The following is a 72,089-nucleotide window of genomic DNA, read 5'->3' on the forward strand; positions in this document are numbered from 1 at the left end:
GGGTGAAAATGGGCGTGGCCTGTATCAGGAGATTCAGCACAATTAACTGAACACGTGGATATAAGGTTTTTGAATGTGCAACAAAGTATGTGGGAGTTATTAGCCAAAACGCACTTTCCTTGATTATAGCGCCACCTAGTGGTGAAAATTCACAATGACAACAGATTATAAAATTTTTCGCCAGGTCTGATCTATATTCCAAGTTTGGTGAGTTTTGGGGTATGTTCAGACAGTGAAAAATGCGATCATTTGGGACAAAGAAAAATAATAATCACTACAAAAACAATAGGGACCTCGCAGGTTTCCTACTCGGGCCCTAACAAGATCTCACTCTGACATATGCTACCCTTGTAAATTTTGCTTGTGCCCCCTGAAGGGTCCTCACTACCGTGTGTGGCAGGCCTGTTTCTGGGAGGTGTGTCCTTTCAGGGCCCAAGCCCAAAGCTGAAAGCCCTGAGGAAAACGGTGAAACAGAGCCCCTTGAGCCTGTGAAAGTAGATCCTTCCGGACCGAGAGCTCCCATGGCATCCCACATATCAATGGTGGGAGGCAGCAGAACCAGACCATGTGAGGCCAGTTCAGGGCTACCAGGACTAACTGCACTATCTCAATCTGAATCCTGTGCAAGAGTGGAAGAAGGAGACTGAAAGGGGGAAACACATACAGAAGGCCTTGGGGCCAACGATGGGCCAAGGCGTCTGTTCTGAGGGGCAGGTGATCTCACCCCCGGGAGAAGGACAGGGAGCAATGCTTTTTTTTAAGGTTGACTCCCTAGTGGTAAAAAGATCTGAGCCACTGTCCCAAAGCTCAAAAGATCTCTGCCACCACATCGGGTGGATCCATTCTCTTGGGCTCTGCCCCCTGTGGATGCTGCCTGACTCTCCAGTCTAGGCACCTGTACTGCTTTGAGGAACAGAAGGCGTGGAGATACCCCAGCCCCCAGCCTGTGTACCAGTCTGCAGAGGGGAGGGGGGCCAAGGCCTCCCAGGCTGTTGATATAAAATGCTGCAAAAGCACTGTCTGTCCCTAGCAACTCATGGTGACCTTGCACATGCAGCAAGAAACTTCTGCAGGGTGAGATTGGCTGCCCTCAAATCCAGCCTGTTGATATGCTGGGAAGCCCATCTGTTGCTCCAGTGGGCTATGCCAATTCGTTTGCCCTCGTGCACTGCACCCATGCTTACCAGGGACACATTGGACGTCAGAAGTTAGCGATGGGTCACCGGACGCAGCCTGCTCCTCCTGGCAAGATTGCTTGGGCGTCTCCACCAGTGGTACACCACATGTTACCAATGGCTCTGGCCTTCAACCACTTCTGTGGTCAATGCTGCTATAGCCTGATCCACCAGGGGTAACTGACCACAGCAAATGCTCTCCCAGTGTCTAGTGGCAGCCCTTTCTAGCAACCTGCCCTTACAGGAGAGATGGATGACCTGGGAGGGATTCTCAAGGTGTCTATGAACTTGCCTCTCAAAGTGAGGGAAGAAGGAACAGAAAATGGGGCTGTCATAGCCTCCCCAATCTAATCAAAGATGGAGGGGGCAAAATGAGTCTTTGTTGGGGGGTGGATGCCAAGGGTCTTAGAAGCCCTTTCTACCAGAAACCTAGTGAGGTGGCCCAGTTGTTTGGTGTGGTCACCTATTTCCTCCTCTGGATCTGCCTGTGGCTGACCAGAGGGGAGGCCTTCCTCCACTGTCTCTGGGAACAATGATTCAACATCTACTTCTTCCTCCTCCTCCTCTCCTATGTCTGTGGGCAGGAGGCACGCAAGATGGACCGAGGGTGGGGCCTGACCAACATTGCTAGCTCAGCTCCTTTAGCTCCAAACTCTTGGGGCTCTTTGTTGAGGTACTGGAATGGAAACAACAGGAGTTGTTCCTTTAAAGAGGCACTTTGTCTTCCTGGTATGACTTAGCTGGCATGATAAAGCAATTTATACAGGTGGCAGGGTCCTCACGGACTATTATGGCATGACCGTGGCTTTCCTCTTTTTCCCCCCAAGACACACATTTATCATGCCATTTCCATCTTCATTTTTTCCGATTTTGGGAGAGAGTGACTGGGGAAGACATGCAGCAAAGAGCCACCACATGGTTTTTCATCTTGGGCCAATGGCAAGGACATAGTCCCTGCCTGAACAACACAGGCACAGACATGCAATACATCCATGCTGCACTCCTATTCTTGAAAAGGTGAGGAGACGGCGTTACCCAAAGACACGAAAGTGGGCACAGCCTTGCAGTGTGTCCATATGGTGCACTCCTATCACCCCTGGCAAACTCAGCATGCTCTGCTGCTTCACATCAACGACATCGGATTCCACAAGAGCTACACCAGGCGCATCAGTGGGCCCACCATGCAACAGCCACCAGCGTGCTTGAACTGCCAGAAAACCCTTGAAAAACCTACAACCTCTAATCACAACTGTCCTTCAGGTTGTGACTAAAGTTTGTGATTCCCTTATTTTTAGGGAATTTATTGTTTTTCTTCATTGCATGTAATTTTAGTCTCCAAGGCACTCCAATCTGGCCAAATGTGATCAATTTACATGCATGTAAAAACTGTTCATAAAACTAATCATAGTAAAATAACTTACTAACTAAAACAAATCATTGTGTGAGATAAATGGAATGCCAGATTCTGATTTAATCTTATAATTGGTCCTGTTGCTTTTTCTTTTTATCAGCTGACTTGCTCAAAATTGAAATAAGTCTATGTGGTAAACATGAAGGCTCTAGAAATTCTTTCACAAGCATTCCAAGCTGGTGTTTGACAGTTTTCTTGTGTTTAAGTGGATGGTTGAGTGTCATGTTTCTGTTGCGATGATTGATAGGAGATAACGCATCCACTCACATTTGCTTCAAAAATATTCCATAGCAAAATTGGTGAAACATCATTTTTTATCATCTAAAAATAAAACATTTTCATCTGAGTCAACAAAAATGTTTTCTTGTGAGCAATTAGGATCAAGCCTCCAGTTTTCTTTCTTTCCTCAAGCAGCGTCAGTGAAACAATGACAATGGGCAATGGTTAGAGAGCATAACGTTGTGTTTTTTTGGAATTATGCACTCAAGACACAAGTTTTCCATCCAGTGTATATATTGTCAACTTTAGAATGAAATGAGTACTTTCTCCCTGAATTTGAAATTCTCCACACATCAAATAATTTTGTATTGTTGATATGTGATTTCAGGAAATTGGAAGCATTAGATGCTGCCACTTTTTTAGTAAATGATCTAAATAAGTAACCAGGACTACAATTCAATCAATTTATTACATTTATAGTAGTAAAATGGAGGATTGCGGTAAAGATTTTCCTAAATAAATTGTGATTCATCCCAGTTTGGCCCATAAATGTCCAGTAATGTAATTGGTGTGGGTTGTATATCACCTGTAACCAAAAATATATCTCCCCTATATCCCCATACATCTGCAAGCCTAGTTTTTGTTTCACACTTTAGAATGGTGCATCTGACTTATGCATCTGGCTGTAATTTTACCATGTTTAAAATTTTTCAAATGCATCTCTTGTAAGGAAATCGCATCAGCCTGAAGCTTTCTTAGATGATACAATGCTTTACCTTATTTTACTGGCTCCTTAATTCTATTCACATTCCATGTGCAAAAAGTAGAATTTCCTCGTTCCTATTCAAAGTTCAAAGTCAAAGTCGACTTTATTGTCAAAACTGCAATATGTACAAGACATACAGAGAATTGAAATTGTGTTTCCCTCTGTCCAGACAATATAAGTGAATATGTACAGAAAAAGCAGAAAATAGAAATATAAGAATATAAAATAAAATAGAAATATAGATCTAAAAATAAAAATAAAAATAAAATATGTACAGCTAAGAGACATTCGGGAATATAAAGTCCGGAGATATAAATAGTGTGGAATAGATATGTCAGTATTGGGGTTGGATATAAATATAGATATAAATATGGCAGTTTGATATAAATATGACAGTATAAAATGGTCTAAACTGGACTATGACAATGAAGTTGTAAACATTCTTACACAGTGCAAGTAGATTTTAAAGTGTTTTTTGAGTTGTAAAAGTGGCTGGTGCCATTTGGGGGGGGGGGGGGTCAACAATGTCCAGAGTTAGTGGGGGCAGCGGGCGGAGAAGGAAGGGGGGGCAGCGCTGGGAGGGAGTTCAGCATCCTGATGGCCTGGTGATCCTGATGTCTCATACTACTGTATCTCATCAGTTGCTGCAGCCTACACAGTCTGTATTTGAATGCTTCATTTTTTGTTTTGTTTTGATGATGACATTTCGTCAGCTGCATCGACAAAAGAGGCTAAAGGCTGAAATGTTAACAAATTGGCTATGTCGTTTGATTAGTCTCAAAACCCACGTAAAAACCAGGTGTGTGCACATCATACCAGTGCTCCGAACAAATACGGTGCTGCAATCATAGCTGGGATGAAAGCAGGTAGGAGAAACAGTGGCTGATGTCTTCCCTCCTGTCCTTAGCTATATCTCAATTCAGGGGCTGCATCCTTTCAAGGCTGCATTTGAAGACCGAATGCGTCACAGCAGCAATGTGCCATTTCAAAGGCTCTTTAAAATCTGGCTTTTTTTTCTTTCTCTTTTCTTTCCAAAAAGAGAATTATGCCCAATTATGTTGAGCCAATTTATAATTCATAATACTTACACAAAGGGAACAAGATGAACATTTTTAGACCGGTTTAACCCTGTTTTATTTATTTATTTATTTTTCAGATAGCTGAATATCACTTTAAAAAGTCTACTACAAATGTTCACAATGGTTACACAGCTAACCTGAATCTAATGTGGGCAGTCTTTCCGGTTCTCCCTTTATGTCCAACAAGCCCCAAAGTTCATGTCTACGAGGTCCTTGAAAAGTCTCCAGCTTGTGTAAATTGTCATACTGTAAGTTTTCATACTTTCTATTTGAATGTCCACATCTGATTGTTATTCAAGGTCAGGGGTCTGCCTATAACAAAGAAGCTAACACTGAATCAAAGAATTAATGTCACATTTCTCAAAATTTCATGTCTTTTGATATTTATAGAATCTAAAAAAATTCTGCAAGAAAAAAAACTTGAAAATTTAAAAAAAAGAAAATCATTGAATTATGGTTTAGTTTGCTGATTTTTTTCAATAGATTTTTTTTTAATTTGCCTGTGTAAAATTGAATGGGATATAGCTATAAGGAAAAAAATTTTAAACTTTCCAATCACTCTTCGTGGCTATTTGAGTAGAGATTTCTGAGTTCATGAGGTGCACTTGAATGCACAATGACGTCCCTGATGGTATGCAGAGGCCACACCTTTCCACAGCCTTTTTTTCTGTGGGTGATACTGTAGAGGAGGGTGGACTGAAAATGAAACGATAGCTGTAGTTGAGGGAAAAAAGGGGGTGAGGGGGAGAAGAGATAAATCAGTTGTTTGACAGAACATACAGCCAGAGGTCAGCAGCCTCTCCTCTCATCCTTTTTCTTCAATGATGGAAACACTGGAAGAAACTGAACTCTGCTTTCCACAACTCCTCAACACATCCTGTAGGAGGGCAAAGCGCCCACACACTGAGGCTGTGCTGATTTACATTCTGCTGTCCTTCATCTCTCTGCTGACTGCAACTCTCAACCTGCTGGTCATCATCTCTATCTCCCACTTCAAGTAGCAAATTATTTAATCAATTCATGAAAGTGACAGACATATATAAATTAAAGGTTCACAGAAAGAGAATATAAAGTGTCAGATCTGGCTATGTGTTGATTCATGATTATAAACTCTGCTTTTACATTTTACTCATGGATTATGTCTGATAATATTATAATGGAATAAAAATTGATACTACAAAAAATAATACATATGATTCCCCTCTTTCAATACAGGCAGCTCCACACCCCAACCAACCTCCTCCTCCTCTCTCTGGCTGTCGCAGATTGCTCAATGGGTCTCCTCATGTCTTTCCAGATCCTTCTCACAGACGGCTGCTGGTTTCTTGGTGACCTCATGTGTGCTTTGTTCGGTGTTTTAGACTTCATTATTACCTCTGCTTCAGTAGGAACCATGGTGCTCATATCAGCTGACCGCTATGTGGCTATTTGTGACCCTCTGCATTACTCCACTAAAATCCCTGTGAGAGTAGTGACACTCTGTACTTGCCTTTGTTGGGTCTGCTCTGTTCTATACAACAGCCTAATAATGATGGATAACTTAAAAAAACAAGGCAGGTATAATTCCTGTGCTGGAGAGTGTGTGATTGTCATTCACTACATTGCAGGAGTTGTTGACCTTATTTTGACCTTTATTGGTCCTGTCACTGTCATTGTAGTTCTGTATATGAGAGTTTTTGTGGTGGCTGTGTCTCAGGCTCGTGCCATGCGGTCCTACATTACAGCTGTCACACTTCAGAGCTCAGAGACTGTTTCTGCCAAGAAATCAGAGTTGAAAGCAGCCAGGACTCTTGGTGTTGTTGTAGTTGTGTTTCTGTCATGCCATTGTCCATATTACTGTTCCTCTCTCGTAGGTCAGAACACCTTGTTTAGTGTTACATCTGTGCCCTTAGAGACGTGGCTCTTCTATTTCAACTCTTGCCTAAACCCGGTGATCTATGCTTTTTGCTATCCGTGGTTTCGAAAATCCATTAAGCTTATTGTAACATTAAAGATACTTCAGCCTGACTCCTGTGAAGCCAACTTACTGTAGAGACTGTGTAAGCAGTGAGATGTATAAATGTCTACCACTTCTATTGTATGTATATGTATTTAATGAAGAACATGTCACATAAATCTACTGAAAGTGTGATTATGTCATCTTATTTCTCTTAATTTGTTTTTATATACAGTAACCTCAATATCATGTACTACCTTTGACTGGTCCCCGTGTTAATGGAGCCTGTGTAATATGCAAAAATACAGTTTATTGTTGGAGAGTCAGAGTGTTCAGTTTTAACTGAAGAAAAAGCCTTCACATTTACACTGAAGAAAGGATAATTGCAACAATTATTGTGCTCAATGTGACTCTCTCTCAATGTGAGTCATGTGACTCTGATGGAGACACATCACATTGAATCACACTGAATAAACCTATATTTTCTTAATCCATGTGCTCCAGTATACTTTGGACTCGTTCCTGCCCTCTTACATTCCAGACTATATATCTATTGATTTATACTTTGCTGATGTTTTTCCTGATTTGAATACCCTTCTCTGAGAGTACCAGACACGCATTCAGCTTCATGTGCAGTGGCTGGAGTGCATTTTTAAAAAAATAGTTTGTGAATATATATAGTTTTGAATTGATCAGCATTTGTTCAAAACACATTATTTACAATGTCCTAGCCATTCTTCTTAGGTACAACCAAACAACAAACAATGATTAGGATTCTATGTACTGGGTAGGAGGAGCTTGGGTGGGAGAAATACTTTCTCCAATGTTTTTTCCCACATTGAATTTTAAAATCATAGTTGCTGATATAATCAAAAATGTCTATATAAAGTTGACTCTAACTATCTAGTTCAACCAAAGATAGTCTGGCTAAAAGAGCCAATGGAATCTGAAGCTGTATGGTTGGCTCTTTTATGGTGCAATACAGAGCTGAAGCCTTCCAGTTTCCCTCATCGGACCATATTTCATAAAAAAATATTTATGGTGGTGAATGGAGTCAGACAAATAATTGTATAATCCCGCCTGAATTGTGCCATGAATTACACGTATGATATTTGTCAACTTAAAAGATATTTTTTTCAACTTGAGGAAGTGTATCAAAAAGTCATAAAACTAATGAAATTTAAGAATGTGAAAATACATAAATTTAAAGACTTCATATCCAACAATCATGTTAGTCACATTGTCTTGTTTAAAGGTCACATTGATAACGTTTTTGTGTAGACGAATAATTTTTTCATAATAACACATCTACAGAGATTGTGGAAAGGTGCAGAATAGAAGTATCCCTTTCCTTAAAAACATTATTATGACTGTGAATTAATAATTTTGTGTTGTTGGGTCCAAAATGATTGTTTTGTCTATCTCTGTGTAAGAATTCTGACAGTTGGTTCAACCCTCTAACAAGGTTTATCAGCAAATAGTATAATGCCGTTGGAATCACATGGTATCTGTGTTTTATCAGTTTGTGGAGGAAAACAAGTTAAAAATGGCTGATTTCTACAAGATGCACTCAGCATACTTTACTTCCACGTTAGCTAGCTAGCGTTAGCGACATTAACGTTTGATAGGGTTAACGTGCACGATGTAAGTGTTTGCAACCAGTGACGTCAGCTAGCTAGCATTAGCAATTTTAGCTACAACAAACTGGCAACTACTTAAGGGGGCAGATGAGTCGAACAATAGCGGTGTTGTGACATGAATGGAAGTGTCTTTTTGCTGTCTGTCTGTGGTCAGCGTGATGCTGTCACAACTGTGCAAGATGCAATCAGGAAACTTTACAGTTGTGTATTTGACATAAAAATGAAGGCTGGGTAACACTTTACAATAAGGTACAAAAAATGTGAGTAGTTGGGAATGACCTGAGTTAATGAACCATTAATGAGTAATTCTGAAATAACTGCGATTTCAGGAGTATATAGCAGATAATGATGAGTTACTGGAGCACAGACTGGGAGATAATACATTAATGAATCATTAGGTAATGATTAGTTCATAAATATCTGTAACTCTTGATTCACTTTCAACCAGCCACTGAGTGAAATGAACTAGTGACGACTCATCATTCCTAATTACTGAATCATGACTTACTCTTTTTGTGTACCCTAAAGTAAAGTAAACCATCATACTGAGTTATAAACCAATAAAGACTCATTAGTTATTAATTACTTAATTCATATATGCCTTTACCCACTTAGTCATTATAATTATATTTTTTAAATCCTACTGTCTCTGGTCTGTTATTAAAGAACTAAATGAGAACTCCCAGGAAATACTCAGTACCTAATCATTAAGTAATGAGAGACAAGTCAGTAACTTCTCGGTATTACTCATCATTTTAAATGAAGGTACACAAAAAGAAAAGAAACGTGATGATATGTGATCAGGAATTAGTAAGTAACTCAGCCATTAACTCATCATTATCTACTTTATAGTCCTGAAATAACAGTTATTGAGGAATTACTCATTAACTATCAAGTCATTCCTGATTCATTCTTTACTCGCTCCACTGTAACTTACTGTAAAGTGTTACCGAGTGTAAACATGTTGACAGCCTACTGGTGTGATTGCATTATGGTCTCTGGTTTAAGATATCATCATTTTAAAACTTATTAAAGTAATTATATTAGTAGTCAACATTACTGGTCCTCGTTTTTTTCCCCCACATGCTGTCCCATGTCAACATGTGTTTTCATGTCTGGCAAGAGTTAGCTGGCTCAATGACTGCTGGTAGATTTCAGCAGGGACTTTCCCAACGACCTGACTGTACAATAAGTATCACGATGTCTCCTTGGTTCGCTTGGCTAGCAAAACCATAAAAGGCACACCAGAGATCACAACTGTCCTGCTATTTATAGTACATGTTGAAAAGAACCCTTCCCAGTACCTGCAGGCCATTATAGAGATAACTCCAAAAACAGCCCAAACTCATTTGGGGCATGCAGAGTCCCCTTACACCATGATGCCCTCAATACCAACCCAAAACAACAAGTATCCCAATCTTAACTCAATCTACTGTCAAAGTTTGGGTCAAATGTTTTTCTTCCTGCACTCTGAAACATTAAAAATCCAGGCACTGACCAGTCCTTCCTGACACATGTGTGAAGCTCAATTACAAAGGATTGTGGAAAACAAGGACTGTTCATCCTACTGAGTAAAAATTAGCTTAAAGCACCCATGAAAATAGTGTGTCTTTTCTGAATCTGACTGGAATTCGGACTTCATGTGTATTTGCATGTGCTGCAAGGGAGCTTGTGCGTGACACGATGTGATGTAACTCTCTAAAGCTCTTTTTTTGTGCTTAGTTTGTGACTGGTTTGCCACACCTGGGCTTTTCATGTGTCAGAGATCTTCCCTGGAGGTAAAAGTCATCAGTGACACTTTGAATAGAACTGTCAAACTCTTTCCAGCCCTCCTACATTCCAGACGACGTCTCTTGATTTGAAGTAAACATTTGAGGTTAAAGATTTTTTCTTTTGTGTTGTGCAATTTGATTGACACACCACATGTCCAACCAGTTATCAAACACTCACACGAAATGTGTTTTTAAAAAGTAAATATAGACACAACACAGACTCTCTATTCAGAACCAAACAAATGATGACTCATTTGACCTTAAACCCAAACAGTATCTATAAATACTAATTTATTTGTTGGCAGATCTTTACAATGATGCCATGCCAGCACTGTATTATCTATGCTGTATTATACATTATATGTTTTAAGACTTACATTAAATATTAGGCACTTTAAGCTCAATTTCTTCATGACGAGTTACATAAACAAGTTTAGTTTAGATTCTCACACATGCTAAATAAATAAGCTTAATAAGTTTTGCTCTTTCGAAATGTATTGTATCTCATAATGGCAGTAATTAGGCACCTGACATTGTCAAGTTGTACTCACATCCTGCACCGCCATCTGTCACTTAATTACAGAGTATTTGTTAACTGGAATGTCCCCTGACAGAAGCTACTTTGGGATGACAAAAGGCCAAAAGAATCCGTGAGAATTTCTTCGTTCTGCTGGGGAGTAAACAAGATTGAGGACATGTATAAAGAGAGAGTCGTGGGACAAGGACACAGAGAGACTAGGTGGACAAATCAGTGATAGTGCAGACGCATCCAGTGAAACTTCTCCTCAAACACAGAGCTGCTTGGCATCCCTGGTCTCCAACAGTTCTTCTAGAGGGTAAGAAAAACTGGAAATTTTCGGCTCACCTTTTGTCTCTACATTTTTAATTTATTCACAGTAAATTCTGAAAAAAAAAAACTGAATGATAAAAATAAGTAAACAAAAAAAACAAAAGCAAATACAGATACTGGAAAATATAACTGCGTGTTTGTTTTGTTTTTTTGCAACACTGCCGGTAAAATTTGCAGAATGCAATTCCTTGAGAAAAAGTGAATATTACATTTGTATACAGATGTGTAGGAGAGACAGAAATTATTTGTTATAATTCAAATACAAAACAAATTGTGGCATATTGTGCCACATTTTAGTTGAGTGACCTTCATCGAATGACATGACTTTTGAATGAATTCACCAGAGTTGAGTGTACATGAGCTGATTTATCATGTTGTGACATATACTGTATTCTGAAATGAACAACGTTTAGGCATCTGAGGGGAACATCGGCACCTTTGAACTGCTTTCACATTTCTTAAATAATTAATGATGAAGGAAAGGCTCATTAAATGTCAACATATGCTCAGTGTTGGTTTGGAAAATTATAGGCAACAGCCTGTATATTTCTTCAAAAACCTATAGCTACATCTTTTTTGGATAAAGGAGTGTTGGTGATCAATTGGAGAGTCTCACAGCCTGGGGAATGAAGCTGCTCTGTAGTCTGGTGGTATGACAGCAGAGACTTCTGTATCTTTTTCCAGATGGCAGCAGGGTGAACAGACTGTGGCTGGGGTGGGTGATATCATTGATGCTCTGTAGATGGTACTGTTATGTCCGTTTAGGACAAATCAATTTGTGTTCATTTGGTAACGCCTTGCTGCATGTTTAGGATGCAGCTGTTTTTGTCTGAATTTGTTAGTTTTGTTTTGATCAAAAGTAAAGAGAGTTGCATGCATAAACCTCTCGTCCAGCGTCTTTTTTATACACAACAGGTACCAGTGATGTTCTGGGTGGTTTTAATCAGCCGCTGTAGAGCCTTCCTGTCCTGGGCTGTGATGAACCATGCCAGTTTGTGATGTTTCCAGTCAGGATGCTTTCTTTTGCTCGTCTCTAAAAGTTGACCAGAATCTGGTTCGAGCCTTTTTTGTGCTTTTTTAACCAGGGTGGTGATGTGTGATGATCACATGGATGGAGGTATGACACGTAAAGGGAGAGACAGACAGGAGGAATAACCCAAAACAGGACAGATGTGGACATTGTGACAATTTAGCTTTCACCTACAGTGAAATATTTATCTAAGCATTAAAGTTGCAGCAGAGTTGAGGCGGGTACATGGGTCATTGATAACCATTAAGCATCTGTGTGACTGCACGTATTTATTCACAATGGAAATCTATACATTTTAATATTCAGGTATAAATATTAATTAAATTAATATACATTTTAAACTCTTGTTTTAAAAAATGAATACATTGGCTATGTAACCTTGATGTATCCATCCATTCTTTCTCTAAACAACTTTCAAAATGCATGTATTTATTATTTTGGGGAGGAAAGGGAAATAAAAGGAAGAAACATTCAAATTCAAATATTGCCATTACATTTTACAAGAGAATATTTAAGCAATTCACTGTATTTACAAAGTTAATTTTCAGGTTGGAAAATTGTTACTACTCCAACTGTGTTTCAGGTCCCTGTCAGCGGACTGCCAACATGTTCTACTGTGTACTTTACCTGGCTGCACTTATCTTGGTGTCAGGTAAGATGGCCTCACAACTCAAACACAGCCACACTGACTTTATTGACACTGCATCAGGTAACCACTATGGGCTCCAGGTAGTCACTGTCCCCTGTCAAGAAATTGTCGGGCAGATATTGGAAAATTCAACGTTTTTTTTTTGTCTTTGGAGGGAGCCTGGATAGCTGTTTCCCCTGTTTCCAGTCTTTATGTGAAGCTAAATTAAGATAAGCTAAGCAACTGCTGACTCTAGCCATATATTTAGTCTGCTATATTTTTCCTCATCTAACTCACAATAAAGTGCATTTGCCTATATGTGAAACATTAGACTTTGTCACAATGTAGTGAAGCTACGTTTTTTCAATTAGAGAATGACTTACCTTGAAGTACCTTTCCTGTTTTCAAATTATAGGGTCTTTAATGCATATAACTAAAAATAAACCTAGACACAATGTTATTGACATAATTGTTAGTTATTGATTTATTGCTGTTGGACCACAAATGTTACACAGAGCATGTGTCTTCATAACTTTAGGTACTGCTGCAACAAACCAGACGTTTACCAGTTCTGGGGAGATGAACATCACCTCGTGCCCCATCACCTATTACGGACAGAAGTATGACAAAATTTATGTGAGTAATATAAGCCCTCATGATATAGTCATGTCTTTCTACCTACTGTCATGATTGTCCTTTGTTTCCACCTTCAGTGAAGACGTTCAGATGTCTGCAGGATAATAAACATCAGGACCAGAAGAAGAAGGACTGAATGATATTAAAATATTAATATACACTTTTCAGTAACAATGACTTACATAATAAATACCTTAGACACATTTCAACTGTGTGAAGTTTCAGGCACAGAATGAACTTGTGTGGTTCAGGAATGATAAATAAGCAAAGTTCATGTGATTAAAAAAATGAATTGCAACTCAAATTTAAGTAACACCTTTATTAACATGTTCTCAAGTTAGATTTAAAGTTTAGAGGAAAAAAATTCTCAGATATGTAAGTGTATTTGATCCGTCTACCTATTTTTTTGTTTCACTGAGTCAGGAGTCACAAAATGTGACCAAGATGTGTCTCTTTGAGTCTGCAGGTAATTTGCACATGCATGGGGTAAAATCAAGCGAGAGCAGGTGACAAATGTCATGACATTGAATGGCAGTGATGGAATGTAACTAAGTACAATTACTTAGTACTGTACTTAAGTACAATTTGAGATACTTACTTACTTGAGTATTTCCGTTATTTGCTACTTCTTACTTCCATTCCATTTATTTGTTAACTTTAGTCATGAGTTACTTTGTAGATTGTATGCTACACCAAAGTAGTGCAGTTTTAAATTAATTTATTCAGATATTCAGACAAAAAAAACACAGATCCCGATAATAAGAGAAAGCTAAATATCAAATAATCAGTCAATCTGTAGTATGCAGTGTATACATACATGTAAAATTTACTTTTACTCATATTTTTGGTAAATTCATTGCCAGAAAATTACTTCTGATACTTAAGTACATTCAATATCAGATATTTATAGACTTTGACTCAAGTACTATTCACTCATAACATTTTAACATGATAGCTTTACTTACTTTAAGTATGACTTTTGAGTACTTCTTAAAACACTGCCTAACAACATGCACGTACTCATGCCATAATATAGCCTCCAAAAAAGACAGTCATGTTACACAATTTAAAATATGATGTAACATACATACAAGTATGTATACAAACTTGTCACATGTGACAAGCAGTGACACAGAAGTGGTTTAGAAAAGACAAAAAAATGTTTTGAAATGACTATTGAAATTAAAGTAACATTAAAATAATGATTTCAAGTGACAACTTCAGACTGGATGGATTAATTAATCAATTCATTATTTAATGTAATAAACCTTTTTAAGTTTAAACTTTTCTGGTTACATTAATATATTTATTGGTTTGTTCTCTCTGTGATATTTGAACAGGTGGCCTTCAATGCTAACAGATTTGCAGTTTGCTTCAATGGCTTATACAAACCTGGAATCAAAAATGACTGTATTGTGATGTCTGGTGGAACAGCTGACAGAGGCGACCTGGCAGTACTGGCAAGAGAAATACCTACTGGATCTGGAGTTCATAAACTACTGCCAAACCTCAAGAACGCTGGGAAATGTGTCAACATAATACCTTTAAAAGACAGTCAACAGTCTGAAGTAAGGGTTTTTTAATTACTGTTTTGTTGGTGTCAGATTTTTGTTTTATTTCTTTAATGAAGTGATTGTTTAAATAAGAAGGGGTATTTCAAATCATTGCCTTTTCTAAGTTAATCGTTTCTTAGTAGTCTCTGAGTCTCATCTTTTTTTTGTTTCCAGATTGAACAAGTTGAACTTGGCAATTTTGGGACACAAGCAATTCTGGCAATCAAGACATATTCTTCATATACAAATGTTGATGTTGTAAGTATTGATAACAAAAAAACAAAACAAAACATATGATGAGAATAAAGCTGATTTGATATGAACCTTTTTTTTCTGAAAGTGTGATGTGGGTTGGTGGGGAGTGAGGCTGATCAGAAGGACAAATCTCATCAACAGTAGTGGTCCGTATTTTCTCACAGGAAAATGGCTTGCATACTGACAAAAGAGTAGAAAAACATCTTCAGATTCAAAATTATTCTTAGATTTCATGTACAAAGGTGATATAATGTAAAAAAAAATTAAAAAAAGACATAAGACATAAATACAGTTAGATGACAAACAACAATGGCATCTAAAGAGCCTTCTGTACTATTTTGTCAGTGTATGGGCATTTTTCTTAGAGATGGGGCTGTTGACTTTGGTTGCATAGACCTGATACAATTTCTTGAAAAGCCTGGATTGAAGGGCAAGTAATCTTTTTCCATTGTTGGACCAGTATTTATTAGATATTTGCCTTCAGGCAGTCAGTGTAAATATAAATATTTACCAATGATATATAGTTAAAACAAAAGTTTTAGCTTTAGCTCAGTTGAGTCTTGTTATGTTTGTCCTTTTATTGGCCTATGAAATAATTAGTCTTTGTTATGGTCTTTGACACTGACTATTTTTGGCACTTTCTAGGTGGCAGATTCACAAGTAAATGGCCTTACAGTGTCTAAACAGAAATTCCAAACGGCTCAAACCAATAAGGGTGTCATCACAGACGTGAGTGGATGCAGACTCTCAGGTGAGTAAATCTAGTGTTTTCTAGAAGCTAACTTTAAACCTCAAAAGCTGATATTTAATTGGCTTACTATATGAACTACCTACATAAACTTTTCCAACCTCATAGGTGTTGTTTATAAGACAAATACGACAGTAAGGGACCCAAAAATCTGCTCTACTGTTACCTGCGATGTGAGCGGAGTGGCTACTGCTGTCAGCGATTGTGGTCCCATGGAGCACTGCCAGGGGAATGGGAGGTAAATATTTGAAATACTAATCCAAAGGAAACATGACCAAATAAATACAATTTTCAGCTAAATTATAGTACTTTTAACAACTATGATGGTGGGTGGCACAGTTATTTTTTTGTTTTAAAGTGAAACCCAATAAGTTTAACACCTCACTAATTCCTACATATGAATCTTTTGAGTCTTTGATATACACTGATGGTGTTATTTCCTGTTTGTGTCTGTCTCTCCCCGCCTCCTTCAGTTGCATATTGAACACCATGTGCACCGTGACAGGGTCCACTGTAATTGACTTCATTGGCAGAGTCCACTCTGTCCCAGACAGGTGCGGGTACACTCTGATGAGGCCCTTGTCAATTCCAGGCTTCCAAGTGCTGGGGGTTTTCCAGGAAAGACGCCGTAAAGATGTTAGCTTTTTGGACCGCTTGATACTGCAGCTGGACAGTGCAGGTGTTCAGATTTCTCTGGAACAAGGCGGCAGAGTTCAGGTATGTTACCTACTGCCACAATAGCTCTTGTAATGTGTTGGTGGGTCATGTAATTCCCACGTGTTTTCTATCTCATCATGGTTGCATTGCCAGTATAAATCTCGGTAATGTACGTTTCTGCAAACCACCATGTTCAAACATTACATTTCTTTATGTTGCAACTTCACATTTATTAGGTTAAAATTTTAATTTTATGTTGTGACAATGCAGTGCTTATGGTCTTGGTTAGGATTAGGAAAAAGATCATGTTTTGGCTTAAAATACCTAGTTTTCTTACTATAGCACAACTGGAGCTCCAGTGGTTTCACACTTATCAATGGTGAAATGCAGTCTCAAACAGCAGTCACTGGCTTGGCAGGCTTCTAGCCTGTAAGCTCAGATACTGTACATAGAAGGTGAACTTATATGACAAATTTAGTAAAAATGTCAATATGGTACATAAGGCATCTTACAAACCTGCGTATCCATGGTTTGCAAAACGTTAACTGCCAACATTTTATTATGCCAATTGGGCTTGCCTCTAGGCTACACTTGTTGTGGTCCTGCCTACCATTACATATTACCAAAAACAGAGGGGGTAATTCAGAGACATGTTTGAGGTAATAGCCTGGTTAAAATTTGACACAGCACACATATGTGTGGAGCGTGTACAGAAATAAACATAGAACTGCATGAACACACAACCACACTATAGTAATGGCCTGTAATGCAGGCTGTATACAGCAATCCCTTACTTTCAGCAATACAACATAATACAGGCTCAGACCCACAGTACATATTCAAATACTACTGGGTGCAGTTACTAAATGTAAAATTTGTTTTGGCTGGACACACTGGATGCCTGTGTACTGTGTGGCGGCTGCGTTACTGAGCTGCTGCTGCTGCTCACTTGCGTGTTTGTGTTCACATAGGCAGCTGCTGCTGCAGCTCCTGCCTGCCCTATCTGTTTACATGGAGTTTGTCTTTGATAATTATCAACAAATATGATGACATGATTTTCTTCTACCCCGCTGAAAGAGTGAGAAAGCCGGAGGGGGAACAAGAGGGAGCGAGGGAGAGGAAGTGAAAGTGAAAGAAAGAGTACACAGGAAAGAAACTGCCCCTCACATGTTGTGTGTTTTGTCTTCATGTCTGTGACATATTCTTTATATACAGACTTTAAAACTGTATAGATCAAGCCTCTTAAAACTTCCCGTTCCTCCGTGACGCGGCCCTAATCAGCCCGTGATGGGTCCGTGCTCGGACCTGGAAGAGTCCGTGACTGGAATGAGATTTCCCATGATGACGTAGTGAACACAGGGCCAAATAGTAATGCCCCTAAGCACCATGTGTGGAAACCAGTTGCTATGGTTTATCTATCCACCAGGAGGAGCAGTGATGATGGAAGCTAAAGCATTACTATTACTACTACTACAATATTATTGGGAAATATGAGAGCAAACATTTTTTTTGCCAGAGTGAAAATGTTATTTTTGAAAGATTAAACGCAAACAAGCTGAATATTTCATTAGGTAAAAACATGTTGTGGATTTGAAAAATATTACATGGATCTTTTTCCATATATTTTGTCTTTTCAAGTGCTCTGAAATTACTCTAACTGTTCGGAATACACAAGTCAGGAGCAATCCTATGCAAAACAAAACAAAGACAAAAACATTTGCTCATTTTTTCCATATTTCTGTAAATGTGCAGCTCAGCAAGACAGCTGCTATGCGGTACACAGGCATCCAGTGTGTCCAGCCTGTAAGCTAGAGTTTAAGAATTAAGTCAGTACCTAGAACTGTCTAATATGTGACTACTTTTTTAGAGAGAAAAGACAAATCATGCTATGGCAAGAAACAAAAGACACTACAAATGCACATGAACTGTGCACATTTATTTCCAACAATTCATTTCCAAATGTCTCCCACACCCTATGACATTATCTAGTAGTTATAAAATCTGTATGGTACCACATAAGGACTTACAAACATAAAAAGTAAAGTAGTGTATTTCTTATGTTCAACCACTCTGACATGCATTTGTTGATATTTGCCTCCACTTAGAACAGTGTCATTGTGTATTTGTAATGTTTGAGAAAGTGTGTCCTCTGTCACTTTGCTCCTTTGCTGTGATGAAGCTCAATGACAGAGAGCTGACGCTCAACACCACAGCTCAGGTGGTCCACGATGTGGAGCTCTATAGGGACCAGACGGGATTGACTGCAAAGATATCAGCATCCAACCACACACTGTCTGTCCACTTTGATGGCAACACTGCACAAATCCACATGAGAGGTACACACAAATTAAAGCCTAAATGTGATCAATAAGCTGTGATAAAATTGTTGATCCCCTTCCCGACATATATTACTCCACATATTTAATAGAGTAATGCCAGTTGGAATGGCAGCTTTCTCCGTTGCAGATAAGGCAGAGAGGACATCAAAGGGCCTGAACACCTACACAGGTGTTTTCAGTTATTCTGGCTGAATAGGCCTCAGCTCATGTTTAAAGTGAGCAGAGCTATGCTGGGGACTGGTGTGGTGTCAAATTACGCCAGCCTTAACAGCTAGAACAACCTTAACAAGAGTATTAGAGAGATGTCTGTCAAGCACATTCTTTACATGCACGCACAGTCAACACAAATATTTCACCACAAAAAATCCCAATCATGGATGTTCATGTTTCAACTAATAACAAAACCCAAAAACAAATCACCTGTAAATTTTACTCGATTGTAGGGTATTATTTGGCGATACCACCAGATCTGGCCTTGATCTGATACAATTAACAATCAACATAACAAGCACACCCCTGTCAATTTAGCTGAGATGGAGCAGGTTAACAGTTTTAGGGTTCCTTGGAATTATCATCACTCAGAACCTTTCTTGGTCATCGCACATCACAACCCTGGTTGAAAAAGCACAGAAAAGTCCCTACTTCCTAAGGAAACTTAGGAAGCCTAAATTCTGGAGCAAGATTCTGATAAACATTTATAGAGGAGCAATAGAAAGCATCACAAACTGACATGGTTCATCATGGCCCAGGACAGGAAGGCTCTACAGCGGGTGATTAAAACCACCCAGAACATCACTGGTACCATCTTCAGAGCATCAATGACATCAGTGAAGTGAGATGTCTGCACAGAGCCCACAGATACTAAAACACAACACCCACCCCAGCCACAGTCTATTCAGCCTGCTGCCATCTGACAAAAGGTACAGAAGTATCTGCTGCCACACCACCAGACTACTCAGCAGCTTCATTCCCCAGGATGTGAAAGTCCTCAATTCATCATCAACACTCCTTTTTCTAAAATAGATTTTAAATCCTTGTGTTTTAAAAAACATTGCCATTAAATTTACCTTGTACCTTTTAACCTTGTATAATAAAAAAAAAAACTCTCCAAGGGGAATGAAAAAATCTAGCTCGAGTGCAATTTCCAGTGCATTCCATTTAAAAGGGCAAGATGGCCAGAATTTTAGTTTAAAACATTTAAAAATGAGTGTGACGAAACAAAAGTGTTGTTGTTATGTCAAAGATTTCTATGTACTGTGTTGCAGAGATGTCAACTGATTTCCACCATGTTTCATAATACCACTTTGTACCTCAAGAGGCGATAGTTTGGTAGTATAGTCCCCCATAGTTTCAGTAGGGAGATGTAAAAATACAGAGTTTTGCTACTTAGTCTAACAAGTTAATGAAATAAACTCACAAAATTTCAAGAACAAAAATATTTTACTTATTTTCATTACAAAACAGAAAAATGCAACCATACGCCTCTTTTACAGAACTAAGATGAGCATAAATGCCTTCATTCAAACTCAACATAGATGAAATAAACCTTACAAAACAGTCTTGGTTTGTCTTCTCACAACCACCTCTGGTTTGGGCCAAGTAAATCCTCAATTCACAGCGTAAAATGTGAAAATCTTTCTGCTCTACGTACCGTCTACACTCTGCTGATGTCCATCGCTAACTTCTCTGCTGCTTCGTGCCTTTTCTGTCCCCACCTGCCATGTCTTCTCATCCCTTGAGTCATAGTCCTGGTCACCCTAACCCTAACCAAGTCTGCTAAAAGGGCCACTTAGTTCCACAGCTTACTGAGAGGCTAGTCACCAAAGATAGCTACAGCAAAGAGTATAGTGAGCAGCAATTAGCAGTTATGCTGCCACCTATAGTTTTGGAGCCATCTTCAAATTTTGGACATCACAAATAACACCTTTGAAGAGATAATACCTGAAATTAGTTCTGCCAAGATTTATGCTTACATATGGAATATCTAAAGTTAACTAGTTATTGGATAGAGTACTGTGGCAAACCTACCTTGACAGGTTTATAGCTCTACTGTTAAAGCTTTATCTCACGATCATGATAATATTGCAAGATGACTATTTCTTCTTTCCTCTCTTTCATTGTGGTACAGAGAGCAATTATGTGTCATTACACATAGTGCACCGATGATCAGGGTTTAGCTGTTGAAGTAATTATGAGTCAGTGTGGCAAAATACATCATCAAGTGCAGACATTAAAGCTGACTTTAAGTTTTATTATAAAGCATTATGGTTCAAAAACGACAGACTCAAATTTTTGAGTAAAATATTGAATATGACTGAAGACGTGCCTGGGTTGGAGTGGAGTGTGGACATCTAACATTGTATCATCTGCATAGAACTTAAGTCTGGAGTACGGATGAGGAAGAAATATATTTATATACAATATGAACAGTGATTGACCCAGAACAACACTGTAACCGATTATATTATTATTAAAGCGAGCCATGGGTCATGATTTAGGAAGTAAATGTATGATTAAAGGGCTCCTTTTGAGTACATTGTTATTACCCCTAAATCAATTGCCAAACATTAACATTAAACATTTTTTTACTATTTTCTGTTTCTTATTTAACACATGCATGTTTAAAATACAAAAACATTTTTTAATAGTAAATGTATGCATTGATTTCTCTTAACTAAGGAGGTGATCAAACTTGAGAGAGAGTCTTTAAAATTTGTGAATACCAGCTGTCCTTCAGTGTGCTCTTGTGCATGTCCACTTTAAAGGTTAATTGATCTGTCAAACGCTCTTTCCTAAAACTGACCAGGACCAAGAGGAGCACTGGTACATGGTTTATGTGGCAATTCTAGCAGGTCCGTTAGTGAGGAGAAGATCTCTAAACACTCTGCCACTGGGTAAGACCTCAAATACCACCAACACTTATTGGCGACCACTGCTGTTTTTTTGATTAAATGGTTTTGGAACATGCGCGCAACAGTCTCTATCCTGTGGTTTTAGCATTATGTTGTTGGCCAGTCTTTGATCTTTTGCTGTTTGTTGCCCGATAGCTGTGGGATACAGTACAATGATGCTGCTGACAGTAGAATCAACTGCAACGCCACAACTGAATGGTAAACAGGCAACATTAACCTTCATGCGGTGGTCACTTACACCAGTGATCGACCCCTAAACCCTCATTATCCTGTTTATTCTCGTAGACTTTTGTCTTACTGTCCTTAATGGTTGACCCCTCTTGTCACATTTTCACTTGAACAGGTGTAATATCCTGAGGCAGACTCCCTTCACTGCTTGCAACAAGCACATCAACCCAGGGCCCTTTGTTACTGCCTGCACACACACTTTGTGCAAATACCCTGCAGTGGATGCTCTCAAGTGCCAGTTCCTGGAGGCCTATGCTAGGGTCTGTAGCCACCTTGGCAATGTCACAGTGGAGAGCTGGAGGTCAAAGAACAGATGCTGTAAGGCTGCCTTCAGCATCTTTGGTCATGTTTTGATATTACCTGATAGGTCTGAAATGAACTCCTAAATTTTGTTGAATAATAACACAGCTGTGTTTTAGGACAACAAAGTCTTCTCATCTATCTGTAGATATTTAACAGTGCAAAAAAATTCACACCTACATTTATTTTTAAATGTTATTTATGACGCACTTAGATACATATTTATTTATTGAGTCATGTATTGATTGTAGGCAGTTTAGAGGTGTAGCAGCATCAAGATGATCAAATGATTGTTAAGTATTTGATTGGCACCTGAAATTCATTGTAAATGCACTCATTCACAGACTGCCCAGTTTATCATAATTGAACTGGAGGATAACCCTAACCCTTCTAATCAGCCACTTGTATTAATGCATTTTAAAATGGTCTCTATTTCTTCATATATCTGTGTGTGCTTGTGTGTTTGCAGCCAAGGTCCCTCAGGCTTACTGTCAGAACAGGTTCTGCAGTGCACACGAGTTCTGTGGCGAGAAGAGAAATGGTGGGGAACCCCGCTGCCACTGTCGGGCCATTTTTGCCTCTAAGTACAGATCAACAAGCACTTTTGGTGAGTCAGCTATGACAGAAGTCACTACTGCTTGAAACTGCTATTTCATTAGAGGCTGGAAGAAGCTCTTTCAGATTTATGGTATAACAGTGGAGTATCCATAGAACTTATGTGGAGGATTAGGCCATGATATTGGGCCAGTACTTCCATTTATTATTAAAAGTAGCATTTGGTCACTTCTGTCTTCATCGATTACGATTACAGCTTTATATGTATATAATCTAGCCTTAATTTTACAGACTAGTTGGCATACAAGTATTTATTTGACTTGCATGTTAAATTAATTGGTCCAAATGTAGAGGTTTGGCAAAGAGATAAAAAATAAAGATACACAAAACTCTCAAAAAGTCCTTTAGGAAAAACATAAGAATATGATATTATGTGTGCATATTCCTTATCTGTGAAGCTAAATGAATATAATGTTTTATTATGGGTGTTCAGGTGAACCAACGGTTTGCAGTCAGAAGTCTGCTTCGGTAAATCTGGCTAATTGTCTCTTAGAGGACAAAGGCATCGACTACTCTGTCTTACACCTAAATGACCCGGCCTGTAAAGGAGAAATGGACAGCCTAACCCACATGGTGACATTTAATTCCAACAGCCACAATTGTGGTGCAGTGCTCATGGTGGGTACCCTCTTTTATTGAGCTGAATTAATAAACTGTTAATGTGCACCTCAATGTTCAGTTACAATGACTGTGTCCATTCAGGCAAACGAAAGCAAAATAATCTACAAGAACACCATCATGACACGGAACAGCTCCCTGTTTGGCCTAATCAACCGTCACGACTCTGTGCATATTGACTTCTCCTGTTATTACAGTCAGCCTGATATCAAGAGCTTGGCCATCAAACTTAAAGACAGGTGTGTGGCTGGTGCACAGTACTGTATGTAGTTCCTGTATAGTCACCTTTTTGTTAGCAAGAGACTTGTTTTTTTAAGTGTAGACTGAAGCCTTGTATATTTAGGAGGTGTGTGAGTGGAAGCCAACTGATAAATGTCTTTGCTCTCCAGCTCTGTGAACCGGCAAATTACTTCTGGAGAATGGAATTACAATCTGACCATGAAGCTTTACACCGACTTTGACCGTAAGGTAGCTATCCAGTCAAGCACTGAAATTAATCTGGACCAGAAAATCTGGGTGGAGCTGAAGACAGGTGGGTTGGATGACACAATAGTCCGTGTGGTGACTGACTCCTGCTGGGCAACCAATCAGCCTTCACCAAGTGGAAGCCTGAGATATGACCTCATCATCAAGGGGTGAGTTATACACTGATGCTCATGGTGATTAAAGCATTATTTTATGTTGCTGGCCAGTCCCTGTCATGTCTGCTTTGCTGTTTTTGAGCAGCTGCCCTAACCCTGCTGACGAGACGGTGAAGGTGGAGGGAAATGGGCTGGGAACGTCCAACTACTTTTCTTTCAACATGTTCCAGTTTTCTGGCACGACTGGTGATGTCTACTTGCACTGCAGATTAGTGCTGTGTGTCAGGCAGGGTGACACCTGTGCACCGGTATGCCTACTTCCTGAATATATTCACATAAATGCAAAAATAAAAATGGTAAATGATCAAATTTAAAAAATGTAGGCAAGACATTTTTTATTTAACATCGGTCGGTTTGTGTCATTGTTTGGCCTCAATAACCTGTGCTGACCCAAACCTAAAACTGAATCTCTGTTTTCTACTGGTATCTTAGAGGTGCAGCCAGGCTAAGAGAAGGCGCAGATCTGCCATGTCAAAATATGAGGATGAAAACCCTGCCTTCATCACCATGGCCTGGACTTATTAGGTAAGTGCAACGCTCCTGCTTATTAATGGCATCAGTGCAGAATTGCAGATTATTGATGTCCTGTGAAAACCTTGTATTTTCAAATTTGTTTCCCATGAGCTAAAAAAACAGTCCTGTTTTTAGCTTTGTGACAAGCATTTTTCAGATATTCCAATAGATTTTTAAGTACTCCATACCACGATGTGTGGTCAGGAGTAAATAAAATCTGAATTGGAAACCCATAGCAAAGATGTATATGTGGTTGACCTCTTAAATTGACTATAAACCAGCAAGCTGAGTTCTATGTACCTCACATCCTACACTGCCCACATTCAACATAGGTAGCCAATGGTCATTTGACTGCATTCAGCTGTGTGTGACCATGCCCTGGTGCCATCCTGGAAAATTTTCTCGAGGTGTTTCAGATAAACTCAGATGAGAAGTCGATTGAGAAGACAACTCCATCATCCAGATCCAGATTCAGTGGCCTTTAAAGGGTCTCAGGACATTACAAATTCAAACAAAACATAAGAGGGGAAAACATCTTTATCTATGATGTTGTGGAGTTTATGAGATTTATAGAAAATCACCAAACTCTGCAATTTTTCTGACTAGTGCAGTTGGGAAAGCCCAGGGACTTCTGCTCTCCCTTATAATACCTCTTTTTGGCATTTATGGCAACAAGCTGTGAATCTCCTTTTAAAAGGTAGAGGACACAAGCCTTTACCTCTCCATACAGGAGCTGCATTAGCTTTTGGAATCCTGTGCTATCCCATAACTGTGCCCATAGCATAGTTCTCTCTATGGCTGAAAATGAAGATCACATTTATTTGAAGGTAAAACTACGATTCCTGCAAACTCCCAACTGCTTTGCTCAGTTCCAAAATATCTGGAACTGCTTCCAGTGGATGTCCCTACCCTAACCTGCTCTTTCCCTTTGTCATATATCCGATTTCCCATTTAGTTTTTCCTGTCATGACAATTCAACATTGTCATTCGTTAGTTTGCTGTAGAGATTTACATGTGGAAAACCTCCATAATCTAAGACAAATCATTCCCAGTTTGAGTCAAATTGTTGGGGGACCTCCAATGCAAAATGCTTAGAGCATCAAAATGCTAAAGCCACCCTACTCAACAGAAGCATGATTACTCTGTCAGCCTCAGTGGCATGCACAGACTTTTTGAAGGGTGGGGGCGAAAAGAAACAAAAGGGCACATACAGCGCGTTCTCTTCAGGTTCTCTCGGGGTTTATTTCTACATAACAACCTCCGAACTATACATTATCCCACTTATTACACGGCTTACGAGTGAAATAAATAATAAATAATCACCCACAATGATTCAGCAGCGACAAGGATTGGTTGGTAAAGTTTTCACTTTCACTTTCACTTTCAAGGCCGGCCTGAGAGAGGAGCTGGACAGCGGTGCTTTTTATGCTGTGGTTGGTGTAACGCGTTGAAAGTCCAGCTGTCTTGCTTATGTTGCTATATGTTGCCAGGGCGGATCAGAGCGCCGTCCCTAGCAACGGTCTGTTATACTTGACGACGGTCATTATACAGAAATAACGGACCGTAGAACGCAGCGATGAACCAATCAGAGAGCAGCATTCAATAGAGCCGTGTAATAAACATGGATTAACAACTAACCATTACTTGGATTTGTTTATCTTAGGTTTCTATGGAGATTTGGACTACCAACAAGCTCAAGACCCAAACTGATTCCTGTTTTGGCTTTGTCCTGATGAAGATGTGGGATCAGTTATCATTGTTGTGAATCTCTGCCAGCATATATAATTGTAACAATGGGACACACACAGATCCTTCCCTTGCCTTAAATTTGGTCTTGTTTTGGGTCTCTGTGGTTGTTTCCCCCAGGGATGGTGAACATAATTTCTGGAGTATTGGAAAGGTACTGATTTGATTAAGTGTATCACACAGGCAAATTCATTAACTGTCAGAGAGCCAGACAGAAAGCACCAGCCAAAACCTGATAGGTGAACACATAAACATGAATACTGTAAGATACCTGTTGTACTGTATGTTTCAGTGGAATGTGGGTCTTTCTTTGTGATTTAAAGATTAATTACAAAACATACATGCAAAGGTGATTGAATAAGGTTCTGTAACGATTCTTATCAATGAAAGGAAGAATGACAGTCCCAACATGCTCCTAGTTTTGTTGAAAATGACGGCTTTTTCAGGGCTTTTCTGCTTTTTGCAAGTATTCTTTGGTATAAGTTTGGAGAGGCTAACAAGGTTATGCAAACAATGTATGCATGTTTTGACAATAAAATTGGTATGTTCCAGTCTGTGGCCACAAAAAAATGCAGTCAAGCTGTACTCTTTATCCACCTTTATTATGATGGTGTATAATCAATAAAAAGCATAAATGTATGTATAGGAGCATTACCTGAGTGTGCAGTTATTGACAATAATAACTCAATCACAGGCCCAATTGTTCCTGCTGCATCCTTACAGTTATTTCTGCTCGATTTAAGATTAACAATGTCACCTTTCACTATTATCACAACTAATATATCACCAAACCTACATAATGCTCAGATGGGAGGAAAAGCAAAAATGTGTGCAAACTAAGTTTCGAGTTTGTATTTTGTGGCACATGGTTTTTGCCAGAATACACACTGAAGAAGGTCGTCCTGCCCGAAACTTCCGTGTGGCAACAATAAACAGTTTGATGGGAGTGCTGTCCTTTATTTTCATTTTATTTTGTGGCACAACAATCTGCCAATCTGATGTTTTTGTTCAAAATAGTAAATACCTGGAGCTGTGCTTAAAGTGCTTGAAAACACTTTTGTACATTCCATTCTCCAGTTTAAAAGTCTGCCAACTCCTCTCCAGTTAGTTAGTATGGGACAGTGGCTTAAAAGGACACCCCCTACATATTTGTTTATTCATTTTGATATATACTGTTTGTTAATTGTTTAATTTGTTTATGTTTTATTTACAACTAATTATTGTGGCTCAAAGGAAAAGATATAGGCATTGTCATTACGAAGTCTCACCACAAGAGGGTTGTGGTTTATGGTCACTCCCAGTCGGCGCAAGTCATTACATGCATTGTGTTGTTCCAATGAAGCTAAGAGAGGAGCGCATGATTTACAATGCTGCTATATGTCTATGTTTGCAGGTAAGCAAGCCACAAAAACTCACATCTGTAACTATGAATTAGTGTCTCTTAGGGTCAGAATATAAGGAAAGTTGGCCATTTACTCCTTTTTTGTTGTGTTAAAGCTATAGTCTGTAACTTTTTTTGGTTATATTTGCTCTAATTGTCATTATGATCTGACAGTATAATATGATACAGGTCAGCTGTGTAAAAATCCACTGTCTGTGGGCCCACCCAGTGGCTCTAATTTGAATTGCAAGAATCTACCGCTCCCGGCTGAATACAACCAATCAGAGCCAAGGAGAGTATGAGCCAGGTGTCAATCACTCTCGTGCATACGCTGCTGGCAGCCCCCATCCCTCGCGCAGCGTGTACTCGGCAGTGACCCTTCCCTGCGCAGGCGCAGTGCCTGCTCTTACCTGGTCTGATACTGCACGCAGCAATGGCGGAGAGGGAGCTGCAGGATTTTCAGAGACTGAAGAGCGACGCAGAGTGTTTCAGTCTGTTTTAACCACAAGGCTATGGTGGCGGCGGTTACAGTAAAACTCACAATAGCACACATCACTGATGTTGCAGTCAAGCTATGTAGCTTGTTGCTAAATCTAACTTGTTAGCTTGTATGCTAACTCAGGTGTTTAGCTTTGTCTGTATGGCTACTGGTTAGCAAAAGTGTCTTTCAAGTGCCCGGCAGTTATAACGTTAGTTTGTGTTCAGTACGCTCTGAAGTGGTTGAATTAGTTTAGAGAAATAACGTTACTCATGCTCCAGAAAGACAGCATGGTGATGATGATTACCTGAATGATTACCTGGTAACTCTGTCTACCGCGATGTGAGGAATAGTGTTTGTTGCTCTGGATATCTACAGTGACTCACCTGAGGCACTCATCACTGTAATTTAACTGCATTGATCAGGAATAGAACAATCAGCTCATGCACAGCAGGCTCCTCTGTGGGGAGGGGCTTTGAAGGCAGGGCTGCAGCGCAGCAGAGAGGAAGAAGGAGGGACCTGGGAGCTGTATCATTCAAATATTCTGGCTAAGTCCACTCTTTTCTCAAAACTCCAGACTGCAGCTTTAATGTTTAGTCATAGTTGTTAGTTATATCGTGCTGGCAGCTAAGCTGACCGCTAACATGCTGAGAGGACCCCGCAGTAGTACGTGTGTTGTTTTGTTTGTTTGTACTATAAACCTCTACACAATGTAGCCAATACGCAGGAGCCACAATACTTTAATTTTCATATAATTTTATTGTGCCACAGTTTTGTGTTGGTGTATTTAAGAGTGTGTCTTGATGTAAGTTTGAGTAAGTTAGCAAGTCAATACATCCATTATGTTGTTCCAATGAAGCTAAGAGAGGATGTGGAGAGGAGGTGGTTCTTCAAGTGTGCTACATTAGAACTGAGGAAGCCTCTTGGATGAGAGGTGAAACGTCTTCAAGAAACTGAAACAAGTCCAGCTGCCTATGATACAGCACTTAGATTTACCATGACCTGGATGACCGAGAACCTTCACCAACCTGCCTCAGGATATTCCCTCCAGCTCTAAAAGTCCGGAAAGTAGTGACACTCCCAGTCTATCTGCTGTGCATCCTCTCTCCTGGGCGTCCATGGTGAGAAAGGGGAGAAGGGTTTCTCTTCCTCTGTTCTCACCAGACAGGGATGACGACCCTGTCTCGATCTCAAACTTCTTTGCTCCACTTGAGGAACTAACTGAGCTAGCTGTTCAATGTTCACCAGCTGCACCCAAGCAGCCTGCCCCAGTCTGCTCCAATATGACAAGAAAGTGTCGAATTTCCCCCATGCCCCCGGTATACCATGGAAAACATCGCCAACAACCTTCCCCACCTGCTGTATCCAACTCTGGGGGCACTCTTCTTAGCCCGCAGACTCAACTGCTCAACAGAGCACTGGACATTACTGTGGCTAGTGGTGATGTCAGCTCCAGTGGTGCTGTCCCTCCGTCTTTACACCCAGGTGAAACTTTTTCAGTCAATTCTGCTGTCCCGGGTGCTGCCCTTACTAACGTGGCTAATAAAAGTGTAGGGACAGGCAGCCTGAAATTCTGATCATTGGTGATTGCATTGTCAGATCTGTTGAGCTCCCAGGCACTATCACATACTGTCTTCCTGGTAGTAAAGTTGGAGACATAATTGAACTGTCACCTGTGCTCACAGACCTTCATCCATCAGCTCACACTCGTATTATTCACGTGGGTATCAATGACGTCATTGACAAACAACTAATCAAACTGCACAATCAACTAGAGTCTCTGTCAATCACAATTCAAAGCCTGGGCAGAACCTGAATCTTTTCTGGCCCCATTCCCTCTGTTTCTAAAAGCCCTGAACATTTCAGCTGTCTTTTTAGTCTACATGAATCAGAATCAGAATCAGAATCAGAATCAGAATCAGCTTTATTGGCCAAGTATGTGAAACACAAACAAGGAATTTGACTTGGTTTTTCTTCGCACACAATGTACATAGACATAGACATGAACATAAACAAACATAACAACATTCAACTAGAAGGAACAAGAACAACAAAGAACAGTGAGTTAAAAAGTGTTCAGAAGTCCGGACTATTATAAATATATAAATATATATTTAAGTATATTTATATTATATTATTTACAGTGTGGATATGTGTTGTTCAGTTATGTACAGGTAGAAATATATAAATATATATATACATATAAAGTGCAATTTGGTCTGTGAATGTAAAGACTATGAGTGGATGGTTTTTGGAGTCAGGGGGGTTACTGACACTGGGTGACTGATCAAGTGTTCATCAGTGCGACGGCCTGGGGGAAGAAACTGTTCTTATGTCTGGTTGTTTTGGCGAACAGTGTTCTGTAGCGCCTGCCGGAGGGGAGAAGTTCGAACAGATTGTGTCCAGGGTGTGATGGGTCTGCAGAGATGTTTCCTGCCCGTTTCCTGACTCTGGATGAGTACAGGTCCTGGATGGTGGGCAGTTTAGCACCAATGATTTTTTCTGCAGACCTTATTGTCCGTGTCAGTCTTTTCCTGTCCTGTTTGGTGGCTGATCCAAACCAGACGGTGATGGAGGTGCAGAGAACAGACTGAACTATTGCTGTGTAGAACTGGATCAGCAGCTCCTGGGGCAGGTTGAACTTCCTGAGCTGACGCAGGAAGTACATCCTCTGCTGGGCCTTTTTGTTTATGGAGTCTATGTTGAGAGACCACTTTAGGTCCTGGGAGATGGAAGATCCCAGAAACCTGAAGGTTTCCACAGCAGACACGGAGTTATTTAAAATGGTGATGGGGGACAGTATAGGGGGGCTACTCCTGAAGTCCACTGTCATCTCCACAGTTTTGAGCGTGTTCAGCTCCAAATTGTTCTGACCACACCAGAGGGCCAGCTGTTCCACCTCCCGTCTGTAAGCAGACTCGTCACCGTCACGGATGAGGCCGATGACCGTTGTGTCGTCTGCAAACTTCAGGAGTTTGACAGATGGGTCTCTCGAGGTGCAGTCGTTGGTATATAGGGAGAAGAGCAGTGGGGAGAGCACACATCCCTGGGGGGCGCCTGTGCTGATTGACCGGGTGCTGGATGTGATTTTCCCCAACCTCACCTGCTGCCTCCTGTCTGTCAGGAAGTTTGTGATCCACTGACAGGTGGAGGCTGGGACGGTGAGCTGGGTGAGTTTGGAGTGGAGGATGTCTGGGATGATGGTGTTGAACGCCGAGCTGAAGTCCACAAACAGGATCCTAGCATATGTCCCTGGGGAGTCAAGGTGTTGCAGGATGTAATGCAGACCCATGTTGATTGCATCATCCACTGACCTGTTTGCCCGGTATGCAAACTGCAGGGGGTCCAGCAGGGGGCCTGTGATGTCCTTCAGGTGGCTCAACACCAGTCTCTCAAAGGACTTCATGACCACAGACGTCAGGGCTACGGGCCTGTAGTCATTTAGTCCAGAAATTGCCGGTTTCTTGGGGACCGGGATTATTGTGGAGCTTTTGAAGCAGGAGGGGACTTCACACAGCTCCAGTGATCTGTTGAAGATCTGGGTGAAGATGGGGGCCAGCTGGTCAGCACAGACCTTCAGACAGGAGGGTGACACGCCGTCTGGGCCTGGAGCTTTCCTGGTCTTCTGTTGCCTGAAGAGCTGACACACATCCTCTTCACAGATCCTGAGTGATGGTGGGGGGTCAGTAGGGAGGGGTGAGGGGGGTGATGAGGTTTGTTTGATGTTGGAGTGGGTGATGGGTGTGAATGTTGGCTTCTCAAACCTGCAGTAGAAGACATTCAGGTCGTCAGCCAGTTCCCTAATGCCTAAAAAACATTTTTGCACTGCTATTGGGCATGGTTTCATTACCCACTTAACTGGTTTTGGACGAGACATGACCTGTACAAAATGGATGGCCTGCACCCCAACATAAAGGGGCATTCAGTAAAGGTTGTTGGGATCTCAGCACAGGGTCCTAACAATAGAGTGGCCTGTATGTAGACCCAAAGCCTGACATGTGGCCCCTAACAACTAACAAAGCCTGGCTAACAAAGGTAAGAGTGTAAACCCAAGTGTCCAGGAGGTGGCACCTGGTTGCTACAGCTCCCCAGGTTGAAACTCCCTTCTCCCATTGGCTGAAAGTGCACCTGAAGCGTGTAAGTTCTGTTGCAGTGGCCAGATACACGGAGAACCTTAAAACACCTGACACCGCAACTCATGGCAGTCCCCCCATAACATGCTACTGGAAGCATCAGCTTTCACTCACGCAACCCAAACATTTGGACTTTACCTTCACCTGGGCTGTGGTCTTTCGCCTCGCTGGACAAACCACAGACTGTCTTGTGTTTGCCAAGCACTTCCTGGATCCAGAGAAGATGCTGTGCAGCGTAGCCTCTCTCATCTCTGCAGAACTGAGGATTTCCCCTCAGCAAACAGCCCACTCTTCAGCCTGGGCAAATACTGGGCAAATACTAGAGATTAGTGTGTTTTTTATGCTTTTAAACTAGTGATAATGAGTGACAGAAAAGATTGTATCTCCACAGCTGTTTCTCCCTCCTTGCTGCGCTCTCAGCGTTCGCTCTTTTTCTCTTTCTCTGACTGTTGGAGCTCTGTTGGAGGCTGCACAGAGTGACTGGGCGTGTCTTAACTGCTCCTGGAGCCCCACTCAGAATCAAGGCATTTTTTGAATTTCCAGCCCAGATGCACCTCAGCCAAAACCTAGGGGTTTAGTTACTCTTTAAATAGAAGAAGAGGAGGGCTCTTTATTTTCACATATATTCAGACTGTACATCACAGTGAAATTTGTTCCCTTCATTTAACTCATTCCTGAAGAGCAGTGGGTAACAACAGTACAGGGGTATTACCTTGGTTAATGGCTGGAAAATTTACATAATATACCTGTTATTGAAGGTGAGGGAAAGTGGAGCACCTGGAAGAAACCCAGAAAAACACTGGGGGGAACATGAACATGAACTCCACACTGAGATGCCATGCTAACCCAGTGATAAATTTTTCATATATCATTCAATCCATATTTGCAGGTGGTGGGGATGATCCAGATGAGCTGACCGGAGAAGGTAGACCCGCAGATTCCACCGCATGTGTCCGCTGCGTTATGGCTCCGCCACGGTAGCGGAGCTGATCGGTTTCACTCTAGTCTATGTGTTAACTTCCACCAGGTCCGCTGCACTGCGTGTCTGCTGCATCCCAGCTCTGGCAGTCCGCAGCCCTGTGGCCTAGGCTTTCATATATCATACAATCCATATTTGCAGGTGGTGGGGATGACCCAGATGAGCTGACTGAAGAAGGTAGACCCGCAGATTCCACCGGATACGTGTCAATACCAATTCGGTTATTTGGAAATAGTTCGGCTACCTGAAGTCTGACAAAGGACAGACCACAATTAGGTGCAAAATGTGTCGACGACCAGTCCTCAGCAGAACTGGAAACACCACGAATCTCTTCCATCATCTCCAAGGTACCGTCCCAAACAGTACTCAGAAAACACAAGTTAGACTGAGGGCACATTGGTGAGCCAGACATCCTCCTGTTCCAGCTCCCTTGTCCGCATAAATCTCCCAGCATCCCTCCAATGGTCACATGAGTCATTACCCTTACACGTTTTTGTGGATTCTGGCGCTGATGACAATTTCATCGACACCTCCCTGGTTGAACAATCACTCATCCCTACCGAAGCTCTCGACACCCCCAAAACTGTAAATGCTCTAGATGGGCGGCGGCTAGCTGTCATCACCCACTGCACCTTGCCAATCACTCTAACCATCTACGGGAATCATCGGGAGCTTATCCAGCTCTACATCATCCCTTCACCCTGCCAGTCGTGATAGGACTCCCCTGGTTACAGTTACACAACCCTCACATTGACCGCAGCTACCATATCCAGTTTGAACACCTCTCTCCACTCTGCCGCCACTGCAGTAAAAGTGTCAGCTCCTCCCCTTTCCAGATCCCTGGATTTGTCCCTTGTGCTGCCTGTATATCATGACTTATAATGACCCCTGTTCTCAATGTCCCTGCCACCTCACCGCCCGTATGATTGTGGTATTGATTTACTCCCTGGTGCACCTCTCCTCTCCAGCCACCTCTACAACCTGTCACGCCCCAAGAGGGAGGCGATGGAGGAATACATCAACAGTTCCAAGGCCTCTGGCTTAATCCGTTCCTCCTCATCTCCTCTCTGGGGCGGGCTTCTTCTTCGTGGGTAAGAAGGATGGCATCGATTACCGTGGACTAAACGACATTACGGTAAAAAAAACAAAAAACCTCTACCCCTAATTGACCCATCCTTCGAGCCTCTTTGTCACGCCCGTATCTTCACTAAACTGGATCTGTGGAACACTTACCACCTAGTCCGCATCCGGGAGGGAGACGAGTGGAAGACAGCATTCAACACCCCCCTTGGCCACTTTGAGTACCAGGTAATGCCGTTTGGCCTCTCTAATGCTCTAGCTATATTCCAGGCCCTCATTAGCGACGTACTCAGATCAAATCAAATCAAATCAAATCAAATTTTATTTATATAGCCCAAAATCACAATCACATTGCCTCAATGGGCTTTACAGTCTGTACAGTGAACGACATCCTCTGTCCTTAGACCCTCGATTCGAGTGAGGAAAAACTTGCCATCTTGATGGAAAAAAAGACCCTTTTAACAGGGAAAAAAAAAGATGATGGAAGAAACCTCAGGAAGAGCCACAGAGGAGGGATCCCTCTTCCAGGACAGACAGTCATGCAATAGATGTGTAGATAATTAATCCCTCCGCCATCCGTCTTAAGCTGCCTGCATCCCTACCTGTTCACCCTACGTTTCATGTCTTGCAGCTTAAGCCTGTGGCCTCCAGTGACCTCAGCCCTCCGGCTGAACCCCCTCTGCCCACCCTGATCATCGACAACGACCCTGCTTACACCGTCAGCAGGATCCTGGATGTTTGTCGTTGGGGTAGAGGTTTTCAGTTCCTGCTTGACTGGGCGGGGTACGGTCCCGAGGAACATTCCTGAATATTACGGGCCCTCATCCTGGATCATACGAGACTTTTATTGTGAGTTTCCCCACAAACCGGGCAGTGCACCTGGAGGTGCCTGTTGAGGGGAGGGTACTGTCACGATCCCATACTCAGTGCAGTCTCTGCACACACACTCTGCCTTCTCCAGTCAGCTCATTTGGATCATCCTCTCCACCTGCAAATATGGATTGTATGATTTATGAAAGCCTGTAAATATCCATATTCTCCATTGTGAGTCCTAATCATGATGCAGGCCGAGTTCACCGTAACTACACTTCAATAAATAAATAATGTTCACCTATCAAATTTTCATTTCCAAACAATATCCCATGCTGAGGGATACCACAAATTGTCGTGCATATGTGCTCACAAAACGTAAGCTTGTGAGCACGAGAAACGTTTAAGTTTGTATTTTTTCCCCATGTCCCTTTAGGGGCTCCGTATAATCTTTATACTAATTCTTATTTTCATAGATATTCAGAGCATTTGCTTTGTCACTCTGACTTGAGCGCAGATGCATCCCTTTTCTCTTTGATGAACATTGACATGGCTCTAGCTTTCATTCAAGTCCACCTGTGGCACATTTCATATATTGATATGATAAAGCTTTATTGAGCTCCAGTTTGAATGTATGTTTGAGAAAAGCTCTAATTAGAAGAGAGGGACTAATTAAGATACTAATCAGAGCAAAGGTGGAAGGAGATCCCAAGTGAGGCAGAATCTTAGAGGAGGGGCAATAGAGCTAATTAGGTTATATCATGTCTAAACTTTGGTCAAACACTGTCAGAGCTCAGCAGGTTCTCCTCTCTGTGGTGATGGTGCCCTATGAAGAAACTGACCTCTGCTTTCCACAACTCCTCAACAGCTCCTGCAGGAAGCCAATACGTCCTCACTTTGAGACAATGCTGATTTACATTCTGCTGTCCTTCATCTCTCTGCTCACTGCAGCTCTTAACCTGCTGGTCATCATCTCCATCTCCCACTTCAAGTAGTCATTCATTAATTTATGAAACTGTTACATAGCAAAAAGCTTATCTTTTTTGTGTACTTTCAGCCTATACTCTATCTGCTGTTATCTGAATAACTGATGATATAAATATTGATAAATATTTCTGTTCTTCCTCTCCAGGCAGCTCCACACCCCCACCAACCTCCTCCTCCTCTCTCTGGCCGTCTCAGATTTCTTCGTGGGCCTCCTCATGTTCTTTCAAATTGTCCTGATAGACGGCTGCTGGTTCCTTGGTGACCTCATGTGTACTCTGTATCAGTATATAGCCTACATTACAACCTCTGCCTCAATAGGAACCATGGTGCTCATATCTGTTGACCGCTATGTAGCTATTTGTCATCCTTTACATTTTCCCACCAAAGTCACTCAAAAAAGAGTTCAAGTCTGTGTTTGTCTGTGTTGGATGTTTTCTGCTCTTTTTCACAGTCTGCTGCTGAAAGATATCCTTAAACAACCTGGCACGTATAACTCCTGCATTGGAGAGTGCGTGATTATTATAGATCATGTTGCAGGACTTGTTGATCTCTTTTTATCCTTTATTGGTCCTGTCACCGTCATTGTAGTTCTGTACATGAGAGTATTTGTGGTGGCTGTGTCTCAGGCTCGTGCCATGCGTTCTCATATTGCAGCTTTCACTCTCCAGAGGTCAAGGAAAGTAGCCGCTAAGAAATCTGAACTAAAAGCAGCCACTACTCTTGGTGTTGTTGTAGTTGTGTTTCTAATATGTGTCTGCCCATATTATTGTGTTGCTCTTACAGGCCAGGACACCATGCTCAATGCTTCATCTGCTTACTTTGTAATATGTCTGTCCTATTTTAACTCCTGTCTAAACCCTCTGATCTACACCTTTTTCTATCCATGGTTTAGAAAATCTGTTAGACTCATTGTTACACTTCAAATATTGAAGGCTGACTCATGTAAGATTAATATACTGTAAAGAGACACTGAGAAGTGATTAAAAGAAAGCCTTTTCTATGTTATAGGAATTATGTTTGAAAACGTTAATGTTCTGTCAACTACTTGAAGAACCTTAAAGTCAGACCTGCTTCTGCTCTCCCTTATAATACCTCTTTCTAGCATTTATGGCAACAAGCTGTGAATCTCCTTTTAAAAGGTAGAGGACACAAGCCTTTACCTCTCCATACAGGAGCTGCATTCTTTGGAATCCTGTGCTTTCCCAGAACTGTGCCCATAGCATAGTTCTCTCTATAGCTGAAAATGAAAATCACATTCATTTGAAGGTGAAACTACCGTATCTGCCACCTCCCAACTGCTTTGCTCAGTTCCAAAATATCTGGAACTGCTTCCAGTGGATGTCCCTACCCTAACCTGCTCTTTCCCTTTTGTCATATATCCCATTTACCCATTTAGTTTTTCCCGTCATGACAATTCAACATTGTCATTTGTTAGTTTGCTGTAGAGGTGTACATATGGAAAACCTACATAATCTTAGACAAATCATTTCCAGTTTGAGTCAAAATGTTGGAGGACCTCCAATGCAAAATGATTAGAGCATCAAAATGCTAAAGCCACCCTACTCAACAGAAGCGTGATTACTCAGCAAGGCATTATGTTCAGCAAACATGGCCGGTGTAACAGAGCGGCACCGTCACTGACTGCAGACCTTAAAAGTTATGCGAACAAATACAAATTGACCAAATATCCATTAAGTTCTCAATAAAATATCAGCCAAATACCTAATCACCAAAAATGATTGAGATCAAGATATTTATTACGTTGCCGTTTTGGAGAAGACACATCTGTGTTATACAGTGGTGGAAAACATCTTTTTTGTGTTTCAAAAGGTGTGGCTGCATTAGACCGACAAAAAAACAAATATAAATGATATTTTTTGTGTTTATTGTTTAGAAGAAAAACTTAACAAAACTAAATTCTTGACAGTTTCAATATGTCAGTTCTCAACATTGTCGGTTTCAAAGTCAATAAATAACAGAGAATGTATTCAAAACTGAACAAAAAATAAATAAACCATCAACATCATCAAATTAATATTTAGTAGTCCTGCCATTAGCACGCAGTAGAGCTCTGATCCTGGCTGGCATGTTCTCCACAAGCCTTTGTAGGAGATACACTACTAATAAATGTAATTTATTAATCACTGGCAATTCATTAATAAAACACTCGTTAATGGGGCACCACCTCCGATGTTTTATCTATTTGAATAATCCGGAGGTAATTAATCAAATTCGACTAAACAAGGTTAACTTGTATCAATTCTAATCAATTTCAGCTCAATTTATTCAATCTCACAAATGAAGCAGTGATTTCTACACAGTTTCATCGGTTCTCCACATTAAATTAAACCTGCACAGACAACGACGTACGGTTAAATATGTTTATTTACTAAGTAAATCAGGGTGAATAAATGAAAGGATGATTCAAACAAACAACAATGATAACATAAAATGTGGAGACTAAATGATCATGGTAATGAATGGATGGAGATGAGCGGATGGTAAAGTCGCGAGTCTGGGAAGCATTCAAAGATTACGGAGTAATTTTGACACTAACGAGACCCTAACCGGATTTCTTATTAATTAAAGATTACTATGAATCAAAAGAAAAGAGACAACACCAACTCAAGAACATGCGTGTGACTCCAGCAGTGTGCATGGGTGTTTAGCCTACTTTGCCTGTTGAGATGGAGATGTTCACCACCTTGGACCTCTCTGGAGTTGATAGCTTGACCGCGGCTTGCGGTGCCGGTCCAAGAGCAGGAGTTGAGTTGCGGCACGTCTGCGGCTTGCAGTGCCGGTCCAAGAGCCGGAGGGAAGTCGCAGCTCGTCCGGTCTCCCAGTGGGTGGTTCTCTCGTCCCGGTGTCGGAGGGAGAGCGCAGCCTGTCCGGTACTCAGCAGGAAGGTCCCGGTCCGCTGCCCAGCGGGATGGCACCGCTTGTGAGCGTTGGAGGCAGGCCGGTCTCGGCTTGGCAAAGAGTCTCTTGTTGCAAACCGTTCACACGGTTTGTTGATGCAGGCAGTTACTGCACTTCTTTATTAACGTTGGTGGTCGTAATAAAAGTCTTCTTCTTGCATGGAGTGGTGGCTCTGAACTTTTGATCGAACTAATTCAACTTTCTTGACGAAAATAACTAGAGAATAACGCTGGCCGGGCAGGTCCTCAGTTATTACTCAAAATAAGACGAATTGAGTTAAATTAACTTCTACTGAGTAAAATAATGATACTTAACAAAAACGAAAGCACTTAAAATCAGTGCGTCCTCAAATTAGGAGATTGAGGTAAAAATCGCACGTGGTCAATTGTGCGGAGATTTCTGCCTAAGAGCGTGTCGCAAAAATACAAAAGGTAAAGGTTTACAAAAATTAAAAGAAGCGAAGAAAAATTTTTAGAAGAGAGAGAAAGTTCATTCAAAGGCTTTGGGTTGTAAATTCATTAAGAGTGTCCTCATACGAAGTATTTATGAACAAAGAAAAATACTGTCCTCTCTGCCAGGCGATAAGATGGCGCCCCTCTTCCTGTAGGGGTGCTTCATCCAGATTAACAGAGTTGATAAAAAAAAAACAGGGCCTCAGCAACAAAGAGAAAGGAGCACAGGCATGTGTTCCTACATATCCCCCACTTCGATCGAATGACCGTAGTAGCGGGAACTTTGATCGATGGATTCGTGTCGTCCATTGGTGATGAGCCTGAACTGGTACACTTCATGTTCAGAGTTGGTGTCTGTCTTTATCATGTGCTGAGGTCTATTATATAAAAATAGTATATATATCAAAAGAAAAGAGAGAAAACGATAATAATACTGACGATCCTAACTCTTCCTAAGGGTTATTAGGAGGTGCTAATCTTATAGGGTTACAGGGCCTATACTAAAGCTAGTAACTGTCGTCAACTAACTGTAAAAGAGTCGGAGTCATTACTACCTGATCACTGCACTTGAGTAAGAGTGTTTGCTCTGACTGAGTGTCTGCGGAAAAATTTAGATTTCTTGATTTTGCTTTCCCATTGATTTGTGTCCAAATAATGGAGCTAAATTTTCAATGTATAGGATAACGTTCTCTGGTGATGGTGGATAAAATTTCCTTCACCAGAAACAGTGGGATAAGATGCAGAAGAATCTTATCTATGGCTGAGCTGTTCACTGAGGATCCAATGTCTCTCGGCGTGCCTGCCATAACGAACTGACAGGTTGTGTGTGAGCATAATCAACCGACATGACTGAAAGGAGAATGATTACTCACGTAAATATTTATTACACTGTTCATATAGATGTACATTTCTGCTTATTTTCTAAGACTGAATGGGAGCAGCTGTAACACAAGCAATATCCCTTCAGGGATCACTAAAGTATTTCTGATTCTAATTCTGACTATAGCAAGGCGAGTTTTTATTCAGAGCTTCACTGTGGGTTTCGACCACCAAAATGATGCTCTACAACGACTGGCTTATGTTTGTAGCACCTGCTGTTGTTGGTTGATCTGTGCTCTGATGTCTGGGATTTCAGCTTGTAATTCACATCTATAGCGATTTGACTGTGAATAAACTGACTGCATGGACTGCAGAAAGTCCAAAATTAAACAAAAATATTCTTACAACAATAGCTTTTCAGGAGCCCACCAATGAATTGTTCAGGTCTGCACTGAACTATTCATTTCTGATTGAGTGACAGTGAACTTCCACAACTGCTGCAACCTGTAAGTCGAGTCCGTCAGCTTGACAAACACTTTCTTTGTGTGTAGACGACAGCTGGTGATCAACAGTTTGGGTTGTTCCTCGCGAACAATCTCAGAGTTTTGGTTTTGATTCTACTCTATCAATTTATTATACACTTTGGGCCAAAGGCAATTATGTTAGACTAACCCCCACTTTGAATCAATTAGTTTGGGTGAATCAAATGACTGTATTTAGTTAAGCAGGTTAAGTTAGCAGGTTAATTTACAAAGCCTGTTTCTCAATTCAACTTTTGTAAATGACTGGAACAACAGTGACCTTTGTTGGCAACAAAAAAAAATATTCTACTCGCGATGGGCACTTTCAGGTGCTTTAAGGTTTTTATCCTTATTTATGACCTAATGTCCCATGGGGTTTTTGTGCGGATTCATCTGGTTGCTATGGATCCACTTAAGAGTCTGCTCTTTCTGGCCTTTGTTTACTTTGATCTTTTGGGGCAGAAGCTTACGGGCAAGCCTTCTGGTGTCTTGGTTGTCTTTTCTCGTCAGGGGAGCAGAGGTGTAGTACCACCTCTTGTCCCCCACTTGGATTTTGTCATGGGACACTTTTTGGTCATAGTAGGCTCTGCAGCCCCTTCGTGGGAAGGAAGCTCTGGGATGCAGGTTTGACAGTTGGGCCTGACAGCAAATTGAGCAGTCTTTGATGTAGTTTGCTACATCTTCCTGCATGTGTGGCCAATAGGCTACTTGTTGGAGTGCCTGGTATGTTGCTTTGGCTTTTCTATGTCCTGCGCGTGGAGAGTTATGGGCCTGCATTAGCCTCACCCCCCTGTGGCTCTGAGGCACCACGAACGCATGCGAAGTGAGAGCGTCGGAGACACGTACAAGGAGGCCTTCGACAATGCGCAGGGAAGTGTGTGCGTCATCCAAGTGTTTCAAGTCAGGACCAGAGCGTCTCAGTTCTGAAGAGTTGGCAGGAGCATTGGCTACTGCCTGAGCTTGAGTGACGACACCAACCCCAAGGGTGGGAGGGTTGGGAAGAGATTCAGGGTTGAATTGCCAGGGAGTTTCATCAAAGGCACCAGGTGCCAAGACATCTGGCTCAAGTACATAGCACTGAGTTTCAGTGGGATGTGGAAGATCTATGGGCAGTGGTTGGTGGACCTGTGCCCAAATCTTCAGGCGTTGAAGTCAATCAGTGGCTCAAATCGGTTGAGGAGATCTTTACCGATGAGAAGAGGGATGGAATCAAAGGGGGACACGTACACAGGGTGGACGAGGTTCATTGATCCCATAGTGAAGTTAATCAATGCCCTAGTGGTCAAGGTAGTACCTGTGGGCGAATATGGTTGGACTTCAAGTGAGCAGTGTTGCAGCTTTAAGTTCCTGTTGGATTGGTGTACCATTGTTCGCAGTTTGTTGAAAAGCGTTGGTGACATCAGGGTGACGTCTGCACCTGTGTCAAGGAGTGCTTCATGTTCAAGCTCGTTTTCAAGTGTAGCAGATAGGTAGAGCTTGCGTGCAGCCCCCCTTTCTTTAAGATTGCCTAAGAACTGTTGGAAAGGTGGTTCAACCTGAAAGATTGACGGGCCTCCATCAGGAGGAGTCTTGTTTGAGTCTATCTGAACCACTAGGATTGCACTAGAGTCTGGCTGTTTATGCCCTTGGTCTGATTGCTCAGGTGTGCCATTCTTGGCCATTGGGACCTGGTCCTGAGGCAATGCATGTTCAGGTTCAGTGGGGATCATGTACGACTCCTCTTTCACCACCACATTGGGTTGGTTGGATGAGGGTTTTGGAGAGGAAGTTGCTGGATTCTCAGGAGTCGTCAAGCGAGCAACTACTGAGAGGAGGTCAGCTTTTTCTCTATCTCCTTTGTACACATGTTCAATCACGCGTTTAATAGCGTCAAGGTCTTTCTTGCTCATACCTGATTGATTCAACTTATCAGGGTTGGTTGGTTCAGCATTTTCGTCTGTTGCTTCCTCATCAGATGGGTTTTCATGTTGCCCATTTCTGGATGGATAGCTTTGAGACCCACGTCTGTCCTGTTTTCTACCGTTATAAGTTTGACGGTTTTTCCGTTGGTCCGGTGGGAACTTGGTTCGGTCGGAGTCAGAAAAGTGACTGTTACGAACCTGGCTCAAAGGTTCACAACAAAAGGAGATGAGTCCACACACCAATATAGTGCAACAAAACATTTATTTAACTAAACATAACACAAACTAAACTGTGCGAATGTTATTCATCAGTGGTGTAGAGCGGGTGTATGTGTGAGTGGCAAATAAATAAACAAACTCAAAACAAACTGAATTTCCCATGCTGCCAGAACAAAAGAGAGAGAGAGACTCTAAGATGGCCGCCCTTTATATATCATCCAGCTCCACCCTCTCAAGGTGTAACCAACCAGCTGACGGCCTGGAAGATACTTGGAGGCTACAGAGAGGTAAACATAAGGGAGGATTAGAGAGAGGCCGTCACAGTGACGTTTTGCACCAAATCGTGGTTGGTACTGACTTCTGTCAGACCGAGAGGTTTGTGGATACCTTCGACCTGAATCAGGTCGGTGAAATGAAGGGTTTTTCTGCTCTGTTGGAGGTTGGTAAGGTTGAGAAGGGGGTGTGGTGGACTCACATGGTTTGACACCTGGAGCTCCTTCCAACTCCAGAGGCAAAGACTCGGTGGAAATACTCAAGATATTTGTTTCAGTGGATTTGACCATTGTTTGTCTTTGTTTAGCAAAACCTTTTGTGGCCAGTTCACGTAGTTGTCGACTAGTGAGGGTTTCTGGACATGCCATGACACCAAGATGATGGCTAGTCGTGGGGTGGAGGTTTTGTACGAACAGTGACTTGAAGTGTAGTTCTTCCTCCATTTCTGTCTTATTCTTGGGTCCGAAATAGGCTTCATGAAGCCTCTCGTAGTACTCTTGAGGGGATTCTTGTCTTCCCTGTTTGACAGCTAAAGCGGCAGTTAGACCTGTCTTTGTAGTGTAGCTTTTAAATTCATCCATCAGTGCTTTGCTTATCTAGGTCCCTGTCGGAGGGACTTCGCGAATAGTGCGCGCTTGAACGAGGGGGAGGTTGAGGAGAGTTAGACCTTTTAATTCGGTCATGTAGGTCTCTGTCAGTCCGATTGTGGACAGCAGGGCCTATGGGCGACATAGATCGCGACGAGGATATGCCTAATTGAGCGTCTCTGAGGAATCTGCTCTCTCTCCTTTCCTCACGGGAGCTTGCATCTGCAGGCATTTTTGGGAATGAACTATACTCAAGAGAATGCACTAATTCCCTTTTAACCTTGTCGAGCTCTTTCTCTTTCTCCATCTGTTCAAGATGGGATTTGTTAACTTGGTCCCTGGCTTCTTCTAGTGCCTGTTGCATGTCTTGGAGACGTTTCCTGTCATTTTCTCTGGCCCTGTCCCAGACTTTGAGCTTACTTTTTAGATCCTTATTTTCCTCGGTTGCTTCGTCAAGGTCTTTGTTAGCATCTCTAAGATGTTTAGTTACTTCTCCAAGTTCATATTCTGTTTTATCTAGCTCTTGCCCTTGGGCTTTTAGGATCTGTTTTAGCTCCGAGTTTTCTTCCTGCAGTGCAGCTTGTTCATGCTCTTGTGCTTTAACTTGAGACTCCAGTTCTTTATTGTAGTCTTTTGCTCTGGCTAAAGATTCCTCTGACTCAGTTAAGGACTCTCTTGCTTCGGTTAAAGCCTGTACTGTCTTAGTTAAAGACTCCTCTGCTTTAGTTAAGGATTCCTCTGTTTTAGCTAAGGATTCCTCCGTTTCCTCATGTTGCTTTTTAAGAGCTCTGTGGTTTTCTTTCCTGACCCTCATTTCAGCTACAGCTTTGTCTAGCAATTCATCTCTATGTTTTTGTTGCGCAGCCATAACAACAATCATGCTCCCTAACATTTTCTCTCTGGTTTTTCCTTGCATTGGTTCGGTTAGGGATTGGCATATTAGCGCGGTCATTATATTTTGTAGTTCATTAGGGTCGGCCTTCTGGATGTCGTCTACATAACCTGGCAGCAAATCTGTTATGAGCTCCTTTATTACTGCATCTTGTTCGGCTAGGGGATTCAAAGTTGCGGCTAGTGAACCGTCAGGACCCCTTGATTCGGTCATTGTTTAAGTTTGTTTTGAAAAAATTTTAAATTTATTTTCTTTGTTATATTTATTTATTTTATTTGGGCTTTAAATGTCTAATTGTTTTCAATTAGAGGTAGGATTCACCTTTATTTGACTTAACTTGTGAAGTTCAAAACAAGTAAGCGTTTGGATTTTAAAGGATCTAACAGCTAATGTGTTAACAACAAAAACTAAAGTATTTGATCTAAATGTGGCTTTCAATTGAAACTACTTGGATGTGTAGTTAACAGCTTAATTATTTGACTTGCATGAGCGTAGCATATCAGAGTCAGATTTCAAGTAATACACTAAAAAGAAAATTTTTTAATTGAACTTGGATTGAAATTGTTGAATCTGGTTAAAGTTGTCAAATTTGTAATTAACAGCTAAATTAAATTTGTATTTATCTGAATAATGAGACACACTAATTTACTATGGTAGTTATTGCAGTATTACAAGTTTCCAATAATACAATTTAGCAAGTATCTGTGTGAATTTTTTTTTTTTTTTTATTAAAGCTGAAGGATCAAATTCAGTTAGCCAAGTTAGCCAGCAGAGTATGCTATTTAGTTGTATTTGTTGTTAACAGAATCAGTCACCATGGGTGCTGTCACAAATTTGATAGTCACAGATTTGGTCATTAGAGGAAGCTATCACAAAATAAAAATCTTTTACCGAATCGTCCTATAGAGGGAGCTATCACAAACTTTGAGGTTTTAACAGAGTGAGCAACAGAGGGCGCTAGTACAAATTTAATAGAGTCGAGCAACAGAGGGCGCTGGTACAAATTTAGAAGTTTTAATAGAGTCGAGCACTAGGGGCGCTGTCTCGGAATTGAATTTTAACAAGGCTACCTGAAGAAGAGTCTAGAGGAGGGACTTTTTAGCTCCGCCCACTGATATACCCCCTTGTTTTAGCAGTATTTGGCTCAGTGGTGATTTGGGCTCTGAAACGTTCACTTCTCAGCTGTGGAAAAGGGCCGCAATTGAATTCACTTTTCACACAAGCAGAATCTGGGCGCGGCGGCCGGCACTGATTTCTTATCACAGACAGTTTTCAGCACATCAGAAAACATTCAACCAGCAACTAGCATTGCATTCATTTACTAAGTGTTTTCACAATTTGAGCTGATAGAGGTTTTCTGCCCTCCTTTACACAGCCAAATATACTGTCTTTGATCGGACTGTTGCCATGGCAACCAATCTTGATACTACACGGGGTAGAACAATTAAAACCTCTCACTGTTTACACAGCTGTTTTCTGTTTAGGTAGCTAATCTAAGTCAGGAAACACGAGGGTCTGAGCAAGTTACACATATCTCCGGAACATCGCGGCAATACAGACTTTATCTCAGGATGATTCTCTAAGCTTTGGCACAGCAGAATAGCTTAGGATTCATCAAACCGGTTAAATTTAGAAGTGTGCAGCGACACTTATGCATGCAAATAAATCACAGACCTGGTTCAACACAGCGTCTGTACATGAAACATTAACGCACGGCGGCGCTGAACAATTTTAACTCACAGATCTGGTAATTACAGCGCAGAATCTGTACATGAAGCATTAACGCACGGCGGCGCTGAACAACTCTTTAAATCATAGGTCTGGTACAACGCAGCATCTACACATTAATTTCCAACATGCGGCGATGTTGAACGCTCTTTATCATACACGGATCTGGTTACAACGCAGCATCCATACAAATTAATTTCATATTAAGCAGCGCGATCACAGCTCGGCGGAGTTTATGCTCACACACAATTCAAGGTATATACAGTCAAGAATATAAAGTTAAGTATTGCATTAATCACTCAGTGGACAGCTAAACAACATTAAACAGCTTGGGTTTTGATTTTAAAACCGATGTTTGTCTGTACACATCAATTTAATGCAGAGAACTGTGGTTTTAGGTGGCCTCGCACGGACGGCACCATATAATATGTAGGAGATACACTACTAATAAATGTAATTTATTAAGAAACAGAGAAAGAAAAACACTGTCCTCTCTGCCAGGCGATAAGATGGCGCCCCTCTTCCTGTAGGGGTGCTTCATCCAGATTAACAGAGTTGATAAAGAAAAACAGGGCCTCAGCAACAAAGAGAAAGGAGCACAGGCATGTGTTCCTACACCTTTCACACTGTTGAAGGGTAATCTTGTCCCATTCTTCTTGAATTACTGCTTTTAATTCTTCGGTTTACGCTTTGAAACAGACCTTTTGATAATCCACCACAGATTTTCAATGGGGCTCATGTCCTTGGATTGAGCTGGCCACTCTAAGAGCTGGATACTGTGCTCCTGCAGCCAAGTTCTACTGGCCCTGGATGTGTGGCAAGGGGCATTATCGTGTTGAAACATCCAGTTTTGACCTCGATGGAACAGTGCACGTGCAGAAGGGAGCATGTGGGTTTCAAGAATGGCACAATACTTGGCAGAGTTCAATGTGCCATCACAGACAGTGAGATGGCCAACACCAGCAGCACTCATGCATCCCCAAACCATGATACTGCCTCCACCATGCTTGACAGTAGGTACTGTACATGCTGGAGATAATGCTTCGCCTGGCCTTCTGCATACCCTCACATTAGCAGGAGGAAGATAAAGCTGGAAACTGGACTCATCTGACCACAGAATCTTCTTCCAATTCCTGACTGTCCAGTTCTTGTGTGCTTGGGCCCAACGACGCCGGGCTAACCTCTGTCTCTCATTGATCAGGGGCTTCTTGACAGCCTTGTAGGACCTTAAGCCATGATCTAAAAGTCAGCCACGTACAGTGCGGGTGGAACACTGGACACCAGTTTGGTTTGACCACTGCTGCTGAAGCTCCTGTGATGTCATTCAGCGGTTTTTCCTGCACATGCAGATCAGGATGCAGTCATTTCTTGCTGAAGAAACCCTTGGACGCCCAGATCTTGGTTTGTCTTCCAAGCTGTTGGTTCATCTGTATTTCTGCAGAGTGCATCCAACTGCCGAAGGACTGCATCTGCACTTCCTGGCTATCTGGCAGCAGCTGTACCCTTCCTGGCTGAGAATCTGTATCTTCAGACGTGTTTCCTGCGTTAGGTTCCTTGTTTTAGCCATTTTTGTCTCTGAAGAACTTTCAAATGTGCTGGCTTTATATAGACACTAAGCACGGCAACAAAAATTGTGTCTTTTCATAAAAAGCACCACCTTCATTAGTGGATCACTGGTACCAAAATGACCCAATACTCAAAATTTCATATGTATTTTTATGGAACCAATCAATTTTAAGTTTTTAATGGCTTTTTTAGGATTTATTTAGTATTTTGGCTGTGACTGTACTAAAAGAAATTGCACTTGAAGACCTAAGAGTGATTCTTAATGCAATATTTCACAACTGCATGGGGTGTCCGAAAACTTTTTTCCACCACTGTACATGGATTAACAACTAACCATTACTTTGATTTGTTTATCTTAGGTTTCTATGGAGATTTGGACTACCAGCAAGCTCAAGACCCAAACTGATTCCTGTTTTTGCTTTGTTGTGATGAAGATCTGGGATCAGTTATCATTGTTGTGAATCTCTGCCAGCATATATAATTGTAACAATGGCGAGAGTTTGGAGAGGCTAACAATGCATGCATGTTTTAACAATAAAATCGGTATGTTCCAGTCTGTGGCCACAAAAAAATGCAGTCAAGCTGTAGTCTTTACCTATCTTTATTATGATGGTGTATAATCAATTAAATGCATAAATGGGGAGCATTACCTGAGCTTTGTGGGAGTGTCAAAGTCAAAGTCAAAGTCAGCTTTATTGTCAAAACCATATGTACAGTACACAGGAGTTGAAATTGCAGTGCTCTCTAAGGCCCACGGTGTAACATTAATATAATAATAATAAAAAGAAAAAAAGGGGGAATAAATAATTTAAAAAATGCTGATTTATGTATATAGTAAAATGGACAGTACTATACAAAACAATACTGTGGAGGGGGCGTGGTGCATCGGCTGCAGGAGAGAGGTGTGGGGAGGGCTCAGGAGAGCAGCGCCAGGTGAGAGTGATTGGCACACCGGTTTCCTGTTGAGCTAATCACTCTCTCCTTTAAAACACAGTAGCGTGCTGGACCTGGGAGGAGGACGAGTGAGCCACACATGGACGGATGCTCCTGGCGGTCGGCAGCAAAGGACGCCTGTGATCGACCCCGAGAGAGCTATTGTGTGGCCCGAGTATAGAGAAATAAAAGAGCGTAAAAATCATCACTCCGTGTGTCTTTTCCTGCCGAGAAACCCACAGTGGCATCAGACTACGCCACATTGGCGCCCAACGTGATTCGGCAGGCGAACGCAGAGACGGGGGATGACAGAACCGCGGCAACCAATTATGGCGCTGGCGCAGATGCTGGCAGAAATAGCGGCCATGAACCGAGACCAGGCCATGCTCAGCAGGCAGCAGCTGGCAGCGCTTCAGGGCCAGGCCGAGAAACAGACCCAGCTGTTAGAGGTGATGGTGAATCGGGCGGGGGCAGCGGCACCGGCCCCCTCGCTCGTTGGGTTGGCGCTCCATAAAATGTCGGAGCAGGACGACCCACAGACATTTCTGGGGATGTTTGAGGAGACGGCGAAGGCATGCGGCTGGCCGGAGGCGGAGTGGGCCGTGCGACTGCTCCCCCTTCTGTCGGGGGACGCGCAAACTGCGGCGCTGGGATTCTCCGCGGAGGACCATCGCCGCAGGTTTCGGGGAGCCAGGCTCGGACCCGCAGAGCGGCCGTTCGCCTTCGCACAGCAGCTGAAGGACGCGGCAACGCGATGGCTGCAGCCCGGGGATTCTGCCGGCGAGGTCCGGTTGGTAGACCAGGTCGTCTTGGAGCAGTTCACGGAGGGGCTTCCAGCTGCCACCTCGGACTGGGTGCACTGCCACCGCCCGGTGGACCTGACCGCGGCCATCACACTGGCGGAGGACCATCTGGCCGTGCTCTCCAGAGCCCGGGCACATGAGGGTCGGCCAGCCGCTCCCGCCCGTCCCACGCCGGCACCCCGGAAGAGACCTGCGCCCGACCCACACACATACACGCACACACCCGCTCGACCCTCTCCTCCTCCCCGATCTAATCCCCCTTCCCCTCTCTTTCCTTCCCAGGTTCCAGCCGCTACAGGGGCTGCTCTCAGCCCACAGAGGGTTCCTCAGGCGGCAGGGCAGGAGTGCTGGAGGTGTGGACAGCCCGGACACTTCCGCCGTGAATGCCCACTCATGGAGGTCGGTCAAGTGATTCGGGTTGTCGGCCCTCCAGCACCCTCCCCCGGTCCAGGAGGGACGTACAGCGTTCCGGTAAGGATTCAGGGGGGTACATATCAGGCGATGGTGGACTCAGGCTGCATGCAGTCTATAGTTCGCCAGAGTCTGATTCGACCCGGGGCTCTGATAGAGGCTGGATGGGTGGATATTAGGTGTGTGCATGGGGATATTCACAGATACCCTGTAGTACCAGTGGAAATTCGGTTTAAGGGTAAAAAGCATAGTGTGAAGGCTGCGGTTAGCTCCCGCCTAACGCACCCCCTGATTCTGGGTACTGATTGGCCGGGGTTTGATAAGCTAGTGGGGCAGTGTGTGGGGGTGCGCTCACGGCCGACAGGGACATGGGATATGTGCGCTGTGCTCAGCGGTGACGCGAGGTTGTCCGACACTGCAGACGGGGAGGGGGAGCCAGCGGAGCCTTCTCAGGAGGCTCCGCAGGTTCCTGTGTTTGACTCCATGGAAGATTTTCCACTCGAGCAGTCTCGTGATGATACTCTACGCTTTGCCTTTGACCAAGTGATAAAAATTGATGGTCACACGGTGCGCCCTGACACAACGTTAACATATCCACACTTTTCATTACGTAGGGACAGACTTTACAGAGTGAGCTGTGACACTCAGACAGGAGAAATAATGACCCAGTTGTTGGTACCGAAAAGCCGCCGGGAAATGGTCTTTCAGGCGGCTCATTATAACCCGATGGCTGGACATATGGGGTGTGAAAAGACACTTAACCGTGTAATGGCCCGATTCTATTGGCCTGGTATTTGGGCGGACGTGCGCCGCTGGTGTGCGTCTTGTCCCGAATGCCAGTTGGTTAACCAACCGGCCACCCCGAGAGCGCCTTTGCGCCCATTACCACTGATTGAGGTCCCTTTTGACCGTATTGGGATGGACCTCATCGGGCCATTTCACCAGAGCGCACGTGGATATCGCTTTGTGTTAGTTCTTGTGGATTACGCAACACGATATCCAGAGGCAGTGCCGCTGCGCACCATCTCTGCAAAGAGTGTGGCGCAGGCGCTGGTTCAAGTTATCTCCCGAGTCGGGATCCCGAAAGAGATCCTGACTGACCAAGGCACCCAATTTATGTCACGAACACTGAGAGAACTGTACGGATTATTGGGCATCAAGTCAATTCGGACCAGTGTTTACCACCCTCAAACTGACGGCCTCGTTGAGCGCCTGAATAAGACGTTGAAGTCCATGATCCGTAAATTTGTTCACGATGATAGTAGCAATTGGGATAAGTGGCTAGATCCTCTGTTGTTTGCAGTACGCGAGGTACCCCAGGCCTCCACGGGATTTTCTCCCTTTGAACTGCTGTTTGGCAGGAGACCACGCGGGGTTTTGGACCTGGTTAAAGAAAGCTGGGAGGAAGGTCCAAGCCCCAGTAAAAACGAAGTTCAATACGTCCTGGACCTGAGAGCAAAACTCCACACACTAGGACAGTTATCACGTGAGAATTTGCTCCGGGCCCAGGAGCGTCAGCAGCGGCTGTACAACAGAGGATCTAGGTTAAGACAATTCTCACCGGGAGATAAAGTGCTTGTATTGCTCCCATCTTCCAACTCCAAATTACTCGCCAAGTGGCAAGGGCCCTTTGTGGTCACACGGCAAGTGGGTGAGGTTGACTATGAGCTTGTGCGATCTGACCGGGGAGGGGCTACACAGATTTATCACCTCAACCTCCTTAAAGCTTGGAGAGAGGCGGAGTCTGTTTCCCTGGTGACGGCAGTGGCAGAGAGAGATGAGTTGGGGCCTGAGGTACCAAAATCGACCAATCCTGCCTCGCTCCTATGTGAAAACCATCTCTCGCCGTCCCAGAGAGCAGACATTGCCAGGTTGCAGCAGCGTTACGCTGATGTGTTCTCCCCCCTGCCAGGACGCACAAGCCTTATTCAACACCACGTGCAGACTCACCCGGGCGTGACAGTGCGTTCACGGCCCTATCGTTTGCCTGAACACAAGAGAAAAGTGGTCCAGGCAGAATTGAAAGCCATGTTGGAGATGGGGGTAATAGAAGAGTCCAACAGTGCCTGGTGTAGCCCCATCGTTCTTGTAACCAAGAAAGATGGGTCTATCCGGTTCTGTGTGGACTATCGTAAGGTGAATGATGTTTCACGGTTTGACGCCTATCCTATGCCCCGGGTCGACGAACTCCTGGACCGCCTGGGCACTGCTCATTTTTTCACGACGCTGGATTTGACCAAAGGCTACTGGCAGATTCCCTTATCTCCAGAGTCTAGGGAGAAAACGGCCTTCTCCACTCCGTACGGTTTGTACCAATTTGTTACACTTCCATTCGGGTTGTTCGGGGCCCCAGCCACGTTTCAACGCCTCATGGACCGGGTGCTGCGTCCACATGCTGTATATGCTGCCGCCTACCTGGATGACATCATCATCCATAGTAACACCTGGGCGGAGCATGTACAGCAGGTGGCCGCGGTGCTCGAGTCACTGAGGCAGGCGGGGCTCACGGCCAACCCGAAGAAGTGTGCAGTTGGACGGAGGGAGGTACGGTATCTGGGGTACCACTTGGGCGGCGGGCAGGTGCGTCCTCAGGTAGATAAGACAGCAGCGATTGCAGCCTGCCCAAGGCCCAAGACCAAAAAAGAGGTGCGGCGGTTTTTGGGGCTGGCCGGCTATTACCGGCGATTTATTCCCAACTTCGCAGAGCTGACCAGCCCCTTGACTGACCTCACCCGAAAGGGTGCCTCAGATCCGGTCCAGTGGACGGAGCAGTGCCAGGTGTCGTTTGAGAGGGTTAAGCAGGCCCTCTGTGGGGAGCCTCTTCTCCACATACCTGACTTCTCTCTCCCTTTTGTCCTGCAGACTGATGCGTCGGGCAGAGGGCTGGGGGCCGTTCTGTCCCAGCAGGTGCGGGGCTTCGACCGCCTAGTGCTGTACATCAGCCGCAAGCTGTCCGAGAGGGAGGCCAGGTACAGCACGGTGGAGAGGGAGTGCCTGGCCATCCGGTGGGCGGTCGATGCTCTGCGGTACTACCTGCTGGGGCGCCCATTCACCCTCTGCTTGGACCACGCTCCCCTCCAGTGGCTCCACCGCATGAAGGATGCCAACGCCCGGATCACCCGGTGGTATCTGGCTTTTCAGCCGTTTAAGTTCACGGTGATCCATAGGCCGGGGGTGCAGATGGCTGTGGCCGACTTCCTTTCCCGCTCTCATGAGGAGGGCGGGGGGGGGGAGTGGGTTAGGCCGGACGGCTCCCCGGCCTAAGTCGGGCGGTGGAGGTATGTGGAGGGGGCGTGGTGCATCGGCTGCAGGAGAGAGGTGTGGGGAGGGCTCAGGAGAGCAGCGCCAGGTGAGAGTGATTGGCACACCGGTTTCCTGTTGAGCTAATCACTCTCTCCTTTAAAACACAGTAGCGTGCTGGACCTGGGAGGAGGACGAGTGAGCCACACATGGACGGATGCTCCTGGCGGTCGGCAGCAAAGGACGCCTGTGATCGACCCCGAGAGAGCTATTGTGTGGTCGAGTATAGAGAAATAAAAGAGCGTAAAAATCATCACTCCGTGTGTCTTTTCCTGCCGAGAAACCCACAGTGGCATCAGACTACGCCACAAATACAATACAATATCAGTACAAGATGATGTGCAAAAAAACAGAGCTGAATATATACTGTAGCATATCAGCAGTGAGCACATAGCAGCATAGCAGCAGGCTGCTTGTGGTGGTAAATGGTAAAAAGTAAAAAGGTAAAAGTGCAAGTGTAAGAGTCCAGTTCTACAAGGTGGCTAGTGCGGCCCTGAGTTGGTGGTGTGTGTGTTGTTTGACAGTTCCTGGGAATGACAGGGTTCGGTGTGTATGTGTGGAAGTGGTTTCAGGAGGTGGGTTCAAGATGTTTGAGGGGGAGACGGAGGAGGTCAGGGACCAGAGTTTGTGTGTGCGGGGGCGGGAGGAGGAGGGGGGTGGGGGGGGGGGGTGGCAGTGTGGGAAGAGAGTTCAACTTCCTGACAGCCTGATGGATGAAGCTGTCTTTCAGTCTGCTGGTCCTGGCCTGGAGGCTCCTCAGTCTCCTTCCGGATGGCAGCAAACTGAAGAGGCTGTGAGACGTGCTGGAGATGTTGCTGCCGGCTCGTACTGCCTGAGGTCTTCCTGTCAGGAAGTCCAGAAACCAGTTGCACAGCGAAGTGTTGATCCCCAGCTGGTCCAGTTTGTAAATCAGCTGCTGGGGGATGACTGTATTGAATGCTGAGCTGAAGTCTATGAATAGCATTCTGACGTATGCGTTCCTAGTCTGTTGAGATGGCATCATCGGTCGAGCGATTTGACCGATATGCAAACTGGAACGGGTCGAAGGAAGGGGGAAGAAAAGACTTGATATGTTGCATATCGAGCAAGTTCCTCCACACAGTCTCTCAGCACGCGACCAGGGATGTTGTCTGGACCTGGAGCTTTGCATGCATTAATCCTGCTGAGGGATCTCCTCACGCTGACCGGGGACAGTGTCAGCACCTGGTCGCCAGGAGGGGGTGGGGTCTTCTGTGCAGGAGTGCTGTTGTGTGTCTCAAAACGAGCGAAGAAGTCATTCAGCTCGTTCAGCAGAGAGATGGAGCTGTCAGAGGTCTGTGGTGGTGGTTTATAGTCCGTGATGGTCTGTATCCCTTGCCACAGACTCCGAGTGTCTCTGCTGTCGCTGAAGCAGTGAGCAATCTTCTTGGAGTACTGCCTCTTGGCCTCTCTGATGCCACGTGACAGGTTGGCCCTTGCTGTTCTCAGGCCCACCTTGTCTCCAGCTCTGAAGGCAGTGTTTCTCGCCCTCAGGAGCCTTTAGACCTCCCCTGTGAGCCATGGTTTCTGATTTGCTTCGAACAGCGATGGTCTTGGTGATTGTGACATCATCAATGCACTTTGAGATGTAGATGTAGGCAGTGACAGTCTCAGTGTATTCCTGGGGGTTTGTGGTGTTGTTGTAGGTGGCAGCTTGCTTGAACATGTCCCAGTCTGTGGTGGAGAAACAGTCTTGAAGTGCCTCTGAGGATCATTCTGGCCACACGCGTACTTGTTTCTTCACAGGTTTGATGACTTTAACAAGTGGCCTGTATGCTGGTATTAGCATAACAGTGGTGTGGTCGGAGGCACCGAGGTGGGGGAGGGGCAGGTCCATGTAGTCTCCTCTCTGTGTAGTAAAGACATTGTCCAAAGTGTTTTTTCCCTGTGTAGGAAAGTTGATATGTTTGTGTAATTTGGGAAGCACAGTCTTTGGGTCTGCATGGTTGAAATCACCCGCCAAGATGAGAAAAGCATCTGGGTGGGCTGTCTGCTGCTCACTGATGTGCTGGTACAGTTCGTTCAGTGCCTCACTCCTGTTGTTGAGGTTGGAGCTGGGAGGGATGTATACAGCAACAAGCAATATGGCCGTAAATTCCCTTGGTAGGTAGAACGGTCTGCACTTGATGATCATAAGCTCCACCAGTGAAGAGCAGTGTTTGCGGACCACAACAGCGGCACGGCACCAGGCGTCATTGATGTAAACACAAAGCCCTCCACTGCGGGTTTTTCCTCCGTCAACGAGAGCTCTGTCCACTCGGTAGCTAGTTAGCCGGTCGAGCCGAATGGCATAGTCCGGGACACAGTTGTTGAGCCATGTCTCCACAAACACAAAAACACAGCACTCCTCCACGGTCCTCATGGATGATCGAAGTAAGCGTATGTGATCCAGCTTGTTGTCCAACGAGCGTACGTTGGCCAGAACGATGGTGATGTCTTGTGTGGGTTAGCCAATAGCCTAGCTCGGATACCTCCGTGCTTGCCCCTCTTCTGCTTCCTCTTGCACCGCTTGTGGTGCTCCCACTGTGGGCGAGATGCAGGAGTGGAGGTCAGTGATGGATTGTCCATAAAAGTGGTTCTGCCGATATTGAGCAGGAACTCCTGGCTGTATGTATGCCTTGAGAAAGTAAGGAGAGTAGAAGGCGACGAGGACGAACAAAAACACGGTTGTTGACACGACAAAAAACACGAAAACACTGTTTCGTCGGGACAGCGAGCTGACGCTGCGTCTGTCCGCGCCGCCAATTTCATCCTGTTTTACTTTGTTTGAAGCTAGGTGCTGTTATTGACAATAATAACTCAATCACAGGCCCAATTGTTCCTGCATCCTTACCCCTCGATTCCAGCAGATGCGTGTCCGGTCCGGCTCCGCTCCGTCACGGCTCCGCCACGGCAGGGGAGCTGATAGGTTTCACTCTAATCTATGTGTTAACTTCCACCGGGTCCGCTGCGCTGCTAACTGCTCTGTCCCAGCTCCAGCAGTCCGGAGCCTTCCAGAGCAGATACGCAGGACTTCTATTTCTGGCAGATGCCAGAGCATGATGCAGCAATTCAGCCAAAGTCAGCACAGAGCAGCCAGGAAGTCACACACCGAAACAACAACATAACATCTGGTTAATTTTCAAAATAAAACAGTCTGTCTTGACGCTAGCACAAAAATCTCAAAAAAGAGACAAATACAAGCGCTTCTTTTAATCCTTTGGTTGGGAATACTTCTGTTGTTGTGTTTATAACACATACCTATAACTGCGGTCGTGCGTGATTATGTAATTATCGCAGGAACTCCTCAGTCTTGTAACTCCAGCTGTTCGGCAGTGATGTGCCGTGGCTGACTCAAAATGCAGCCGGTGGGGGTTGCCGGACGACGGATGACGGAGCAAAACCGTACCGGAGCCGGAACACAGTGGACATGCATCCAGTGGAATCTTTGGGTCACAGTTATTTCTGCTTGATTTAAGATTAACAGTGTCACCGTTCACTATTATCGCAACTAATATATCACCAAACCTTCAAGATGCCCAGGTGGGAGGAAAAGCAAAAATTTGTGAAAGCTAAGCTTTGAGTTTGTATTTTGTGGCACATGATTTTGCCAGAATACACACTGAAGAAGGGCGTCCTGCCCGAAACGTCCGTGTGGCAACAATAAATAGTTTGATGGGAGCACTGTCCTTTATTTTCATTCTATTTTGTGGCACAACAATCTGCCAATCTGATGTTTTTGTTCAAAATAGTAAATACCTGGAGCAAATGTGAAGAAATAATGCAATCATTCTTAAAGTGTTTAGAAAACACTATTGTACGTTCCATCCTTCTCCCTAGGCTACATTTTTTCTTTCATTCTTCATTCAGTGAAATACTAAACACACTCTTCATTTCAGAAACTATACTTCCTACCTGAGTGTTTCCTGCATGTATGATTGTCAGTTCCAACTGTCCCTAATTATCCTTTCCTGCTTTTTATTATTATATATATATAATATATATGTCCCCAGTACCGTGGGTGCAAACCCAGAGGAAAAGAACATTTGAAAAGAGATCTCAAAAATGTTTCATTTACTTCTCCTAGACAATTATGAGATCTATGTGACACCAAATTGAGACTAAGGTTTATTTCTCCTCTGTCTTGTCTTTTTCTCCTGAGCAATAAGATGCACTAAATCTCAATTTAGTCTACTTTTAAGTTTTAGAAGAGATCTCAACAAGCTCTAATATATTTCTCAGAGTTTCTCAACTGGTGTGTCTCTTTGTGATCTCAGGCAGATAAATCAGAGAGCTCTCTCTATGAACTCAATCTACTCTCATCCCAGCTTCAGTTCATGCATCTCATACTATGCTCAGACAGAGCAAATGAAGAGCTCTCCACAAGCACTCTTTGAATTCTCAGACTGACTTAATTGTAATCCACATATTTTTTAATTATGTATTGTTGTACGCAGAATGAATTGCTTGAAAATTTATGGTTGTAGGCTGCAAAGGCCTTCTGCTTTTATATTTATATTTTCTATGATTATTTTAAGTGTTCCATTGCACATAATTCAGTTTTATTAATAAACCACATGAAACACATTGTAAAATAAAAACAACAGCAATTTATTAGTAACTTGACAGCAATGAAGTTACTATTTCAACATTTAAGCTGTATCAAAATTTAACTGCCAAAACCTCAGACCATTAGTGGTGCCAATGTAGTACATTCATCTGTATCTTCTCATGTGAAGTCCAAAGTGACCTTTTTGTGTGACAATAGATTTGCCCACGTAAAACTGTTGATATCACTGACATTTGTCTAGGTATGGCATCACAATACATCTGTCCATCAGGACAATGAACCTAGGGATGACAGAAAAAAAGGCATATGAGTTTGCATATAGTGGTGCACAAAATATGATGCAATTTATTGTGACTGAAAAGGATTACAGTAATTGAATAATTATACACATGTGGAACCTTTCCTATTAAAGAGAAATTGATTAAAATAAGGATGACTAAATCATAATCATAATGAAAACAATCACAGTTGTAACATTTATAAGCTGGTAACGTTAGGTACACTGATTTGACATTTTTAAAATGCACAAAGGAAAACTGGCATATAATAATCATCACTACTAACTTGTGTTTCTATTCTAACCATTTTATTATTGGGGTATTATAAGGTTATTATAGTTAATGAAAACGAAATAATATGATATTGAAATAATGAAGGTGTAAAAATAATTTCTGTTAGGCTAACTGAAATAAAAATAAAAACGAGGCTTTACAAAACTCAAGAAGTAACTGAAAATGTAATGTACGTTTACAAAGCTAACTAAAATAACCTCAACTTATACAGAAAATTATTAAGTAAATTAATTATTTAGAAAACGTGTAGCATTATCCACTCACCGGCTACAGAAGCTGCATCTTTGTTTTCTTCATACATCAACAAGCTGCATTTGGCGCAAACAAAGTTGTGAACTTTGAACCAGATGATGCAGCCCCAATGTTAACATTTCATTGGAAGAGAGCGCCATCAGTCAAAAATGCTGCATCGTTATTGGTTAATTCACAACGGGGGGCTGACTTAAGGACGTTAAGTCGTACGTTAATGTAACGTTATGGAGTTGCGGGCTGGAGGAATGGAGGAAGAAACCGCAGGACGAAAAAGAAGGTAAGCTACATCTTTGTCAAACGTAATTTGGGTGAAAGTTGAAAATTTAGATGGCGAGTGTTTATGTTGGTTCTGTTCTGATCGACATATGTGGCAAATAGTGAAGCTAGCTAGCGAGGCTATAAGCCAGGACCACATGTGGCTATGAACTTGCTAACTAGCTAACATTAACTGTGGTTTGACTGTTGGATTTTAGATCATGTTTTCAGTTACTGAGTGGTCTGATACGGTTAAATTAACACAATCTGTGTATCCAAAGGTATCAACAAGTTGCTGTACCAAATGAGATATGACATGATAAAACTAATTAAGACATTGAACCACCTTTTTAAATAATTAAAATGTGTTGGAATTTTATGTTTTTTATAGAATGGATGCAGGTAATACTAAAAAATAGATGCCCAAAAGGGCGCGAAACCCACCGAAGAAGATGAGCCTTTATGAACCAGACCAGATCCAGATCAATGGCTCACCCAGAGATGACCAAGATGGTAATTGAGTTATTATTTTACTACATGGCTTAGCAAATTTTTAAAGTGATGGATATTTTCAACTTACTTTGAACACTATAATAACCAAAATCTTTGACAGTCTCTGGTCTCTTATCACTGGGATTATTATTAGCAATATATTGGCAGCTTTAAGACACAACCTTAAATTAACAGGATTTTTAAAAGAAATGTCAAGAAAAGGGAGAGTAACCCTCACTTGAAACTGTGTACGTTTTAGTGACAGCATTTTGCAATGCTATTGGTCAAATTATCACTACATTTGGGGCTGGGAGATTGATTTAAAAATGTTATTTCAATAAAATAAAATAAATTCTCATAAAAAAAAAACTTTTTCCACAATAGGCATGACATTTCAAATAGGTTTCTAATTGTTGTTACCTGCAGAAACTCTGTTGCCACTTGACTGCAGATTTTAGAATTTAATTCTTTAAAATGTATTGACAATTTACTGAACTGTTTCAGCAGCCTATTATTAAAAAAAACAAAAAAACAATTTGAGACAAATTAAGTCCAGGTGACAAAAATATCAAGAACAGAAATAGGCTAAATACAGTAAAATGCTGAAATAGATACAATATTTTCATCTAACAACATAGTAACAAACTAAAATAACATATAAATACTCTCCACAACACACCTGCACACAGTTCATTACCCTGTTGATTTATACATTAATAATAATAATAGTAAACTTAATTTGTATATTATATATAGTATAGTGCTTTTCATACAAGAATTTCAGCTCAAAGTGTTTTACAACAAAGAATTTCAGCACCAAGTGCTTTATAGAAAATGTGTAAAATAAATAAATAAATAAAATGCATAAAAACAAAGTGAAAAGATATGATACAGAGTGCTGTATAAATCAAAAAGAGTTGCATGAGTGAAGAAGTGCGAAGCAAATGCAAAAAGAATAAAGTATTATGTAATGCTAGTTGACGTCTAAACTGAAGGGATAAAGTTTTAGCTTTGCTAAGGTCTAAGAATTAGACTTGAGACCAATAAGATATAGTAGCATGTTTAAGTAAGATTGATACTGTACTGGTTTACTCAAAATCTCCTGTATTTACTCTGTGTTCATTTTCAGGACTTTTTGTATTTCTGACCTTTGAAGATGGATACACAGCAAAAAAAAATTATCACTGTGACATACTAAACAAAGATAAGAAACCCATCACTTGCCTCAGAGATCTGAAGCTGGGAGAAGAAGTACTTGCAAGATGGTCTGACAACAAATTCTACAATGCCACAGTGGACTTCATTGGAACAGCTTACAAGACAGTGGATGCCAAGAAGGCCACAAAGAAGGACATGAAAAAACAAAGATGCAGCTGCTCAAAGATTCTACACCCTTCCATTACTACCTCAAGCTTGTCAGTCCACCTCTGCACAGGATCACCTAAATAATGTGGACCACAATGTCATCCAGCCTCCAACTGCCAGGCCAGTGTACCAACCTCCACCTACTGAGTCATCTCTACCTATCCAGCCACAGCACCAGCCTGTAACTGCCTGGCCACAGTACCAGCTTCCAGTTTCCCAGTCATCGCCACATACACATCCATATTACCAGCATCCACCTATCCAGCCGCTCCACCAGTATGCATCCACTCTGTCTCCAATCCCACATCGTTCCAGCCTTTCGCAGTATCCAAAGCATCACCAACCTCACACAACACTGCCCACGCCTTCAGACCTGTTACAACAGCAGCCTGTTTTAGCAGATTTAGATCAGCAAAGACAGCCACCAGCTCCTACTGTAACAGTCAAAGAAAGCTTTCTCAAAATGTTGTACAGTCCTAATACACACCAAAAACCTGCTGTTCTTGGGGACCAGAGCCAGACTAGTTCATCTGACCATGAGACTTCTTCAAGCTCATCTGAAGATACTGTAATCATCAAGTGTGATCCAATTCCAGAATGTGGAGAATCATGTTTCAGTTTGCCTGAATCAACAGAAGACAGATCATGGAAGCCATGCAGGGCATGCAAGGCAGAGGTAGAAAAATTAGTGGAGGAGAAGGCCAAACTGCAGGATGTGCTCTGTGGTATAAGTAAGTACATTTTGTCTCTCTGTTGCAATTAATTGTTCCCTTAACACTATTCCCTTTTTCTCTCACAGTTTTCCTAAGGTACCTAATTGCTATTCAGTACACACAAGCACTGTAAATAATGTGGGCAATAATCAAATGTCATTAAGATAAGGCAAGGCAAGGCAAGGCAAGTTTATTTGTATAGCACAATTCAGACACAAGGCAACTCAAAGTGCTTTACAGGTGCATACAATTACAGTAAAAGCATTTAAAAAAACATTAAAACAAAACATTAAAACAAGTTAAGAAATAAAAAACATTAAAACAAAACATTAAAACAAGTTAAGAAATAGGAAAGTATGCTAAAATAGAATAGGTTTCCTGCTGGATTTACCTCCCATTGTTCTACTTGTCACTCATTCCAGTGCACTTTATAATTATCCTTAAGACCCGGTCGTCACCGCGAATTCAGTTTGTTTACGCTACAAATTCTGAAAAAGCAGCCAACCAGCGGTGATAACCTTAAGAGACCCCTTGTCTCCACTTGGTTCCACTCGGCCCTGAGTTGGCCCCCAATCCAGCGGTAAAACAGCTTAATAGGAAAAAACACCTTTTTTTCCTATTAGCTCCGACGTTCCCAGAACCCGGTATTACTCTGCCCTGAATTGGTCCGAGTCGCCCAACTATCACAATGATCAATAGAAATCCAGCAAAAATTACTATTCACAATAATAGAAAACCAAAGTCACAGCAACTCAATGTGCTTTACATAAAAAAGGAAGCATAAGACAGAAAAAAAAACAAACAAACAAAACACTGAAAACAGAGTTAAAAGCAAGAGCAAATAAAAGTAAAATAAAAGAAAATAGATAAAGTTTTAAGTTCTCAGCTATAAGCACGTGAAAAGAGAAATGTTTTTAACCTGGATTTAAAAGTGCTTACAGTTGGGGCTGATCTCAGTTCTGCTGGTAGTTTGTTCCACTTGTGTGCAGCATAGCAGCTAAATGCTGCTTCACCATGTCTGGTCTGAACTCTGAGCTCCACTATCTGACCTGAGTCAGTAGATCTCAGAGCTCTACTGGGTTTGTACTCTACTAACATGTCATTCATGTATTCTGGACCTAAACCATTCAGTGATTTGTAAACCAGTAGCAGAACTTTAAAATCTATTCTGTAGCTGACTGGGAGCCAGTGTAAGGTCTTAAGAACCGGGGTGATGTGATCTGATCTCTTTGTTCTGGTTAAAACTCGAGCTGCAGCGTTCTGAATGAGCTGCAGCTGTTTGATGCTTTTTTGGGGGAGACCAGTCAGAAGACCGTTACAGTAGTCTAGTCTACTGGAGATAAAAGCATGAATCAGCTTCTCCTGATCAGTTTGGGACATAAAACCCTTAATTCTGGATATGTTCTTAAGTTGATAAAAGGCTGATTTGGTGACTGATTTGATATGGCTGTTGAAGGTCAGATCTGAGTCTATCAGCACGCCAAGGTTTCGGACTTGGTCTTTAGTTTCTAGAGACAGTGACTCAAGATGTTTACTGACAGCAACCCTCTTCTCTTTATTTCCAAAAACAATGATCTCAGTTTTTTCTTGATTTAACTGAAGGAAATTTTGGCTCATCCAATTTTTGACTTGCTCTAAACAGTGACATAATGACTCTATTGGACTGCAGTCATCTGGAGACAGTGCAAGATATATCTGTGTGTCATCTGCATAACTATGATAGTTGACATTTGAGTTCTGTAGAATTTGACCCAAAGGCAGCATATACAGGTTAAACAGAAGGGGTCCAAGGACTGACCCCTGAGGAACTCCACACGTCATAGCCACTCGATCGGATTGATAACTACCAATGGTCACAAAATAACTCCGTTCCTCTAAGTAGGACCTGAACCATTTTAGGACTGTCCCGCTGAGTCCTGCCCAGGTTTCCAACCTGTCCAGCAGTATACTGTGATCCACAGTGTCAAACGCAGCACTGAGATCCAACATGACCAGAACTGACACCTTGCCTGAGTCAGTGTTCAGCCTTATGTCATTTAACACTCTAATAAGAGCTGTTTCTGTACTGTGGTGAGGTCGGAAGCCTGATTGAAATTTGTCGAAGAGTCCACTGGAGTTCAAGAAGTTGCTGAGTTGATTAAAAACCACTTTCTCAACGATCTTGGCTATAAAGGGAAGATTTGAGATGGGTCTGTAATTGGTTAAAATGGTATTATCCAATGTTCTCTTTTTTAAGAGTGGCTTGATGGCAGCTACTTTCAGGGGTTTAGGAAACGTGCCTGATTGAAGTGAGAAATTTATTATTTGTTGCAGATCTGTTTGGACAGAGCTTATAATAGTTTTAAAAAAGTCAGATGGTATTGTGTCAAGACAACATGTCGATGTTTTAAGATGCTGAACTGTTTCTTCTAAGGTTTTTTGGTCAACTGTATTAAACTCTGACATTACCGTTGATTTATTCCTAGGTGATGTTAGGGATTGCATCATTGTATTATTTTGCTGATTTGTATTGATATTTAGCCTTATGGATTTGATTTTTTCATTGAAGAAGTAAGCAAATTCATTGCATTTTTCTGTGGAAAAGAGTTCTGAAGCTATCTCTTTTGGGGGGGTTGTAAGCTTATCAACCATAGCAAACAGAGCACGAGTGTTGTTGATGTTCTTATTAATCATTTCAGTAAAGTGTTGCTGTCTAGCCTTGAATAACCCATGTTTAAAATTACAAAGACTTTGTTTGTAGAGGTCATGGTGGATTTGAAGTTTAGTTTTTCTCCATTTACACTCAGCTTTCCTGCATTCTGTTTTCAGAGCCTTTACCATCAAAGTGTTCCTCCATGGTGTTCTCTGTCTGGTCAAGGTCATCTTAGTTTTAAAAGGTGCAATGGTATCAATGACATTTGAGATTTTGCAGTTGAAATTATCCAGGAGTTCATCAACTGTCTCTGCACTCACAGTTGGTGACATGACTATAGCCTCCATAAACTTAACACTGGTATTCTCATTTATGAACCTTTTCCTAACAGATACAGAGGGTAACTGCATGTCCGGAGTTATCTGTAAGTCAAAGAACACACAGAAATGATCAGAAAGAGCCAAGTCCTTGATATCAACAGAAGTAATGTCAACACCTCTAGAGATAATCAGATCCAGAGTGTGGCCTCGGGTGTGTGTGGGCCCTTTCACATGTTGAGAGAGGCCAAAAGTGTCAAGAAGAGAGCAAAGTTCTTTGGCATTTGTGTCCATGTTATTGTCTATGTGAATGTTAAAATCCCCTGTTATGATAAAAAAGTTGTAGTCAGTGCAGATAACTGACAGTAGTTCGGCAAACTCATCAAAGAATTTTCCTGGGTATCTTGGTGGTCTGTAAATAATTAGGAAGAGAACTTTTGGATCCCCCTTTACTAAAAAACAGAGATATTCAAAAGAGCTAAAATCACCAAATATAGTTTCCTTGCACTGAAATACAGATTTAAAAATGGTAGCAACTCCCCCGCCTTTCTTACCACTTCGACACTTATTCATAAAACTGAAATTTGTTGGTGCAACCTCATTGAGGATGGTAGCACAGCTACATTCAGTCAGCCATGTTTCACTAAGAAGTAAGAAGTCTAGATTATAGGTCATAATGATGTCATTTACTAACAAGGATTTGTTGGCTAGTGATCTTATATTAAGTAGAGCTAACCTTGTGGAGATAACAGGAGACACTGGTGAGTTTCGAGGTTGACAAGCTATACTCACTAGATTGGTAGATTTAATTGAACCCTTTTTATTTCTCACCAGTTTGATCACTTTTCTGTTACCCATCACCACAGGGATTGAGAAAGCTGCCTGAACTCCATAGGGCCCTGACTTTTCCTGGGAAAGAGCATTCTTGATATCAGTATTGCAGCCTGGACCCGGCACATATCATTCAGACTCAATGATATGGTGATTCAGAGGAAGTGGGGGGGCTCTGTGACTTTTGGTCGAGGGTTGTTTCTGACGCGGTGGAATGCGAGGGGGTGGACGATGTGGGGGGTTAATGGGGGAAAATATGAGACCCTGGCGTGGTGTTAGTTGTGAGAAAGCTCTTCATCCTGTCAGGGAAATCCAGAAATGGGGAGTCAGGACTAGATGAAGAGAGTTGGGGGCTGGATGGGGTTCGGGGGGTTGAATGTTGGGAGTCTCCTGTTGGGGCCGGGGGAGACTCCTCGTGTTGAGCTGATGGGGCTGGTGGATGATCCACTTGTTGGGGTGCAGATGATGACGTTGTTGGGGCTGGTGGATAATCCACTTGTTGGGGTGCAGATGATGACGTTGTTGGGGCTGGTGGATAATCCAGTTGCTGGGGTGCAGATGATGATGTTGCAGGTTCTTTCTGAGTCTGCTGTCCTCCGTTGTCAATCCTTATCTCAGCGCCCTCACCAGAGCGCCGTCTTATCTGCTGTTTTGGATTGTTTTGTCTCTTGTCCTTGACAGGGACTGCTGGTGCCTGACGCAAAAAGTAAAAGATGTTGGCACTTAGCAGCTGTACTCCTGACTTGTTAAGGCTAAATCCATCTGCCTTAAAGAGGTGCCTGCGTTCCCAAAAGATGTTGAAGTTGTCAATAAAGTTCAGTGATTGAGCAGTACATGTATCTTTAAGCCATCTGTTCAGCATCATCAGCCTGCTGAATCTCTCATCTCCTCGCCGAACTGTTGGCAGAGGTCCACTGAAAAACACCTCAGTATTTAAACACTGAACTTTGTTTATCAGTTCCATGAAGTCTCGTTTTAATAGCTCTGATTGTTGCTTCACAACATCAAGGGCTCCTGTGTGTATGATGAGCGATTTCAATGTTGGATGCTCAGCAACAATCTTCAGGATCTTTTTTGAAACATCAGACACCATGTCATTGGGAAAACACAGTACCTTGGTGTTGTTCTTGCTGCAAAAGCATTTTGGCTCAAGGAGATTGAGTCGATTGAATTGATTGACTTACCCAAACGGAATCCAAACTATCCAGTCTAAGATCAGAACTCCATTCCATCGAGAGCCTCTTGGATGATGTCCGACAGCGGCAGTCCTTACTCCTCTTCTGGCTAGCTGTGCTGCCTCAGGACATTCCCTCCAGCGCTAAAAGTCCCCAAAATAATGACACTCCGTCCTCTCTCATGGGCATCCGTTGTGAGAAAGGGGAGAACGGTTTCTCTTCCTCTGTCCTCACCGGACAGGGATGACGAACCTGTCCCGGTCTCAAACTTCTTTGCTCCACTTGAGGAGCTAACTGAGCTAGCTGTTCAATGCTCACCAGCTGCCCTGGAGCAGCCTGCCCCAGTCTGCTCCAACGTTGACAAGCGTTGACTTTCTCCCACACCCCCGGTATACCATGGAAAACTTAGCTGACAATTTTCTCCACCTGCTGTATCCAACTCTGGGGGCACTCTTCTTAGCCCGCAGCCATCGACTCACCTGCTCAACAGAGCACTGGACATTACTGTGGCTATTGGTGACGTCCGCTCCAGTGACGTCCTTCTGTCCTCACACCCAGGTGAAACTTTTTCAATCAACTCTGCTGTCCCTGGTGCTGCCCTTACTAATGTGGCTAATAACAGTGTAGGAGCAGGCAGCCGGAAATTCTGATCAATGGTGATTTCATTTTCAGATCTGTTGAGCTCTCAGGCACTATCACATACTGTCTTCCTGGTAGTAAAGTTGGAGACATAATTGAACTGTCACCTGTGCTCACAGACCTTCATCCATCTCTTTTTCCAGACTCCACAATCAACTAGAGTCTCTGTCAATTCAAAGCCTGGGCAGAACCTGAATCTTTTCTGGCCCCATTCCCTCTGTTTCTAAAAGCCCTGAACATTTCAGCCGTCTTTTTAGTCTACATGAATGGCTAAAAACATTTTGCACTGCTACTGGGCAGGGTTTCATTACCCACTTAACTGGTTTTGGATCAGACATGACCTGTACAAAATGGATGGCCTGCACCCCAACATAAAGGGGCATTCAGTAAAGGTTGTTGGGATCTCAGCACATGGTCCTAACAGTAGAGTGGTGTGCATGTAGACCCAAAGCCTGATATCTGGCCTCTAACAAGTAACAAAGCCTGGCTAACAAAGGTAAGAGTGTAAACCCAAGTGTCCAGGAGGTGGCGCCAGGTTGCTACAGCTCCCCAGGTTGAAACTCCCTTATTGAATTGGCTGAAAGCGCACCTGAAGCGCATCAGTTCTGTTGCAGTGCCCGGATGTACGGAGAACCTTAAAACACCTGACACCGCAACTCATGGCAATCCCCTCATAACATGTTGCTGGAAGCATCAGCTTTCACTCACGCAACGGTTACTACATGGGAGCAACCAAACATTTGGATTTTACCTTCACCTGGGCTGTGGTCTTTCGCCTCGCTGGACAAACCACAGACTGCCTCGTGTTTGCCAAGCACTTCCTGGATCCAGAGAAGATGCTGTGCAGCCCAGCCTCTCTCATCTCTGCAAAATTGAGGAATTCCCCTCTGCAAATGGCCCACTCTCCAGCCCCGTATTTATTGGGCAAATACTAGAGATTAGTGTGAATTTTATGCTTTTAAACTACATGTACTCGTGAGTTTGTGTACTGCCTAGTCCATTCTGCTGTTGTTTTACCCTGTAAATCATTGTGTTTGCTTGTGCTCATCACAAGCTGATTTGAGCCTCTCCACTTTGTGGAGCTAAGTGATAGCTTTGCAGCCTTATGAGCATACAATACGCCGCGTTTCTATCAAGGACCAGCGGAAGGTGATTTGAGCCTGAGTCTCATGAGCGGCCTGTTGAAAACTAATTGTCAAAGACCCTGCTATAACATCAGACACATATGTTGTGGTAGCACTTACACCAAATTCAGAACCTCAGAGTTCAGCTCTGTCCAAACCACTGTGATTAAAGGCACATGTTTGGTCAGCAGATGCTGTTCTGCCATTGTTTTGTTCAAGCCTTGCCCAATCACCTCCATTGACCAGCCGTGATGTAACATCCCCATGTCTGCCATCTTTAACACTCCATGACATGAACATTGAGATAGCTCTGGCTTTTCATTCAAGTCCACCTGTGGCACATTTAATATATTGATATGATAAAGCTTTATTGAGCTCCAGTTTGAATGTATGTTTGAGAAAAGCTCTAATTAGAAGAGAGGGACTAATTAAGATACTAATCAGAGCAAAGGTGGAAGGAGATCCCAAGTGAGGCAGAATCTTAGAGGAGGGGCAATAGAGCTAATTAGGTTATATCATGTCTAAACTTTGGTCAAACACTGTCAGAGCTCAGCAGGTTCTCTCTGTGGTGATGGTGACCTATGAAGAAACTGAACTCTGCTTTCCACAACTCCTCAACAGCTCCTGCAGGAAGCCAATACGTCCTCACTTTGAGACCATGCTGATTTACATTCTGCTGTCCTTCATCTCTCTGCTCACTGCAGCTCTTAACCTGCTGGTCATCATCTCCATCTCCCACTTCAAGTAGTCATTCATTAATTTATGAAACTGTTACATAGCAAAAAGCTTCTTTTTTGTGTACTTTCAGCATATGCTCTATCTGCTGTTATCTGACTAACTGATGATATAAATATTGATAAATATTGCTGGTCTTCCTCTCCAGGCAGCTCCACACCCCCACCAACCTCCTCCTCCTCTCTCTGGCTGTCTCAGATTTCTTCGTGGGCCTCCTCATGTTCTTTCAAATTGTCCTGATAGACGGCTGCTGGTTCCTTGGTGACCTCATGTGTACTCTATATCAGTATATAGCCTACATTACAACCTCTGCCTCAATAGGAACCATGGTGCTCATATCTGTTGACCGCTATGTAGCTATTTGTCATCCTTTACATTTTCCCACCAAAGTCACTCAAAAAAGAGTTCAAGTCTGTGTTTGTCTGTGTTGGATGTTTTCTGCTCTTTTTCACAGTCTGCTGCTGAAAGATATCCTTAAACAACCTGGCACGTATAACTCCTGCACTGGAGAGTGTGTGATTAGTATTGATCATGTTGCAGGACTTGTTGATCTCTTTTTATCCTTTATTGGTCCTGTCACCGTCATTGTAGTTCTGTACATGAGAGTATTTGTGGTGGCTGTGTCTCAGGCTCGTGCCATGCGGTCTCATATTGCAGCTGTCACTCTCCAGAGGTCAAGGAAAGTAGCCGCTAAGAAATCTGAACTAAAAGCAGCCACTACTCTTGGTGTTGTTGTAGTTGTGTTTCTAATATGTGTCTGCCCATATCATTGTGTTGCTCTTACAGGCCAGGACACCATGCTCAATGCTTCATCTGCTTACTTTGTAATATGTCTAACCTATTTTAACTCCTGTCTAAACCCTCTGATCTACACCTTTTTCTATCCATGGTTTAGAAAATCTGTTAGACTCATTGTTACACTTCAAATACTGAAGGCTGACTCCTGTAAGATGAAAATACTGTAAAGAGACTTGAAGAACCCTAAAGTCAGATCAAGTCAGTTATTTCCAGATAAGTTGATTTAAAGTATATCCATTTTGAGAGTAAAGGTGACAGCATAATCAACTCCTGTGCAGAATTGCTTTTAAGCTGCTGAAAAGGATCAATACATCTCATACAGGGTTGGGTAAATATAAGGCCAAAGTTAGCAGTCAGTTAGCTTATTGTCTTTGAAACACCCAGCAATTATGCATGCTCTATTTACCTATACTTTATAACTAAGATAAAAAAGCAAAAATGTGTAATATTACATGAGCTTTGTGTTTGTTTGTTTTTTCAGTTTTGCATAACATTTATAAAACATTGTAAACTGTGATGGAAAAACCACAAACTTGTTTAAACTCATTAAAAAACAGCAGAAAGAGAACTCTGAGCTGCAGTAAAGAAGGGAGAAGGGGGAGGGAAATACCTCATCAGCACCCAGACAGTTCACTGGAGTCTTTTCAGAGGCCGGGAATATCCAGGCATATACAATGAAATAAAGATCTATGGAAGCCCGTTTCCACCACAAAAAAACATATCCCAGTGGTAAGTCATAATTATGAGATAAAAAAGTTGAAATTATGAGATAAAAAGTCATAATTATGAGATAAAAAAGTCAAAATTATGAGATAGGATGTACGCATACACTGCAGGAGCGCACTGTCTTCAGAGGTGCCTTCATCATTATCGCCATCACTGCGAGAGCTAAGCTATTGGATGGTGAAGGTGTTGATCTGAGGTCAAGAAACAGACTGCGAAGACGTGTTTACCACAGCTGTGGTCCAAACTATGTATGGCACATCGATGGCTACAACAAGCTTAAACCATTTGGAATTGCAATCAGCGGATGCATTGATGGTTTTTCCAGAAAGATGATATGGCTAAGCTTATAAAACAAACAGTGACCCAAAGATCATCGCTGGCTACTTTGTGGATGCTGTGATCAATGCTGATGGGTGCCCTGTCAGACTCAGACTGGATATAGGAACAGAAAATGGCCATATGGCTTAAATGCAGCGTTTTTTGCATTTTCCTGCAAACCAAGCTGAAACAGACAGTGTAATCTTTGGTCCAAGCACCGGAAACCAGCAAATTGAACAATGGAGGCTGATCTTGCGAAGTGAGTGTGTCCAGTTTTGGATAGACCTATTTGACAAACTGAGAGAAGATGGCTACTTCTTAGACAACTTCTTGGACAAGTCCTTGTTCCAGTTTTCTTCAAACAATACAGGTACAGTAGTCCATAAATGATCATGTGTAAAAAAGTAATTGCCTGTGTTTGTGCAGAGAAAGATAAATAATTAAGTTGAAATTGAACCTGCAACAGATAAAAATATTACGTTTCAAATATTTTTAAAAAATGTAACTCAAATGCAATTTATTTTAGTACCCTTCTGTGCAGTGCACTAAATTCCACAGAGTTTATCTGATGTAAAGTGGTGTTTTCTCAGAAAGAACAGTGAAGCTGGTTGTTATGTGTGTGTGCTCTGGGAGTTAGATGAATAGCAAATGCTTTCAAGTTTCAACAAACACAAGTTGTAGTTGTAAAAATAAATTAATAAAGGAAAATAATGATTTAAATCAAAAGAAAAGACAGGTGAGGCAAACTCAGCTTGACTCAGACTGGATTTCGTAGTGTGGACACTGATAATGGCGTGATGCCATCACACTGGACCTGAAGCTGTGGCCACATGCAGTGACCCGAGACAGTATGGCGCTTCTCAGTCCACCCAGAGCCGAGCCAGGACAGCAGCAAACCTTGCCGTGGTGGCCGCTGACCGGAACACACCAGGACGCCACTGGATAGGTACAGAACTAGGAGAATGGAGCCGCTGGCTACGGCGGCCCCGCTGCACAGCAAAAGAGAAAGTGTCACAACTAGTGCAATAGATGGAAAACTGCAGCAGCAGACAAATACCAGCAGCATACCTCTGAGCTCTACTGCTCCCTCCGGCTCACCGTCGCTCCCAGCACTGCAACGGAGCGGGAGGATGAAGCCC

General features: G+C 42.6%; 4 protein-coding genes across 4 annotated transcripts; all 4 read left to right on the plus strand.

Annotated features, from left to right (window-relative positions):
- The first annotated feature begins 5,471 nt into the window (after positions 1 to 5,471).
- On the plus strand, positions 5,472 to 6,682 carry LOC141002696 (trace amine-associated receptor 13c-like). Its single transcript, XM_073474075.1, has 2 exons — positions 5,472 to 5,647; positions 5,866 to 6,682. Exons 1-2 carry the CDS (start codon positions 5,472 to 5,474, stop codon positions 6,680 to 6,682), a joined length of 993 nt encoding a protein of 330 aa, XP_073330176.1.
- Positions 6,683 to 12,484: 5,802 nt separating this feature from the next.
- Positions 12,485 to 24,533, plus strand: LOC141002576 (alpha-tectorin-like). Its single transcript, XM_073473932.1, has 15 exons — positions 12,485 to 12,530; positions 13,045 to 13,169; positions 15,596 to 15,701; positions 15,807 to 15,936; positions 16,172 to 16,415; positions 18,535 to 18,691; positions 21,501 to 21,588; positions 21,742 to 21,804; positions 21,950 to 22,152; positions 22,604 to 22,741; positions 23,183 to 23,367; positions 23,452 to 23,606; positions 23,757 to 24,002; positions 24,094 to 24,256; positions 24,441 to 24,533. Exons 1-15 carry the CDS (start codon positions 12,485 to 12,487, stop codon positions 24,531 to 24,533), a joined length of 2,142 nt encoding a protein of 713 aa, XP_073330033.1.
- An 11,413-nt stretch (positions 24,534 to 35,946) lies between these two features.
- Positions 35,947 to 37,077, plus strand: LOC141002777 (trace amine-associated receptor 13c-like). Its single transcript, XM_073474169.1, has 2 exons — positions 35,947 to 36,119; positions 36,261 to 37,077. Exons 1-2 carry the CDS (start codon positions 35,947 to 35,949, stop codon positions 37,075 to 37,077), a joined length of 990 nt encoding a protein of 329 aa, XP_073330270.1.
- A 31,867-nt stretch (positions 37,078 to 68,944) lies between these two features.
- LOC141002461 (trace amine-associated receptor 8a-like) lies at positions 68,945 to 70,073 on the plus strand. Its single transcript, XM_073473802.1, has 2 exons — positions 68,945 to 69,117; positions 69,257 to 70,073. The coding sequence occupies exons 1-2, from the start codon at positions 68,945 to 68,947 to the stop codon at positions 70,071 to 70,073; spliced, it is 990 nt and encodes a 329-aa protein (XP_073329903.1).
- Positions 70,074 to 72,089: the final 2,016 nt, after the last annotated feature.

The sequence above is a fragment of the Pagrus major genome, chromosome 9 (assembly GCF_040436345.1).
Source record: "Pagrus major chromosome 9, Pma_NU_1.0".
NCBI classification, from domain to species: domain Eukaryota; kingdom Metazoa; phylum Chordata; class Actinopteri; order Spariformes; family Sparidae; genus Pagrus; species Pagrus major.

Coding starts and splice junctions, on each gene's coding strand:
- LOC141002696 (XM_073474075.1), top strand. CDS start 5,472: ATGATGGAAACACTGGAAGAAACTGAACTCTGCTTTCCACAACTCCTC. Junction 5,648..5,865: donor ATCTCTATCTCCCACTTCAA/GTAGCAAATTAT, acceptor CTTTCAATACAG/GCAGCTCCACACCCCAACCA.
- LOC141002576 (XM_073473932.1), top strand. CDS start 12,485: ATGTTCTACTGTGTACTTTACCTGGCTGCACTTATCTTGGTGTCAG. Junction 16,416..18,534: donor AACAAGGCGGCAGAGTTCAG/GTATGTTACCTA, acceptor GCTGTGATGAAG/CTCAATGACAGAGAGCTGAC. Junction 21,589..21,741: donor TCTAAACACTCTGCCACTGG/GTAAGACCTCAA, acceptor GTTGCCCGATAG/CTGTGGGATACAGTACAATG.
- LOC141002777 (XM_073474169.1), top strand. CDS start 35,947: ATGGTGCCCTATGAAGAAACTGACCTCTGCTTTCCACAACTCCTCAAC. Junction 36,120..36,260: donor ATCTCCATCTCCCACTTCAA/GTAGTCATTCAT, acceptor CTTCCTCTCCAG/GCAGCTCCACACCCCCACCA.
- LOC141002461 (XM_073473802.1), top strand. CDS start 68,945: ATGGTGACCTATGAAGAAACTGAACTCTGCTTTCCACAACTCCTCAAC. Junction 69,118..69,256: donor ATCTCCATCTCCCACTTCAA/GTAGTCATTCAT, acceptor CTTCCTCTCCAG/GCAGCTCCACACCCCCACCA.